The following is a 72089-nucleotide window of genomic DNA, read 5'->3' on the forward strand; positions in this document are numbered from 1 at the left end:
ACCCAATTCCTACACTTTCTCGATTAAGGTCCTCAATCATTTGCTGCAATTCGTCTCCATTGTTGATGAATAGGACAATGTCATCTGCAAACCGAAGGTTGCTGAGATATTCGCCGTTGATCCTCACTCCTAAACCTTCCAAGTATAATCTTCAAATCTACTAGTTGTTTAATACATTGGAGTTAATTGCCATAGCTGCTGCTACAAATTGATCACTCTCGGTGATCAATCTGAGGATCTGTTTCATTCTTTGACGAACGTAACATCCCAGCCCACAGTATAAGTTATGTTAAACGAAGACGCCCTACATAAGCCAAACTAGATAGGGTAACTAAGTAAAACCGTTTGGTCTTACCCAATCCACTACGCGAGAACTCAGGCTCAACGTCAATCGACTGAGATGCACGCATCGCCTGAAAGGTGGTCGCATTATTCTTCGCCGGGGCATGTACTTGAAGTAGAACAAACCGTATTCATTGTAAATCCTAGCATACTGTTTGGTGCCATAGATGTTAAATGTCCTAACCTCTCAGGCTAATGCAATCAGCTTTCCCGAGAAACCAATCAGGGTTTGAAGCTATGATGTAAAACTTGCAGGGAGCACTAGAAATGGACCAAAGCGGAAGTTGTTAAGAGGCCAGGTAGTCAGTGTGAATAGCTTCGTAAAGCGTGGTGCCGATTTGAATTATTTTTCTATCCCGAGCCAACATGAAACTTCTCCAAATTAACATACTGTGGAATCATGTCTTCAAACTTGATAACGTAAGAAAACACAGAATGGTGATGTGTGCCAACGAACGAGCGCCGAAGTATCAAGGCCTCCTCTCTGTTGTCTTCTATCCAGCTCCTCCCATCGAAGTACCATTCGGACTGCTAGACAAAGGTATCGTCAGAAAGAAGCCAAATGCCTTGATACTCGAAAACATTTGGCTAAGGTAATAGCTTCTAAGAATGCTGGACGCTGGCATTATTAGATCGTTAACCTCATATTTTGCCTCACCGCCTGCCTTCTGTCGCAACCAGCACTCACACACTTCGATGAAAACACCGATACCGAAATGCAAACCGACGCAAGTAGCATAAGGCTCGGCGCCATGTAGATCATTCTTGAGTGCCCCATGCTGGAAGCGACGTAGACTTCCATGTCACTTTGGCATGCTCGATCGAGGAAAAATCGCCTGCCCATGATGCCACGACAAAATGCGGTGCTCACAAAGCCCGAGTGCAAGCGTGAGCGCTCTGATGCTGAGCGTCACCGTTACGGCACCGGGACTGCCGAAGCTTGTGCCGCTCGACCAGACCAAATGCGATAAGTTAGCTGCAAACGACAGGCCACTCAAACCCCCCCAAGAGAGGTAGGCCATTTTGGAGCAGTGGCAAGGTGTAGCCTAGCAGATTAGAGCCACCCAAACGCCCAAATGGAGCAAGGCTTCTCGCTTAAAGCGAAATAAAGACATCCACTCAATCGTAGCAATTGCTACAAGGGAAACCCATACTGCACTCTAAACACAGTAACCTTTACAATGGTGCACATTTTCCCATTTTTGTGCACCTATAACTTAAAAGTTACATCGATGCAACTTTTGCATTTGTAACCTTTGTAATGGTTACAATTGCAAAAGTTACTTTTTGTTTATATAGGTTACACGCATTTTTTAGTAATGTTACTTTTGCAAAGGTATACAGCCTTCAGAAGGACATAGGTTACTTGCTCCAACGTGTGTAACCTTTGTACGGTGCAATGATTCAGGTAAAACGTCCTTTATTATAAAATCTGCTTGGTGTTTGCTCAAGGTCACAAAACAGAACTCTGCTGGACAGCGATTTGACCTGTACGAATACACAAACAAGACGAATAAAAATGTCAGTGTGGTATTCAAAAATGCTCATGGACTTCAATATCACTGGGGATAGACACAGGTACACAAAGTGTACTGTGACTTCCTGAGTCTTGGTTGTACCAAAGGAAACCTACGTTACAAAAGTGATGCACATATATGCTCAAGGTGCTATAATCCTAGAATAGTTTTCATATATAGTGAACCGTTACCACAGCAAGTACCTATAGTAGTAAATGTGGTGTATATGGCTATATTAGACACTGTGAAATCCCATAGCTCATCTGATATTTGTGTTGGCAGGGTCAAAAGAGAAACCAGGATGAACATGCAGTTCAATAAAGCAAAAAACTCACATGATATCTCAATTCTACAAAAGCTTGTCCACAGCAGATTACTCCTTACAATGTAAAGAAAAAAGAGGCATTGTTATCGTGGTACAAAAATATGGAAATAAAAAAGCAACAACGATGAAAAACGAGGTGTCAAGACAGCTGAACTGTTGTATGAGAAACACAGTAAACATACAACTGGCATAAGAGGAAGTGTAGTATTGTGACTAGGTTCTGTCACACTTCTTAAGGGACATTAAACTGGTCCCGCGTTCACAGCTCAAAAATGGGGCTACAAGCACAGACAACACAAATGCCATCAAAGCCTGCAGCCAAATTCAAAATCAAAGGAAGAGGGTCATCGCTGTAAACATCTGGGTCAAACTGCATTATGTCAGAGGCACACACCTGCAGTTTTCAGAGGAAATACAGCACAAATCGCCTAGAGTATATGAACATCTGGCTGCACCGTAAATGCTATAGTAAAATCTTCATACCTCTTATGACCTGAAGAAAGCATAATGAGATCAACTTGAAACTCCAACTATTATAAAGCTTTACAACATTTACTGCAACACATATGAGGCAAATCTAACGTAATTCCTAAAATTAAAAACACATTGAAGCCATCTGTACAGAACATACTTCAGCATCTTAGAAAGTCAACTATCTTAGCACATTGGTTTCGTGAGCTTAGCACAGATTCATCTTTTTCAAGAGCATGAGATTATTCTTCAGGTGGTTTGTGAGCAGTCCGGGAGGCACTGTTGTGTACGGCATGGCTAATCTTCTGCAGCAGGACAAGCACTGGTGAGAATGCGGGCGGATACTCAAGGTTTTTCATGTAGTATGTCAGCAGGCAGAAGATGAAGGCACGCTCTATATTTTCATTTGAGATCCAGATGACTTGTTCAGCACTTCCAGCATAAGCACAAGTGTGTTTGGTGGACGAATATACGTGAGGTGCGGTGATTTCCAGGTCTATAGGCAGTGCAATCTGTGGAAAGTCACATTATAGCCATGAGGAAACACCCATCTACAAAGCATGGCGAAAATTCTTACCACAGGGGAGTGAGATTCATAGAAAACACAACTTGAATTTTCAGCATTCGTATATTACTCAGACTTCATTGAAAATGAATTTAAAATTGTGAGAAAGCACTTGATGCCACAGTAAGTGATAGATGGGTACATAACCATTCCACATACCACGTTGATGAGTGCGAGCCTTGAATAGCCTTGTAAGTGCTTGACAATGTCGAAGAATGTGCATTCACGTTGTTCTTTGCATGAAAACGCTTCCGACGTTGGTTTCAGTTTTCTCTCCAGGCCACCAATGTTGCTTTTAAACCGGAGCTCGACTTCGATGCAAAGTTGGAGAAAAGTAAATACAATGAAGCAAATCTACTCATTAATATTAACCACAGAATCAAACTTTCTGCTGATATCCCTCATGTCATCAGGACCTAAAGCACAGGTTCTGTAGCTACACAAATATTTTCACTCGAGCCCGGAGTAAGGCGCCGAAAGCTTGCGGGGCTGAAATCAATACACAAGCAGCGAAAAGGCACACCGTTCTAGAAATCAGGTCGAATACTATTAACGCAGCAGCCGTACATTGTAATCGTGCGCATTCGTGAACATACGTGCACATCATAGTGGCGGTCACACGTATGTAAACAGGCGATACCGGCCGGTGAGGGCAGCAAAATAACAAACCGTCTTTTGACAGAAATTTAAAATTTCCAAGTGTGCTGAGCCCACTAATCTTTCGAGTAACCACGCTGGGAACTCTGCTTCGGCACTCCGACAACTCCACTTTCTTGTTCTGTACTACCTACATAGAATACGAAATAAAATACGCGACGGAATTATTTTACAACAAAACGTTAAATTTTGTCACACTATTCTGTCACCTCGTTTTACAAATCACTCAGGGACCAAATAATCATGTGCTTTAGCATATTGAGCCGCAAAATGTTATAATTGCATTGCATGTCACAACTTCCTTCGACACAAGAGAAATCCCACGCAATCCCCGTGAATGCTATTCATGTTGCCTGCAAGGCGTCCATGCTGCACTGAAGCCTCCGTCGTGCAGGTTTGTTTACGTGTTGCTAAAGCATCGTTCGGTAGCACCGCACATTAAATATTTTCACTTGTGCCCGAAGCGTAGCGTCAAAAGCTTACGGCGCAGAAACCAATTCACCCGCACAGAAAGCACGCAGAGAGTTCTAGAATTCAGGTTTGAAACACTAATACCGCATTCATACATTGGAAGCGTGCGCATTCGTGAACATACAAAAGCATGCACATCACCACCGCGCGCCCACGTATGTGAGAAGGCGATATATAATTGGCGGTGGATTATCACCGTACTGCTCAGAGACTGCACCTGACGACACTAGGCAGCTGCAGCAGTACTTAGCCAAAAGTGGTGCCACAGATAAGCAGACATATCGATACAAAGTGCCGCGGGCTAGGTCAGTCATGCACAAGGATAAACCGACTAAACCTCACTTAGGTTAGAAAAGCATCCAAACTAAAGCAGCAAAAAGACCCGACTTGACAGGCATTAAACTAACGATGACCTCGCATGCCGTTAATGAGTATCTGGAACAAAGGCCACTTACCCAAGTTCATTATTCGGCCGTGAGCAGCTGGACAGTGGTCGCAATAATCGGCACGAATTGCGCTTGCTGCGGAGTCGTCCGGCGAACAAACAATGACATAGCGCCGACAGTCCCAAAAAGGTTCGTTGCAGCTGCCGCGCAGCACACTTCACATGTCCCTGCTGCTTAGCTGCATTACCGATTTCGCGGCGCGCACACAAACCCAAAGACTTACAAATCGCGAACAAGGGAATTAGAGTGTTTTAGCTGAGCGCTTGCTGTCCGCCCCGCTCAGACCGGCATATGCTAGCAAATGCAGCACAATCGTTTAGCGGGAACGCTATTGCGCTTGAGCACGACGCTCATACCGGCAGCGTAACGAAGACCGCATCCCTCGCTCCGCTACAAAGCCGACTGAGCGGAGTGTGACAGCGTGTGTACTTGGCCATAGAGTAACATACAACTAATCCGTATGTTACTCTATGACTTGGCCTCTTCGTCGTTTTGCAGCCGAGTTGATAGCGCGTCGCTCGCGTCTGGGCAAGACGCGCTTATCAAATGCGAAATCTACGCAGTTCCCTGCAATATCTCAGAGCGTGAAATCTGAGTGGAGCGGAGCGTAAGCGGCGCTCTGCTAAAACTGTCTATTAAGAAACGTCGCCACAAAACAGCGCGGGTCACGCGAGCGGTTTGGACGATTCGAACTTTAACGGCGCTCCGCAGGCGCCTTCCCGCCTTCCAGACTTCCCGGCGTGCAACACAGCCAAGCGCCAAGCATCCAGGAATACTCACTCTCACAGCCGTGGTGTTACTTTCATCCATGCTTTCACCCTTTCGTTGCATGACCTTTTCTGTTTTTTACGCGAGTGAAGCGCCGGCGTTTGTCTGCGCATGCGCCTCTAGCGCATATCGGAGCGGCTGTCGTCTGATATTAACACGAAAGTGTTTTATTCCGGGGTCCACCAAGACTTCACTGACGTATTTCCGTCACGGAAATACGTCAATATTTCCGTCACGGAAATACGTCAAGTATTTCCGTCACGGAAATACGTCATAGAACATAATACAAAGAAAGAAACCAGAAGAAAAAGTTCCACAAACATGCAAAATTTGGGAATCGAACCCACGACCTCTCGGTCCGCGACGATAGATCGCCGAGCGTTTAACCCATTGCGCCACAAACGCATTCGCAGAGAGCTACACAGACGCGCCTTATATATCTAACACTCCTCCGTGTACCCGCGCTCTTGCTCGGGGCGGTGCCGCCGCCTACGAGCAGAAAAGAGAAGTACTGCATTATGACACTAAAGCCCGGGATACATGGAGCGAACTTTCTCGACGAACTTCACGCGTCAAGTAACGACGCGGCGACACGACGCAGGATGTTTGCTGTGTTGCAATACATGCGGCGAACGCCGCCGCGCGTTGGCCGCCGTGTTGGCGGCGGTCCCGGCCGCCCGCTTCGAACTGAATTTGGCGTTGTCCTTGTAGAATTCACTTAGTTGGAAGCAAATGACTGCGTAAACGGCTTTCGCTTAGTCTCAGGCCGCTTCGACGACAGAGTATTATGGATAACCTTGAGTAGTTTTCGAGATCGCTTCTCGTTTCGAACGCGTCTAAGCCTAGCGAAAGAAATATCCGATGCCAACGTCATCTATCGGGGAAGTCGGGAGATAGGCATGACGACAGCATGTGGCCTCTGAGATCAGAAGATTTCTGTTGAAGGTTGTTGTAGAGAGCTTGCACTGCTTGTCTGTTTCCTCGCAGATCAGCGGATATGGGATGTACAAATACAACGCGATTCCTGAGAGATCATACTAGGAACTACTCAATCGGTGCAGAGACATGCAGACACGGCAACACCAACGCGATTGCAGACGACGCGAAAAGGCGCGCGCGCGCGAAACACCAGCATGCATTGCGACCGGAACTAGTGCCTCCTGATTGGCTGTCGTCCACCGCTGCGCGCTAGACGCTTCCGGCGGCGGCGTTCGCCCGACGAAAATGTTTGGACAGGCAGATCGGCTGCGGACGGCAAATTTCTTGACGCCGGCCGTCGGACGTTCGCCGCCCGACGAAGTTCTTCGCTCGGACGCCGGTTATTCGCTCCATGTATTCCGGCCTTAACGCGCACCGACAGTGAACGCTTCGGTGGTCTCAGCACTACGACGCCTCGATGCCAGCATTCGAAGGGACGCTGGCATCAAGAAGCACTACCAACGCCACCTAGGTGGCGTTCACCGTACTCAGCACAGCGGAGCGTGGCCTCCGCAATTAGCTCTGAAAATGTTTCTGAAGTTGATCGCGGAGGCTGCAATTACGACGCGCTGTACGCGCTGATTTGACTCGGTGACGATTCAGTTACGTGCTTTGTCTTGCGCGTTGTATTAGTGTGTCAGTTACGTGCTTCGTCTTTCGCGTTGTGCTAGCGTGTGCAGCGTAGTGCAGCTTCCATATGCACGACGGTTGCTCATGGTCATCGACGTTGGTAGTCGTGATGGAGGAGACGTGCCACCAGGCGTCAGCGTGGGTGCATCAACGCCTAAGGGCGCTTTAGCCACAAAACACCAATAGACATTATATATCAATGTGCAATAAACATTACACTACTTCTGTGAAGACACGTTTCACTTTCGTGTTCTATACCGATTCCTATATAAGAGGGATCAACCACATTTTTTTTTGAGGAGCTCTCTATACTGTTACTCGTTCCTTGCCTATACCCGCTGTTCTCATCTTAACTTGTTTTCGACTCCCTACCTCGATACGAAGTCCAGGCGCAATGTCACAAAACAGCGCGTCAAGTTGTGCGCTCACCAACGCGTGTATCCGGTTACGACTAAAGTTTAAGGGGCTTTAGTTACGACCACTGCTGCCCTCTCTGATGCTGTCCTTCTCCGTCTGCATTTTATTGCGATAGCAATTATATGGACATTTCAACCGGATTTCTGCTGTCGGCGTCACCGTCGCCGTGAGGTTCCGTATAAAGTCCAAGGGCGATAAAATCCTTGCCGCGCGCCGTACGCGCGAGTGAAAGTGTGCAGGGGACACGCGCTATCACGGAGAGCGAAGGCACGGCGGAAAGCAAACGCGACCGTCGCGCGAAAGGCCGTGGGGGTATGGGAGGGAGGGAGGGAGGGAGGCGAGGCGACGCTGCGCTCCGGCACCAAATGCGTATCTTGCAGCCGTGCGCAGGGGGAACTGGCGACTCCATCTCCCCCGCGAAATCAAGAAAGCGGGAAGGCAGCGCGGGAAGCAGGGGGGAAGCAGCTTATACTTTGCTAACAACTTCGCTTGTACTTCGCCCGGCTGTGGCGGTTGCCCGCAGCGTCTCTTAAAAGCGATCTCCACACGGCTCTGACCTTTGTATGCGCTGTGCATTCGCCGCTCAGTGTCCGTTGTAGCGATAGACCGCATGAACCTTGGCTCGCTGCGGCGGCTGCGCTTGCTGCCAGCGTTTTGACAGTCGTTGTCTGCGGTCATTCAGTGGGTTCTATTCATGTTTGCTTGTGCGCGCTGACACCACGCTTGTTAATTCAGTTAGTAAGCGAATGTGTCTAAGTTTATGCAGCCGATAAAACTACTATCCCTACTCCGAATAGCTCTCTACTAATTTGCTATCGCAATTGATGCTTCGCCTTTCAGGCGAAACTGTGACATTTTTTTTTACAATAACTGCGACCGTTCTTCGCGCATGTCGCCTATATATGTGGTAGGGGACACAAAAGCTCTATCCCAGGATGCCTCGAAATTACGTGTGATTTGAAAGAATTGCGATTCACGAAGTAAATCATCTGGTGCCGCAGTGAGAAGAGGCTCAAAATAGCACATGTCCTCGTTTTACAAATCACTCAGGGACCGAGCAATCATGTGCTCTGGCATATTGAGCCGCAAAATGCTACAATTGCATTGCATGTCACAATTTCGACACAAGAGAAATCAGACTATTAATCACGCGTAAGTCTGCTTATGATTTCAACCCTAAACGACAGTACCGAGTCGACGCGATTGATTTTCAGCGCTTGAGGTATATTAGAATCTGTCTTGGTGCGAACCACACCTGCGCTGCCACGGAAATAAATATATTCCCTCTCTTTAAGCAACAAACGTCCGCTCCATATGCGCAGCTCCTCGGTTGTAGAAACAGGTTACCGCGTTGCTCATAGGTTCTGCACAAAGGTTACATTGCGCAACTGAAGATGGTAACCTTTAGATTGCTTGTATTTTGGGTGTTGTAACCTTTAGACCCAACAAAAATAGCGAAAACATGAAAATGAACCACTTGTAACCTTTACTTCATAAGTTACTCAGGCCCAAAGTTACTATATAGGTTACCGTGTTTAAAGTGTGGTTACTCGAAAGAAAAGCCTCGCAGTTGAAAAATTCGTTCTGGTTCGGTACTCGAACCTGGGGTCTTTCCGGGGCAGCCGCTCTACCATCTGAGCTAACCAGGAGGCTTGCAGATGCCAGGGCGAAGTCGAATTTATGAAGAACTCAAATTTAGTAACAACTTGCGAGTTTCGCAACCGGAACTTCGGAGCCAGCTGCAGTGTGTGTGAACGGTTGTGGTTCAAGCTCAACGTTGTACTTGTCAGTGCAATTCGTACGGAGGAACACCAACGAAACACACAAGATTAGCTTACCCCCATATCTCGACAAGGGAGGGGCTACAGATTTTTTTACAGAAACATGTGAATATGTGTGGCAAAGCAGCGACAAATCTAAGCCTTAAGAGGAAGCTTTAGCTCAGGTGCTCCTATCAAAATACATGCACAAGGGGAATTCGTTTTTTTCGCCAACTACTGCACCAAATTTCACGAGGTTTGTTGCATTTAAAAGAAAAAAAAAACTAAAAGTCTGGTGACTGCCTGTTTCGAATTTTTGATTTAGGTCGGCCATTTGTTATAAAAAATTGGCAAAAATCACAAATTTTCATAACTATAATCTATCCAGTTCACAACTACCTAGCTCAGTAACAAAAATGACATCACGATTCGGTGAATTGCATCTAATAGTACATCTCAAGCGGACAAAATTGATGTGTTCGACATGAATCTCAAAAAATTTAATAATATGTAAATACACCTTTTGCAGAACCCTTGCACACAACGTAACGAATTCATGTAAGATATAGTTCGACATATCTAATTTGTCCGTTTTAATGATATAATGGATGCCGTTTACAGAACCGCGATATCTGTTCTGATGCAGAGCTACTAATTTGTAAACTTCATGCCTTTATTTTTCTAAGCTTTCAAATTTTTGAAAAACATTTCCTTTTAATGCAGGCACTAAACCAAAATTACGCTTCTAACAGTCACTAGAACTAAACTTTCTCTCTCAAATGCAACACATTTCATTAAAATCGGTCCATGAATTATCTCAGCAAAGGCTTTCTGCGTTTTACATGTCTTTGAATAGGCCGCGTCGGAGGTGGACCCGAGCTAAGTCTTCCTCTTGAATTTCACACAGATACTCGTATGTCGTGAATTATTATCTGTAATGAAGAAACGAGTAATTATGTGGTGTCTATTCAACAAGTTCTACCCACAGTCAAGCAAAATAAATACCTCAGCGTATGCATAAACGAAGGAAAGACTTACTAAAGCACCCACCAAGTTAATATGACAATAAAGGGGAAGCGGTATGCAGCATTAGTGAAACATGGAGCGCTTTGGGGCCACTATAAATACGAGGTGTTGCGTAGAATCTGGAAAGGAGTAATTGTGGCAGCGCTAACATTCGCAAACGCCATACTGAGCTTAATTAAAGTCGGATATCTTGTTGGGGTTAGAAGTTCACCGAAGAATGGAAGGCCGGTTGACTTCTGGAGCACACGGCAAAATCACAAATGAGGCAGTGGAGGTTGACATGGGTTGGGCCTCATTCGATATCAGAGAAGCGCAAAGCAAAATTAATTTTGATGAAAGACTCAGAAACATGGATCAAAATAAATGGGTGGCTAAAGTACACAAGTATCTGTACCTGAAAAGCGTGGAGACAGAATGGAGGAAGAGGTCAAGAAAATTGGCAATCAAGTACATGATAATTGGAAATGTAACTAGACAACCAGGAGTCATCGGAAGGAATGTGAGAGAAACAGAGACAGTGGTTGGATGGGAAGAATGGAAATGGAAATGGAAATTTAAAGCGGAAGGAAGGATTAACCGGTCAGCATTTGAGATAATCAATAGACGTATTGGTGGAAAAAAAAAACAGGGAAGAGATTGATATGACCGGATCCGTTACAGGCATAGGTAGTGGTACAAGGAAGAGGGAAAATTTTTGAGGGAGAGAAAAAATAATACAGAGATGTACACAAAAATGCAGGAATGAAAAGCATGCATAGCATGCCTGAGTAACTCAAGCGGGTTAGTTGACTGTCACCGCCCCGTTTTAAAAAGAATGCCAATAAATAATAATCACCACGTGCTCCCGTGTTACCGCTAGCAGTGGCCGCGCCTGCAGATAGTCATAGTATCTTGTTGAGAACAGTGTCTCACAGAAAAGTAAATGCGTCTTCGGAGCGCATGACGCATAGGCGCTCCGAAGACGCATGTCCCCAAGAATGTAGCTATTGTGAGTTGACGTACAGGTCTGTTGCTTCTGACGTAGGTGCCGAAAGCAGGTATGTTATCGATGCTACTGCGCACTTCTCTGAACCCTGAGAAGGAACCTCTGAACCCATCGGAAGGAATGTGAGAGAAACGGAGATAGTGATTGGATGGAAAGAATGGAAATGGAAATTTAAAGTGGAAGGAAGCGCTAACCGGTCAGCATTCGAGATAATCAAGAGACGTATTGGTGAAAAAAAAAAAAAAAAAACAGGGAAGATATTGATACGACCGGATCCGTTACAGGCATAGGTAGTGGTCCAAGGAAGAGGGAAAATTTTTGAGGAAGAGGAAAAAAGAATAAAGTGATGTACACAAAAATGCAGGAATGAAAAGCATGCATAGCATACCTGAGTAACTCAAGCGGGTTAGTTGACTGTCACCGCCCCGTTTTAAAGAGAATGCCAATAAATCATATTCACCACGCGCTCCCGTTTTACCGCTGGCAGTGGCCGCGCCTGCACATAGTTATAGTATCTTGTTGAGAACAGGGTCTCACAGAAAAGTAAATGCGTCTTCGGAGCGCATGACGCACAGGCGCTCATGCATTATCAGATGTCCCAAGAATGTAGCTATTGTGAGTTGACGTACAGTTCTGTTGCTTCTGACGTAGGTGCCGAAAACAGGTATGTTATCGATGCTACTGCGCACTTCTCTGAACCCTGACACATCTGTCGACGGCCGACAATTCGGTTTACTGCATCGCTTATGAGAAATAGAACCATCTTCTCAGTAATTCAAGAAATGCAACTGAAAAGCGGGATAGGCCTATGTGAACAGAACTACTAGTATGACACGAGCACAGATGCATGCTGATTCAACGTGACTGAACCCCGAAAAACTCCGCATTCGATCGGGGCGAAAAGCGAAAGAACACCGTTGTAGATTTAGGTAAACGGTAAAGAATTACAGGTGGTACAAATTATTTCGGGGTCCCCTACTATGGCGTGCCCAATAATCAGACCATGGTTGCGGCACGTAAAATTCTGTCATTTATTTTTAACCTCCCAAAAGTGTTGTCTTTGCCAAGGAACTGAGCCTTAGCGTGTTTACAAATGTGTTACAGTGTGGCATAACTTACGCCGTCGGGAGTTGACCATGCATTATGACTCGTTAAACAAGGCCAGTGTAGTCAGCACTAAAATAGGACACTAAATAGAAAAATAATTTCACCTGTATTAATATAAAAATGACGCAGCATTCCACTGTTATGAAGGTGGATTACCAGCGAAGTAGTTTAGCAGAGGACACAGACGTGACGCACAATTTAGATGAAATGTATGAGCCAATTTTATTTTTTCAGCAGCGATGGCAGCCATCCCGAAGAAAAACACACGCACACCCACTTTCATTTTGATAGGCGGCATATATCTGCGTGGAAGACTACCGCCATCTCGGGGAGCCGGAATAAATGCTCGACGGGACCACCATGCCAGGAGAGCGGAAGGAAACTAGACACGCAATCGCTTAGAGCGATGGCAAAGAGAGGGCGGTGCGAGTGCTTATTCATCTACCTGAGAGTGTACTGATCTTGAAAATGGTGCCTGTTGATAAATATTCCACTCAAAATGCATATCCAAGTCATGAGACGTATAAGTTTTGCATAGAATTAAGCGATTTTGCATCAAATTCGAGAACCGTGTTTTTGCACACACATATTTGTTCGCGGAAAGGTATAATGCACGGACCCTAGCCATAGAGAGGGCTGTAAAAAACCTTTCTACAATACCACGAACACCACTTTTACTGCTTGAAGGTGCTTATAAGCCTGAAAAAGTTCAAAGGCGAAAGACTGGTGGCCACACTGCCTTGAAGTTGCAGCACCAGCTCGCAATGACGTCATGAATTTTGATGGCGTCTGCTATGTCATAGTTAAGTATTTATTGGCCACAATCGACTACATTGCGCTCTTAGCAGCCAATGACGGAACACGGCAAATAACGGGAACATTTACTGAGTCCAAATAAGAAGAAAAAAAAAAAATACTTGAGATTCGTGGCGTGACACTGATCTACCGGCGTAGGGCTTTAAGCTCGAAATAAACAAAAAATTGAACTCCGATCTTGATTTCGTTTCCTACTAATCAATATATTATCCCGAAAAATGTCAATAGAGTTTTCAAGCAATACTTGTTCAGCCTAAATTGATATACTGTTGGTTGGTAAGCTAGTAATACTTTCTCGCTAAAACAGATAGCACATTTCTGTAAATGGCATCCGTTAGACCATCTAAAGTGGACAAATTTAGTATATGAAATTACAGCTTACGTACATGTGTTGCAGTGTTTAAAATAGTTTTGCAGAAGTCCTACTCGCAAGATTTCAGAGCGACGTCAGACATATCAACTTTGACCGCTTTGGATGTATTATTAGTTGCAGTTTACAGAATGTACATATTTTTTTCAACGGCTGAGTTACAATGTTGTAAACTTCATAATATCGTGTTTATAAATATTCCAATATTAAATTATTTTTGTGAAACATCTGACGGGCCTAAATCAAAAATTCCCGTCTAAAGTCTCGATATTTGAACACTTTCTTTTTTATGCAACAAAGTCGGTCAAATTCGGTGGCCTGGTTGCTGCAGCAAGAATCATACCTGATTCTCAAGAAGTATGCAGGAGCTTTACGTTGCGCTGGGTGGCACCAACGACTCAATGCATGTTACAGTTAAGTTGCCAGAAAGAAATGTTAAACTTAGTGTGGACACCCGCTCACACCTCCCTGGAGGGCAAGGCACTCACCCACTCCAAGGCCCGAAAACTCATCGATCAGGCCCTGGAAGACTAACTAGACTGACAACATACCAACACATCACTCAACACTACACGCTCAACCGCAAAACACTCCCACCACCGCATTCACAGCTCACGCAGACGCAAGAGACAACACTCAGATCGTTACAAACCAACACGTTCCCGCATCGAAGGAGGATTCATCTCCCGTTCACTATTCAACATGACGAACAATGTAAATATTGCGAACAACTATGAACACTCCGGCACATTGTCATAGATTGCGAAAAAACTCCAGATTTGCCTCCTCTACCCCCTACCCCAAGGAGCAGTTGGAGACGCTGTTGGAGACCGCCTCTCAGACCAGATCATGTTGGTTGAGAGGGCGGTCGCAGCCAAGACGGCGCGTGGATAGAGAGCAAGCACTCCTGCAAATCAAGCCTTCCTTGTGCTCATTAAAATGTTCTTTCTCTCTCTGGCTCTTTCTGAAAAAAATGATTTCTGCTTTCCCACATATTTAGATTGGAGCCCCGAGCTAAAGCTTCATCTTCGATTTGGCCGACGAAAATAGCAGGTTTTTCTTTGACCGTGGATCGTAGCTCCAACAGCTGTGCTGCCGCTAAAACTTTAACATGAAGTCCCGCATGTGGAGCTCCTCATAGAAAGGTTACTCGGTTATGAGCCTGTAGGCATGAAAGTGTTCAGCTGAAGACCTTGTAAATAGTGTATGTTTCCTGGTACCTACCGCGGTATTCCAGTGGCTTTGGAGCGGCGCTGGTGAGCTCGAGGTGGGTGATGAAACTGACCGCGGCGGCCGAATTCTGATTGGGGCGGGCTACGAAAACATTTGTGTACCGTGCATTTGGAGCATGTTAAACAACCGCAGGTGGTCAAAAATATTCCGGAGTCCCCAGTTACGGGGTCGTGGGTTTGGCACGCGAAAGCCCCGCATTTATGAACCACGTTTTATTGCGAAAGCATTATATGACTCATCAGGCGGAAAATCTGGCTTTAGCGTGACCACAAGATGGTCCAAAAAGTCCAAAATGTCCAAGTGAGCCAATCGAGGCAGTTGATGACGTCGATTAGGACAAAGTTAAGTAAAGCGAGGCCTATTAAGGCAGGTTTATTTAAGATAGAGTTAATTAAGGCACTACAACCCACGAACACAGGAGGGGAACCCACGGCAATTGGTGTTAACTAAGGTGAAGGTAATTGAGGCACAGCTAATAATGATATATTTAATTACGGCCATCGAGCCCACGACCTTTGCTGGGAGTCAATCCCACCACAATTGGTGTTCCGGAAGGCGAAGTTTGTAAAGGTACGCTTAAATAAGGTAGACTTAGTTAAGGCACTCGAACCTACGACCTTTGTTGGGAGTAACACCTACGGCCACTGGTGTTAATTAAGGAGAAGTTTTTAGGTACCGTTAATTAGGGCACTGAAACCCACGACCTTTGATCGGAGTCGTACTATCGACCTTTGGTAGTGCCCCTTGAACTTTTTTATCATTTCGCCTACTGGTGGATCAGAGCCAGGGAAAAGCACCAGGATATCATCCACGTAACGGAATACATTTCAGTTTTTTATGGCTTTCAGTTTAGCGGCCAACTCCTTGTCGAGGTGCAACAAAAATAAGTCGCTCATCACAGGTGCCAGGCTTGACCCGATTCACACCTTCTTTTCTTGCATGTAAAACCGTTCCCCGAAAACTAAAAGAGTGGAGCGGAGGTGGAAAGACACCATTTCTATATAGGCAGCAACACCTACCCCGCAGGTATTCTGAAACTGTGTAGGCAGAGCCCTTTCAAGCCTTGCGACTTCCAGGAAAGCCGACAGTTACACCAGCGTTATGATCAGAAAGGGATCTCAGAAGGGTTTCCTACGGATCATTCAATTTACACAGCACCAAAAACGCGGACAAGGAAGAACATGTCAGCGCTTGACCCGTGTTCTCCCTTGTCCGTGCTTTTTTTTTTTTTGGCACTGTGTAAAAAGACAGGGTTCGTCCAACTTAAGGATTCCGAGAGCTTTGTGCGGGTGCGCCCCGGGTGAACGTTGGCCAGCTGCCCTTCTCAGATATAATAACTCGAAACTAGAAGTCTTCCTTGACTCTCTTAGCTGTAAAAAATTATGCAGACCCGATGCACCTGTAGTACCCCATTTGAAGCGAAGGTTTCCTGAAGCGGTTAATGAAATGCTCTAAATTTGCCCATTTCATTGTGTTGCTGTTCCATCCGCATCCTGCCAAACCTTCTGTTTTGTGTATCTGCCACTGTATGGGAATAATCACCATCATAATTAGCACGCGCACACGCCTCTTGGCCGATAACCCCTTGTGGGTATGTACCCCGGTATGGAAATCATAATTATCACCCATACGCGCCAATCATCTCAAATAGCTATATAGTTGGCTTTGACGAGACATGTACCCTTCGGTTCTTTTCAAATTACCCGTTGTGGTTTTGGTCCATAGTAAGGCAATCATCATCAAAATCAACATGACACGGACACGCTCATTGGCTGAACCTCCGGTGTGCGTATGTGCCTTAAGATGGGAATCATAACCATCAACTCTAGGCGATTATCGTAAAGAGCTAGTTGCTGTCGACACGAGAGAATTGTAAAAAGAACTTCCTATCACATCGCATGGTTCCACCCGTTCCAAAATACAATCACTGATACCCCATAACATTGGTTCTTCTTATTAGGAGCTTATCCTCCGCCATAATTATTATTTAATAGTAATAATAAATAATAATTATGGTGGAGGCCTATGACCAACAGGCACGCCGAGCCACCTCACTGGACAAAGTCTGTCTTTCGAGAACAGGCTGCGCAATTGAGTACCGTGGTCGAAACCATCGATCCTGTTCCTGAGTGGCTTTCGCAACTGAACGCTTGTGTTTGTATGCCCAATTTTTGAACTGTCATAGGAGTATGTAACATATGAGCGCTTGTTTTTCGTGTGTATGTCTAACTTAATTGTTAACAATGTTCGCTCGTAAGTACTGATATTTCCATGCAACAAAGAAAAAAATGTCACAGTTTCGCCCTAAGGGCGAAGCAATGAATGCGATAGCAACAGAGCAATGTCATACGAAGTAAGGTGAGTGGCTTTGGTAGCAATATGAATTGTAGTAAACATGAGCTGATTAAGTAAGCAGGTGTGCTGCGGCGTAAGTAGACCGACATGAAGAGAGACTCGATGACCACGAGAAGGTGCGTGTGAAACGGTGGTGTTGATGACAAGCGCTGCCCGTGGGCAGCGCGTGCGAAGGGACACACCTGTAGCGCTGCACTGCCGATCCGGGCAGCATTGCACGTGTAGCGTGCGTTGGAAAATGTGGCCCGACTATTACTAACTGTGGTGTGAGCACGCACAAACAAACATGAATAGATCACACTGAATGACTGCAGACAACGACCGTCAAAACGCTGGCAGCAAGCGCATATACGCCGCAGCGGCCGAAGGTACGTGCGGTCTATCGCTTCAACGGAAACTGAGCGGCGAATGCACAGCGCATAAAGGTCAGAGCCGTGTGGAGATAAGAGACGGTGCGAGCGAGCGACGAGCGCGGCTGCTGGCAGAGTAGAAATGCGCCCCCCCCCCCCCCCCCCCGCTCCCTCCGGCGCTCGCTTCCCGCTTCCTAACTTGCCCGTGGAAGATTGAGTGCGTTCGCTCTCCGTGACAGCGTGCGTCCCCGCACGCTTCCGCTCGGGCATACGGCGCGCGGCTAAGATTTTATCTATACGGAACCTCACGGCGACGGCGACGCCGACGGCAGAAATCCGGTGGAAGTGTCCATATAATTGCTATCGCAATAAAATAAGTGCGGCTGTAGGTTTATGGTTAGAGCATGGGGTTGCTGCGCTTGGGGCCCAGTTCAAAGCAGGAAGCGCTTTATTCTTTATTTTTTTGTTTATGTGAATTTACTAGTCGCCGAGAACCCAAACACCAACCTAACGATTGGGTGAAGGGCGAACCTAGGAAAAATCATGAAATGGTAGGCAAGAAAAAAAATACTTAACCTTGCACTCGGCAGCGCAACCCTTGAAACAGCGAAGCTTGGAAATCGTAGCCCAGCATTTTCCGGAATGCGCGCGAACTTTTCCTCTTATTACTCATGATGATGATAATTTCTTTTCATGCGTCTCGGACTTACGGCCGTGCAGCGTGCGCAGCATGCAACACCGCCACCGCGTTCCACCGCGTTGCAATGCCGACAACGCGTTCCAGCAGACGCGCTCCGTGAATGCGCCTCTCTCTCTCTCTCGCTCTCATAGCGCGCAAAACCTATTCATGTCGCAGAGAACGAGCATGCGCACGCGCCAACTGTGGACGAAGACGACGATGCTCGAACGCAATCATATGGTTCGCATAAATTCATGTTCTGCAAGCGTGGCTGTGTAGCCTAATGGTTACGACGCTCGCCTTGGGACCGTGGGTACACTTTCCTGGTCAGTTTCCTCAGCATCATCTTGAAAATATCGGCATCCGTTCGCGTCCCATCGTTCGCATACGGCAAGTAGGCTTCATTCACTCAAACACTGAACGTGGGAAAGCCAGCTTACGAAGACCAAGCTTACACCGATCCCCTTAACGTCGGCTTCACTTTTAAACTGCAATTCATCGCTGGAAAGCCAATTTTAAGGGGCAATATAAGTGGTCTAAATATTAAACTGTGAACGCCCTAGCAATTTTTTTAATAATTTAACAATTGTTTGCTATTGCCCCTGATGCGCGCAGGTCTGGTAGAAATGCTGGAAAAATGGTTTGTGTTTGAGTTTACTCGTAGCAGAATTAGGTTTTCTCATACATGCGAATTACAATCCGACGCCGATTGGTAAACAATCCAACGGCGAATCCGACGCCGAATGGTAAAGTCGTACTTAACCATTTTTCTGACGCATTTCACCGTGAGAAATTCAATTCTTGTTCACCAAAACCTTGCACCTATGTGGAGGGCCTGCGTGGTCGAGGTGGTTAGATGATTTTCTCCGCCACCCGCGATCACACGCCGGTTGCCGACGCCGGATTTTCTGCGACACGGGGTCCTAAACTCTATCGCGGTAAAAAAAAAAAAACTGGGGTAATTGCTCAGCTGCCTTCAGCTTGAGCGCGAAGCGGCTCTGATGGCACCGTGTCGGACGCCCACTTCCGCAGGTGATTAGCTGTCAGTCCTTTAGCAGCCAATTTCCGTCTCCGTGCTTCAGATCTGATAACGCGGCGCAACGGCTGGAAATGGGCATTCGATAATGCAAACGGTCCGATAATCTGAGCTACACCAGGACAAAAGTACTTAGCATGAAATGCTTTAAACCCCCGTTGTCGGCGACCTTCAAGAGATCTTGAGCGAAAATCCAGAGCCGTTATCCAGGCACTCAAGTTGAGAATGGGCGCGAGATCGAAACGATAACCTGCGAGAGCATGCGGGCACCGTTGCGGCAGCAAAACCAGTTCATCCTTAAGTTATGAAAATGCGGTCTCTGGCCCCCAACCCCTTGTACATGACCACATTACACACGCTGGTTACTGTTAAACAAGTTACAAAAAAAATATTGCTTCTGATTCCTTCCTAATGTTTTGTCAGAATACCCCTCAAGCTGTAACTTCTAGTACTCTGAAGTTTTATTTCTCATTTCCAATAGCGACGTTGAAAATGCAGGTACATTGCACCACACATTTGATTGTCATCTTTTGGCGCTGAGACAGGGTTGCCTGTTTTCTTTTCAATGCCAGCGGTCCGTGATTTCCGCGGCGCGGTTTTCGCACCACCTCCTTCGAGAGATGGCGCCACGCTTCGTGAACAGGCCGACAGCGTCCGGCGTGCCGCAGATGGTTGTTTGACTGAGACCAAACTTGCAACGAGGTTCACGTCAAAGCAGGTTCATTTCGGCTCAGTAAGCTTTCAGGGCGGTATCGCGGCACCAATCAGCTTTGGCGGTAGCCATTTCATGCTTACGTATACTCTTCACGACTTCACGCCTTTCAGAAGTCTATTTCCTACAGCCGGCCTTCTGATGACAAAGTGATAATCGAACTTTAAGATTTATATAGACTTCGGCGTGTGTTCCCCGAAGGAACGTTGCCCTTCGAGGAGATAATCTGCGCGGAAATAGCAATGAGTGGAATTTGCGACTGGCTGCGGAGACCCGCGAATTCTTTAAGACTGCAACGAGCAGCACCCTGGCTCTGAACTGCAAAGTACGCGGATGCTTTTCAGATCTGATTGATACAGCCATTGCCCAGAGAACACGCAAAAAACAAGAAGAATACAAAAGAGCAAAAAGAAAAAAGAAGAAAGGTGCGCCGTGCGCAAGCGCTCCTTCAATTATTCTTTTGGATGAGGAGGTGGGATATTTAGATGAGTGTTCACGAGAGCAAATGTTTTGTGACACTCGGTGAAACCACACGCTATGCGGTTATCGAGATTCTGTTCCGTTTGTATGTTCTCCTCCTTGTGCATTTATATTCCGTACGCAGCACTCAATAAACGTTAGTTGAAGGCCAGCGCTTCATTTCGTGACGCAGTTTAAACTGACACTTACCACCTAGCCTTCGCCAACGCGCTACTTGAGTCTATTTCTCCCTTTCACAAATGCAATCTCTCACTTCTTACCGGTATTATTTCCCTTCGGTGCTCATTTATTAAGGCGCTGCAGAGCACAGCGCCAGCAAATCTCTTTATCGGCGTTCAAGTGTCCAGCAATTCTGCTGTAGGCGCAGTATTCTTCTTTCCTATAATATCGGCGCAGTGAGCAAGAAGAACAATTGCCTGTCGATCTGTCGGTCCGTGATTCAAATCTTGAGTAGGCACAGCGATTTGTTTACGAAATTCTTGCAAAGTCTTTTACGATTCCTGCTGCGGACACGGGTGACGGCAGTGGACTACAGCGACAGCGGTTAAGTTTAAGGGGTAAAATTGGTGAGTGACATCATAACTGCTCTCCTCCTAAAACCCACGGTACTGTTCCGAGCATGTAATCGCCTAATTTTCTAGGGTATTGAATGCGCTATAAAGCAGCCGTGTTATACAGTATATACGTTCCCCACTGCCGAAAGCGTCAACGTTCAAAGTGGTTTGTACACCTTGCTAATGTCTATACTTGCATGGCATATTCTCTGAAGCTTACAAATTCTAAAAACGACTGTGGCAATTCGCAATAAGCTCGAGAAATATTCTGAGGAACGTGAATAGCTTACCTTGCGTGCACAGCAGCTTGTCGGCAAACGGAGTAAGAGAGCATACATGAGCTTAACGACAACCTTTTGGAAAGCCGCAGAGCTGGAAAAAAAGATAACGTGATGACAGTGTTTAGCACCGCGTAATATTTGATCAATAGAGCTCACGCTTTTTCTTTCCTATTCTAATTATTTCAGTAATCACGTGAGGCCTGCATATTAAAATATCTCGTTGTAGTGAGTAGGAAGACGCGACTCCACATTATCCTCAAAAATAGAAAACGTATCTTTTTTGTGCCCAAGTGTGCGTTAAGGAGAAAGCACAAATTTTCCGTAGCTAATCGGTGCAAGAAGGCGCCTCTCTTTTTACAGTGCATATTTTAGTGTCACTAAAATATGCATGTCTCGATGCATATTTCAAGTCTGTAACATCGAGTCTGCTCGGTGGCGTGGTTAGCAGCATTCGCCCGCCATTGCCGCTTGCGATTCTTCGAAATTAAATTGCTTAGAAATGATATTTGTCCGTTACGTCAGACAATGAATGGCTCATACCCCCTTAAGCAATGGCTCACACCCCCGTAAACGCGGCCTCCCCGTTACGACGACAAAAGAGAAGTGAAATTCTACGTTGGAATGACGAGCGGCAACGCAGCCAGCTGTGGAAGAAGACAACGACGACGAACGCGGGAGCAGTGGCACGAGCGCGTGCCGAGCACGAGCATGAGCGCAACCCGTGGGGCGCCAACGAGCCAGCTGGGGAGAAGACGATGACGCTCGGGCCAATGCTGATGATGATAGTTTTCTGTACACACGCGATATCGCCTAGCCATACACGATTTCGCCTAGACCTATATAAAGCTTCGCTTTAAAACATTGTACCTGTAACTACAGAACATGATTTTCAAAGTAAGCGAATAGACCTTACTGACCGCAAAAGGCAAATGGACACGCTACCCATGCTTCGCAAGTATTATGCCGGCGCGAATAATGGTGCTTTGGTAAAGGCAGCACGAATTATTGTCGACATGTTTTATTAGATGACATGTGAGTGTGACGATGAGGGTGTGACGACAATGGGGTGATGACGATAGAGATGATTGTAATTATCCAAAAAGATTGGCAGGAGAAGGTGACCAACAAGAAGTAGCTCAGTAGTTGCAGTAGTAGTAGAAAACTTTATTTGGTGTTTTGTAATAAAGAAGTAGCTCAGAAGAGGTAGGAACGGTATGAGCCGGTATAAATTCACTGACGCATCCTTTTGAGCTTCTGTTGGCGCTACTCTTAGCAGGATTGGTCAAGTATCGGATAGATTTTTTTATTTTTGTTTCCTGCTTTTATTTATTTCCAATTTCAGGTTGAATCAGTTTTCTTTTCAGCCATACGTCTGAGGCCATACTGAAGTCCAGAAAGTCTCCTAAGCAGGGGCATTCCGGCTAGACAGCCTATATTCAGCCTGATTAATAACCTTTGGAAACCATTCTCCTCTGCGGTGTCAGCAGCATTCGGGTCACGCTGATGCCTTCAGATTATGGATTGTTAGGGTTAATAATCTCACAGCAATATAAAAGCACCTTCATGCTGTGATTCCTCACTTCTCACTAGCAGAGTAAAGCCGATGTCCGGCCGTTCGATCGCAGTGGAATAGTGGGCAGGGGGCCAGAGCAAGTTTACGTAGCAGAAATTCTGAAGTGCTCGTCATTTGCCTCTGTACCCGTGAGTGAATTTATACCACCACATCTGCCACGCATCAAAATACTCATGCGCGAAGTTTACTCTCAACTAACTATATCTGGAATCCTCAATAAGCTCGCTATAGCCGGAGTTATTGCAGGTTATCGCTGTAATCGCTTTGCCGACAATATGAGGGTCCTCACTGAGTCGGTTATTGGGACATCAGCTTCTACATTGCGCCCATCATAAATAAAAGCATGGCCCTTTGTCTTCAGAGATGAAACTCTTCACGTCCCCTAAACTGCTGTTATTGCTGGAAATTCGGTGATATAGTTGGTGGGGCAAATTTAGATTGCGATGTTGCAAATGTGGTGAGGGCCACTCTAATATCGACTGCATTGTCCAAGGTGAGAAGTGTTGCCCCAGTGAATGTGCGCACTCCACGATATATTCAAATTGTTCTGCTTATGTGCGGGAAACTTATTCTTCTGTTCATTCAAACTTAGCTTCTTTTTCAAACTAAGTAGTCTCAGGTGGCCAACCTTGTAAAGTTAATTCTATCTCATCGTATTGTAACTTCTAAACTATAGATATACCAACTGCGGAAGAAGTAACCAATACCAACAGCAGGAGTTCGCTTCCCTCTGATGACAGCCAGCTCTGGCCAAATAAACGCGTTGCACTGGTATTCTATTCTGACGTTGAACTCGATATGAAAGCTCAGAAATGTAGACAATCCCCGTTAAGCCGTGCTTCTTCCTTGTCGGCTGAGAATAAGATCAAAATGTCTCCACCTAATAAGGTCCTTAATGAGATCATCTTGGAGAAAGTCGTTTCTACCTAATGTTATCTTCATACGATGTTGAAACACATTGCAGTGGAAATGTCGTTCCATTTTGGCAGCTTGCGCAGATCTGTTGTGTCTCACTGTTCAATTAAACCTAGATATAATCATTTTTAAAAGAAACTTCGTTTGTCACAGATAAAAATTTTCATTTTAGAAATTATCGCTCTTTTCGTTGAGTCCGGTCTACAAATGGTGGTTGATTACTTAGAAAAGTCTCAATCGCAATTTTATACATAGCAAGAAAACTACGAAAATCACTGAAAGTGAAACAAAATCATTGAAATCATTGAAAATACTGCCCCGTGGATTTGAAATTCTTGTAATACCCTTAAGTCTTCCTTTATGCCGTTGATTTCTTGTAGTGAATGTAATCTATTCTTCAGGTTTTCACGACACACGTCCTCCGGTTAGTGTAGTTTCTACCAGCAGAAATGATGATATATAGGCGGGTGACATTACCTCCCATCACGTGGCATAACACTTCAAAAAACTCACAGGCCGGCACGGCACACGCAGCACAGTCACAGAGTAAGCTGGTGCAGCGGCTCAAGAGTAGCTCCAATTTCGGCACCACGCACAACATGGTCTTCGCGGCAGTCGTTTCGCCTCGTTTTGAAGAGAACGATCTGAACTGTCCTCCCGGCGTCGACGGCGAGCTCCGGCTTGTAATGCTCTCTGCAGAGAAGTCTGCTGAGCTCGATGATGCGTGGTTGTAGCCGCGTACGTAGCTCTATTATCCGCTTCTTCAGCAGCGGTTCGTACCTTGCAGGAGGCGCTATAATTCGTGTGCCGAAGAGGTATCCAGAATACGTGGTCCCCATCTCACATCCCTTCACCCGTGGTACGGTACGTAGTTGTTGTTGTTGATGAAGATTGTTTATTGGAATCTTCAAAACGGGCTGGTGGCAAATATTCACCTAGCCTGCTGGAATTAACCAGGTCCAGTTACATGCAGCATGCAATTGCTATATGCAACTTACACGTCGGGCAAGCTGCGTTGGCATGCGCCTTAACTAGATGGTGCCACCATACTGGCGGAGGCTCGGGATCGCCGCGTTGATTGAGCGCCTCGTCTGAATCGCATCTCGTTGTCTGCGCCTGCGCGCCTGCCTGGGGCCCGTTTATAGGGCATTTTATGCTGCACTTGTGTGTAGTATTCGACTCCCGCGCAGCGTGCCTGGGTTCGATCCCGGTGGGGACCAGGTACTTTTTTCGCATTTCGGGCGATAGCGGTTACGGTCACCAGTGGCGGCAGCGCAGGCGGCGGACACTATCGCGAACCAAAACGGCTATTGGAAGGAGCCCATAACAGCTAACGCTTGTAAAATAGATCCGTGCAGCACTAGACTGTGGTATTAATCTGGTTTTAATCTAGATTTGATTTTCTCAGCTTCAGGTCATGGCGCACCCTCTTGATCGCCCGTTTACTATGACACAAATAGTGACCACATTACGGTCACTTTAAGCTTTAATTTCTTCACACATTTCACATGAAGTTTCCAGTGAATATTGAACTGCAATGCCATATGCAGCAGCTGTCAGCAACCCTCACAGTGAGCTACTTTTTTCTTTCCTTAAACATTTCCCGATTGACCTTAATATCGAAGATGTATTTGGGCGAAAACAATCAAGCTTTCAAAAAAGCACTGGCCTGTATTTATTGTTAGAAACAGCGTGATTAAGCACAACTGTAAACGAGACGAGGCGAAAACATAGTACTTAAAAACCCAACAACTGTTCTGCATGTAGCAACTAGCATCAATTCAACATTCGCGTAGCCACGCATAAAATACATCCATCATAAATTGTTCCATCAACTGCGTGACAGTTGGTGGAACAATTTGACATGCTACATAAAAGCAACAAAATAGGTGCTTGCAAGCCGCCGCATCACACACCGCGATACAATTGTGCAGTCGTGCACCCTAGCCAGAGAAACATGGTAAAAAAAGCCGCAAACGGTAGAAAACCAGTGCCATTCAGGACTTGAAGAAAATGTGTTTAACCATATGTTACACGACGTACAAACTGAACAAAACGTCTTAACCTTGCACTCGGCCGCGCAACGCTTCAAACAGCGAAGCTGGGCGATCGGGATTACGAACTACCTTTGGGCGTGCCATATCGCTTCTACTGATCGAGCGCACACGCTTACATAGCAGTTGCCTCAGGGTCAGCACAACGAATGTAGTGTTGGCGGTTGCTATGGCTACGGCCCAAATATTTGGGCTAGGCAAAGCAATATCAAAGTCACCCCCAGCATTTTCCGGAAGTGCGCGGGAACTTTTCATCTTATTACTCATGATGATGATAATTTCTCTTCGCGCGTCTCGGACTTCCCGCTGTCACTGGACGTTGCATAGCGCAGCTTGCAACACCACCGACACCGCGTTGCAACGCCGACAACGCGTTCCAGCAGACCCGCTCCGTGAATGCGTCTCGCTGAGCATTGGCACGAGCGCGTGCGAATGCCAGCTGTGGACGAAGACGACGACGCTCGAACACAATCATGTGGGTCGCGTAAATGCATGTGCTGCAAGCGTGGCCGTATAGCCTAGTGGCTACGACGCTCACCTTGGGACCGTGGGTACGCGGGTTTGAATCCCTCCTCAGCAACAAAGGTTATTCAAGGTAAATACACCTGGTAGCGAAGCTTCCATAGAAGCCCATACGTTCAAAACATGGCGGCTTAACGGCGGTTCATGGGGCTCAGCGCCATCTGTGTGAGGAGGGAACACTTCCGGCGGAAGAAAAAATAAATTGACGTCATATCTGTTAAAAACTTAAGTGACTTCATTTTGTTCTCATAGGCGCGAAATTTGTTTTCAGAGGCCTGCAATTAGAGCTGTATATTCAGATGCCCCGCCATTCGACTTGATGGCCGTTTCGAGCTTTCAGCGGGGAAAGCGATGCAGGAAAAGGTCAGCCGTACGGGTGTCAAAATTGCATCGCTGCACAGAACATACTTTCTTTGGAGGCCGACGAACGCTCTGGGCGTAGATTGCCTTGAGTGCTCGTCCTTTCGTCGGCCGCCAAGCCCGTCGGCCAGCGCAGTCGCCCGAAAACAACTAAAGTAAACAAGTATCTGACGGTCGCAACTCACTACTTTGTACTGCACAGGTTAAGAAACAATAAAACTACCCGCGTCACCTAATTCAGACAAACGTCGACATGGAAAACAACACAAGATGTGAGGGCGGCGTATTGTAACAGGTGAACTTTACGAGCGCCTTTCCACGCAGTCCAAGAGCAGCAGTGCATTGCAAGTGATAGCGGCGCCAACGCCCACCGCTATAGATGGGCGGGCTCACAGTGGGCGCTGAAAAAAGGTATTTATTCATAATGATCAAGTAAAATAGAGTGGTATCTTCCTTTCTCGCCATGCGTATATAAAATAGATTAAGAAATTTATATTCGTTGAACGAACCAAACTGTGTCTCGCTTTAATTTAAATACGCTTTTTTTCTTTCCCAGTGTTTATTCCCTCCAAACATAGTCGCGCTTCAATCGCTGCTCCTATGACCACCCTTGCTGATGTCGGTGAAAGTTGGTTCTGAACCGCTTTTCGCCCGAAGCTTCGCGACCTATGTGGATCGACCCTGGGGTTAATTCTTTCTTCATTGCTGATGATGATAGTTTCTTGATACCAACCACAAATAACGGCGAGATTAAACAGCTTCGCTGTTAAAAACATGCCTACGTCGTGTGCTGCTTGGTCGCTTACCCGTGTAAACGTCCTCGAGTGCAACAAACACCGAGATGACCGAAAGAAAGAGGGGGAACAATCATTGTGCCACCGAACGACAGTGATTCATTGCTGTCATCACTCCCACATGAGGCCTCGCGGGCAGTGAGCAGCACCACGTCGCCGGCGACGTTGTTTTTATTTAGCAGCCCCCCCCCCGCACACAAATTGTTCTTCAGCATGCCTGGAACCTTCGACCATCATACACGTGTGACGGCTGTTGTTTATCTCACTCCGAAACCATGAATCGAACACAGACGCACGAGCAGCGAAGCAGAAATATCAGTGGATGGCTGTCTCCTTCCCGGGCGCACTTAGCAAGGCCGCCACAATTGGCGCGTGCGTCGGCACGTTCTACGCCTATACACGAAAATGCTCGTCATGTGTGACGAGCGCCTCATTATGTGTGATGAGGCTGGCGTGTCAGCTTTCTTAATATCTGCGCGATGGCATCTGGATACAAAATAATGGACCTGTACACGTGAATCTCTTCTGTAAGTCGGATAAAATAAGTTTGTTAATTTCAGTGCACGTAACTAACATTTTCTTCAAAAATAATACAGCTATACTTAGCTGTACATAGCGCAAGACAGGGAAAATTGGAGATAGCAGGGAGAGGCCTTCGTCCTGCAGTGGACATAAATATAGGCTGATGATGATGATTATTTGTAATAATGAGAATGTCTGCTCGACTGTGGATTTGATCTGCTTGGCGTGCTCCTCCTAAGCGTGCGTCCTCACAAGCTGGGACAAGCCATGCGCACAGAATGGTTGCTTGACGCGCACCGTCTTCTCGGTGGCACAGTGCTACGCATGGCGTGGCCGTAGGCGCCTTATATTCGAGGAGATTTGTGGTGGTTGCAAATACTCGGTAAGCCGAGTCCGCTTAGGGCTTTATGTGCGCTGTCTTCTGGCACGCTAGGGCCCTAGTCTTCGCGGTCGCTTAATGTGAAATTTCGGAGATGCGTTGAAGCGAGAGGCAGCACGTTGTGTTCGTTCGTCACTCCTATCACTCTTCTACAGGCCAGCGTTGTGACACCGAGTGAAGTCTTTTCATGTATGCCTTTGCGCGTGACACCTTAGCTGTTAATTTTTAATAAGCAGAGGTTCACATCGATTTATAACGCTGATGAAAGTATGATCCTTACTTAGTGTAGTTGTCTAATACATTGCTATCACTATCAATGCTTCTGCTCTCGGGCAAAGCTGCGGCATCTTTTTTTCTAAGATTTATAAATGCCTGGTTAGCCAGTCAAAGTTCTTAAATGCCTATAGAAAACATTACTTTGATGTTTGCATTCTAAAGCGCGGCAAATATTTGCTACACCATGATGAAGCACATACCAAATATAACATTTCTGAAGTCTCACTGCCGGCCCAATTTTTTGTTGTTCCATTAAAATATTTAGTTTGACAACACATACCAAAAAATTAGAAGCCATACCTGCGGTGTACTTTAGAAGGGACCTTCAATTATCTTCCTGTTTCTTGTGAGAACATGCTAGTTGATTCTTCCGTCGTTCTCTGAAAAAAAAAAACAATAATAAGCAGTCTCGCCCTACTCAGATCTGGAGCCTCCACTCTAACCTCCCACTGGAGGGCCACGCAGACTAAGTGCAAGACAGTGGGAAGGATTGCGGCAAACTTAATCCATCACATAGCGGACCACCAAACGCTGCCATGCTAACATAATTATCTTAAAGCAATGTTTGCGCAAGCCTTCAGGTGCGCTTGAGAGCGTAAGCGACGCAGCGTTTAGAGATCAGGACTACCTCAAAAGACGTTTCATCAATAGTTAGTGGCTACCGTAAGCAGAACAATCAAATTAAAATTTTGTGACAGCTTTCTACAGAACTGCCACACTTCCTAATGTTAAGAATTGTTACCTGATCAATGGAAGTTTATATCATGTGTTTTTCGTCCACATCCTCATCTACCAGCGGATTATAACAGAGACTGACAGACCGAAGGAGGCATGATGTACATTGCAGTAGCACTACTTCTGGCCTTCGTTTTTGCTGACCAAACAAAAGGTGGTTCGCTTATTGAAGAAGATCACCCAGGCAGCTTTAGAAAACCGACGTTTGTTAACGGAAGTAAGTATTGCTCGCAATAAATATCTCGATGGCATGCGTAATGAACACAGGCATTCTCACGAGCTGGGACAGCCTTATGTGAAAGACTTAAACCGGTGAATTTAAAGGTTTTCCGCAAACGGGCTCTAAAGCGTGCATATCGATGCGGTAACGAAATGCGGATACCTCAACTATGAATATCCTTAACAACCGACAAATGTATCACGCGGCACTCGATCCAGGGTGTTTTTCAGAATAGACAGATGTTTTGTAAAAAAAGTCTATAAGCAAAATTAATGTGGCTTTTTTACAGTTGAATTCCTAGCCGAGGCAGATATAAACTGTGCTGGTATTATAGAACATAACAATCTCATTATTACAAATAAGTAATTATATTTAATTAGAACGTCGGGGGCCGTTGGCAAAGTGAATGTTGTCACATTTTATTCCAACCCCACTTTATAATAATGCGGAAATTCGAAATCATTCGACAGATTCCCCGTCAAATTGTGACGCTCATTCTAATTAATATCGAATCCTATCCAGGCAAGAAAGCAGAAAAGACAGCTCCTCCATCATATCTGACGTTAGCGTACCGTTACCTCAAGAGCAACGAAGTTTGAAACTAAATATCGGGGCCCGTCACGGTAAATTCCGATACGGAACGTTTTGCCTGGCAAACACCCGCCGCGGCGTGAAGTGGCATACTTGCTTCAACATGACACCATACAAGCTTCATCAGGCCGAGAGTTTCATTTTGACGTAACTAAGCTGCATTTTCTGCGATATATGCCAGCCCAGCTTTGTGATTTCCTTGATTGAGCGATGAAGTTCGTAATAAATACCTTGTATTTGATGAGATTTTCAAATATTTTTAGAAAAATGGTGGTGCAATAAAATGTGAATGCCTCCAAGTTTTCCTTAAAACATTGTCCCCAAGGTTATGAAACACAAATAACCAATTTTTTAATTTCTCGGGTTTGTAAAAAGACGTACTTTTTCAGTTCTCTAAGCTCACACTATTTGTTTATCATCAAAATTTTTCTCTTGCCCATTGACGCTTAAACGTATCTATGACAGTGATGGCGTTGTTATGGCCGCTGGACCTGCACTCCTTGCTTTTCATGCTTCTCTAGTAACCAGTGTGACCCCTTAAACATCTCTTGTTCGAAGTTGGATTGTGGGTGCGGAGATGTACATCACGTGATTCACACTCTTAGCCTGCTTTAGCCACATTCTGTCTATCTATAATACTTAATTTCGGATGCCACGAAAAAAATTATTGTAGCTTGCACTGGAGAGACAATGCTAAAGAGACAGCGGAGCTGATGGGCACCTAGCTAGTCCTGGCTGTTGGGCTAGGCTAAGCACTACCAAGTTATCCCCAGCATTTTCCGGAATTATTCGATTATTGATCGATTATCGATTAACTATTAATTGACTATCGATTGGCTATCGCAAGCCATTTAACCACGTATTTGGGCTAGGCTAAGTACTACCGCCAGTCAGCCTCTTGAGTCGGTAAAGGAGTACGTTTATCTAGGTCAATTACTCACAGGGGACCCTGATCACGAGAAAGAAATTTACAGAAGAATAAAATTGGATTGGAGTGCATACGGCAGGCATTGCCAAATCCTGACTGGGAGCTTACCACTGTGGTTGAAAAGAAAAGTGTACAATCATAGCATTCTACCGGTGCTAACATATGGGGCAGACACTTGGAGGTTAACAAAGAAGCTCGGGAATAAGTTAAGGACTGCACGAAGAGCGATGGAACGAAAAATCTTTGGACTAACGTTAAGAGACAGGAAGAGAGCGGTATGGATAAGAGAACAAACGGGGATAGCCGATATTCTAGTTGACATTAAGCGGAAGAAATGGAGCTGGGCAGGCCATGTAATGCCTAGGATGGATAACCGGTGGACCATTAGGGTTACAGAATGGATACCAAGAAAAGGAAAGCGCAGTCGAGGTCGGCAGAAAACCAGATGGGATGATGAAGTTAGGAAATTTGCAGGCGTAAGTTGGAATACGCTGGCGCAAGACAGGGGTAATTGGAGGCCGCAGGGAGAGGCCTTCGTCCTGCAGTGGACATAAAATAGGCTGATGATGATGATGATGATGAAGTACTACGAAGTCATCCCCAGCATTTCGCGGAATTTATTGATTATTTGTCAATTATCGATTAGTTGTTGATTGGCTATCGATTGCCTATCGCAAGATATTGGCCACGTATTTGGGCTAGGCTAAGCACTACGAAGTCATACCCAGCATTTTCCGGAATTCTTTGCTTATTGACAGATTATCGATTAGCTATTGATTGGCTATCGATAGGTTATCCATGACTGACAAAGCTTGATGGCTGACTAAGCAATGTACCATTGCATTTGGACCCTTTCTGAACTGCCGCCAGGATCGGCCCACATTTTCTGTTGACGACTGACAGAGTACGCTCGACATAAACAGCTCCGCTGTGAAAACAACGGCATTTTACGTGCGCTGCGCTATATGGTGCAGCGTGTCTGGAAAGAGGACCGCTTAGACGGTAACAACATGGTGCATCACGACATTGCTTGAATTCTAATGGGATTAACGCGGAGATTCATCATAAAAAGGGTCCGGTCGAAATTTTACTACCGCAATAGTTAAGTGGTCGAAAGCGGGTTTGCGAGGTCCGCCAGCCCAGTCCATCGCTCCAGACCATCCATCGATTCTTTTACGCTGACAACTACTCTTGTCGTCATCGACGACCCACAACAATAATATTTTTCGACATCAGGCCACCTCTTTCTACCCAGCTTTGCAATTGTCATAGGTAGAAGAACAATAAGGCTTCTCTATATAGAAGCAATCAGCGTTGGGGATTCAAGTTCGCTAACCCCCAACCACTACGCAACTTTTTTACAGCGGAGCTGTTAAAGGCTCGCTAGGTTGGTCTCGTTGTCGTGCGCAGCATCGTTGAGCTGGGGCAGCGTGCGCTGGGAGAGAGTGAAGTTTGCGCTTGTGCTCGGGCTCGGCGCGCGCTCGTGCCATTGCTCCCGCGTTCGTCGTCGTTGTCTGCTTGCACAGCTGGCTGCGTTGCCGCTAATCATTCCAGCGTAGAATATCATTTCTCTTCTGTCGTCATAGTGGTGAGGCCGCGTTTACGGGGGTATGAGCCATTCATGAGCAACTGACAACGTGTACTACCGCGTTTGAGCAACGCCGCCACGAACGCGCTCGGGAAAGGACTCGTCGTCGACGTGCCGATTCTAGCTTTAGGACTTCCGATGCCCAGGCCAAACGTCAGCGAAAAGCCGCCGACTCAGAGTTGCGGGAGCGCGCTGTTGAGGCCAAACGTCAGCGTCGTCTTGGCCTCGAGATACCCGCCAACGGTGGTGCACGCCTCGGCAACGCTAACGCCAACTTCCCCGGTGTGACGGCCAGGTTAAAACGCGAGCTTCTCAACTGGAACGTTCATGATACACATGCTCGGTTGGTAATGCCCAACGACGACGTACCCATTCTCATCATGGGGGCAATATTGACTATAGCAGACCCACCATAGTCACAGCTTCGCTGGCTTCCATCTTCACAGTAGTAGAAAGGGCTCTGCATTATTTTTGTATTGCGATAACAATTTATCTACACACCAAGCCGTCGCCATCGCCGTGAGGTTGACTTTGAGAGCAGGTCAGCTAGTATTTCCTTCCGTTGCTTGGTAAGCCAATTATGTTGATCAGCTTGTGGTAAGCATTGACAATTTCTTGCCTAGTAGAGCGTGAGTGCAATAGGTCGTTGAGTACTCCAGACAAGAAGGATCAGGCTTTCTCGGAAGGCAGCTCTTGAGGAGTGTCGGGCTTGAAGGCGAAGACTTTCACCGCAAATGCTGCATATCAACATTGCATTAGTGGGCGGCGCGTGACACCTCAAGTTCGTAAATTTCCAGCCCTAGTATGTGAATCGTTGGCAGAAATTATTTCGCAATCGTAAGCACACGCCCTATGTAATGTAGCGAGGCTTAGACAGTGGGCTCTATAGTGCGGCACAGAAGCCTATTCACCGTTTGGTGCAACGTGTGGAGACTTGGGAAAGTTGGGAAACTGTGTACCACACGAAATATATAAGAAATCTAGCTACACTATAATATAACGTTAAGTATTGTGATAACTTCATGAAACTAACCAAGATTTTCTTTATTTAGTTAATACTTCGCCTTTCTTCTGCTCCGCATGCGCCTCGTAATGCCTTGTTTATCTCACAGGGAACATTATAAGTAAAATGAGCATGTAATGTCATTTGGCGTTCCAGGTACAAATGAAAAGTTAACAGAGGCTAAGTACACACGCTCACACAAATAAAATCGTGCTTCTCAAAAAAGCTGGGTTACAGCGCTGATTATGCTGCGTTGTCTAAGTTGAAGTAATGTGCATGCGCTGCGCAAAATGTTTGAGCGGCAGCACATAGATTTAACGTTCGTAGTATTAAATAGGGTTTGCAACTTTTCGCGCGTGTGAAACAATATTGCCACTTGTCCGCGATCAAGCGCAAAATAATAAATCAGGAATATAAAGTTCCTTACAGATATAGCGTAGAAAAGTACACATAGACACGAAGAAGACACGACAGACGCAGGCGGAGAACTACCAACTGTTCATTTCAATCGAGACACCCTCCAGTTTATAAACTGAGCCACGTATAAGTGTCATGCCCCCTTCCCCATCCAAAGGTAATAAAAGAAATCTAAAAAAAGTCATCAATACTGCTACCTGCTTCAGACAACAGAGTTCAAGAAGTCCAATTAGGCACTATGCAAAAGAATATACGCTTCGCTTATACAGATAGTTGAACTTGGTGAATAAAGAATGCTTACAAAGGCACTCGAGCAGTGTAGTTTGCAGATTTGCCTAAGATGGTGGTCTACATCTCTAATATACCATCCACCTTCATACGGTGCGCTTTCAAATTAATTTGCCGTATCTTAGTGCCATCACATAGCGGGGTGATTATCGACTTCAAGGAGTTAATGACATTCTAGACAGGCTAAGAGATGCGGAGTACTTTTCCGCCCGGGCCTTCTAAAAAAGGATGCCGACAGATTACCGCGAAAGAGCGAGGTCATGAGGAGGCCGCAGTTTTGACACCAGACAGGCTACAGTAGAGGATCTGAGGAGCGCCGTGTGAATTTCGCTGAAATATGTCGAGTAGCCACGGGAATCCTTCAGCGAGCCCTCGTATAGTAGACATCCGAATGTGTCAGTGCAAAACGCATTTCAACATGCCGGATCACAAGGTAAGCCATCGTGTACCACCGGTTCCGAAAACAGCGTCGCACTTCCAATCGTTGTGTTCCTAACAGCCTATGGTTAGTGAAGTCGCTGCCCCAGAGCGTGAGTTGAAACAGTAGCATCTTCAAAGGTTCTCCGTCCTTGCTTCTCATTTAATCTGCCGCTCTGTCCTGAAAAAGTGATAAATGGTTCACCACGCGGAAGTGCGACCACAGTGAATGTTTTGTTTCCGAAATGGCTATTTCTTTGCATTGCAGCCCCTGCAAGCTCTTTCTTTACTGTGGAAAAATGTTCCACGTTATGTAGGTTTTCGTAATTATTTTTGTTATAAATATTATAACGGTTACAGCATCATGATGCATATCAATGCAAAGCTAAATAAGGGTACTTTCCAAAGATGTTCCTTTTAGAAACAAATATCAGCACGTAACAAATAACAGTATTTATTCAAAACAAGATTTATTAAAAATTGCATAGATCGTCTCCAATGTGGTGCTCATAACATAAAAGAAGAAAAAAAATAACCTGAAACATAAAATATGTTTGAAAATCAATTGTCTCCTAAAGTGGAAAGTTTGAAAAAATCCGGCGATCTGATACCATCCTCAGATTCACTGCTGCTAGAAAAAGCAGGAAAATCACTTGCAGAAGCGAAACAATCCCTGGAAGGACGCCGTTGGCGCCAAGATGCGGCTACCGGATCGTCTGCTATTTTCGTGAACTAACGAAGCGAACTGCACTCTTTGAGCCACTGTTAAACATCGCCACCACTCGGGAAAAAAAGAAAACTAACGACTCAGGAAATGAATGAAGCCTTAGTGCTTAGAAAATGCGCTAGATGGAACAGCTAGTCCACAGGAGTGCCGGTATTTTTACATTGTCGTGCTGCGCTTCTGGTTCATCGGTGACCCAAGTTCAATGGGCGCGGTAACAAAAGTGCTAATTAGAAGGAAAATGCGCAAATTCTCTAAGAAATACTATAAACTTGGAGAATTTTGGTGCCAAAATTGTGATCTCATTCTGAGGAACGCCATACTGGAGACTGCTGATGATGTATGACCCCCAGGGGCTAACGAACGTGCCCTAAATGTGGTGTAATTGAGCTTACTTGTATTTCGCTCCCATCGCCATATGGCGGACTAGTCGGCGATTGCAACCCTATAGTTAGCAATGCACCATCATAACCGATAAGCTACCACAGGGGATCTCACCATAAGTAGGAACGAAAGTATGTATTGCACGAAAAAGGAAATATTAGAGCAATCAAAAATGAACCCAGCGAGTTATCTTGTTGGATACATGGCGCTTACATTGAGTTGTTCGTACAAACGGGATCAAGTGAACATCTCTACAGGTCACTGCATTCTGAGTAAAACTGTCCAGCTGCCAGATGGTGGAAGGGCTACATTTCACCGACCCTGCATCAGGCTGACATGCAATGCCACCGCAAAACAACTCACCGAAGAATAGTAAGTAAAATGTTCCTCAGAATGTGCTGAGTCATAAATCTTATTTTGCATTTGTTCTTAGTTTAAAGTTGCCAACTAATCTTGGATGAAATTACCGTAGCATTTGGGGCATTAGAACGTAAAAAAATATGTATTCGTGTACCTTGAGTGTTCCTGCCCTAGAACTTCAAGGCTTTAAGGAAGACTAAAGAGAGAGAGACAAACATGCTTTAATGAGATGCTGGAGATATTAGCCTGGCTATTCGCCTAACATGTAGGCATTTTAAATCATGCGAATGACGTATCTGTATGACCTACATATTTTATACTGATACAAATTCCTTGTGTCTGTCTAATGCTCCGATGTAATACATTGCAACTGTGGCGCACAAGAATAAAAGCACATATACAACAGATTCGCTAAGGATACCTGCCGCACTGACTATCAAATTGGGTTTATTAGCGGCAGGTCAACAGCAAAGGCACCCATTACACCGGATGTGATGAGCAAGTGGCGAGGAACACAAGTAGGATACCCCAACTGCCCTGCGATCAGCGTCAATCTCAAATATCTTATACTGCCACAGCCAGCCTCAGGGACAGGCACAACCGATCTCTGAGGGTGGCGTGGTACGAAGACTGGGTCGCACCCCAAGGAGACGGCACGATTAACGCTTTGCTGTCCTTTGCTAAGGAGGCAGGCATCCTTCCTTTGACCTGATCCCTTAGCCCCATCTTAGGCCATGGGCCATCCTTTTTAATAAAAGGTTGAATCAATTGTCGACGTACCACCACCACGGGAGAGCGGAAGGAAAAAAAAAACTAGATATGCAAGCGCTTGGAACGCCGACAAAGAGAGGGCGGTGCACGCGCAGACATGGCCGACGCGGATCGCACAGCCGCAAATCTTTGAGAAACCTTTCTTCATCTACCTGGGAGCCTACTGATCTTGAAAATGGTGCCTATTGATAACTAATCTACTCAAAATGCGTATCCGAGGGACGCTGACGTGCCAGCTGTGGATGAATATGATGACGAATGCGCGAGCCGAGGCACGAGCGCGTTCGCGCGTGACTCGAGTTTTTCCACAGGCAGAACAAAAATGCACGGAACACTACCAATAAACAGATTTGCTGTATAATTAGATATCTACGGGTTCCGTGAACCTTTCAGTTCTGTCCTTTACCTTTTACCTTTATTACCTTTTACATCATACCCAGTCAGTGACTCTAGGATTAATCAGAAGAGATTCAGCGGGAACGTACCGTGCCACAAGCCCCAGTGAGTGCACCGCTTTTGCTTAATCTGTACGTCAGTGATGCAGTTACTGAACTACAGCATTGCCGCGTATTTGAATGTGCCGAAGACATTCCTCTATTATCCACTTATACATATTACTCAGAACAATTCCTAATCGTAAGCTAAAAGAACATTATGGCGTAGAAATACCGAGTTACACTTCACTGCAACAAAGCTTACGTGTTTCCGCCAGCCCCCACTTTCTGCCACTTTCCACAAGCAAGGCAGACACTCTGTGCCTCAACCTGGAAACGGTAATGGAGTATTTTAAGAAAGAGGAGCTTACAAAGGAATCACTTTGTAGACTCCAGCACGGATGTGTTACCGCGTGTTATTGCAGCACCATTTTTGAATGGAGCAAAAGCTATTTTTAAAACACTTGGTGCTTAGGGGCATCGCCGTAGAATGTATGGCCATACGAAATAGAACAATTTGCAAAAAAAATTACTGCGTGAAATGCTTACAATGAATTGTCCCAAGAGTGTGCGCAGCATCTAGCGTTTTTGTAAAACTTGCAGTGAAACGATTTTAATGATGCGAACAGTGCAGCTTACATGCAAGTAACGTATTTGTGTTTCAAGTACACGCTGGCAGGTAGATCCTGAAGAAAAAATCGCGAGCTGCTGCACTGAACGAGCTGTTGCTTCGAAGACTCGAGCTCACAGCAACTTCAGTCGTCGCGACTGTCTATGTTCATAGAGCCACTATAAAACTAACGACCCTGAAATGTTTTTGTCACACAGGCTGTGATACCTTATAATTGGGGTAAAGGATATGCCATGAATCGGAAGCCATTTTTCCATAATGTAGTAACCGAAATACAACTAACAGATTGGTAAAAAAGAACCATTGCTCTGAAAAGGACCACATGGCAGACTTGCTTACGACTGAAGGTCAGCCTGTTTACTAATCACAAGAAGATTTTATTGGAGAGGGCTATATGTAGACCAAATAACCACTGAAGACAATTGTAGAGACCAGCATTCTTGTAAAGTAAAAACAGACACCCGTTGTCATCATGATACATGCGTCTTCAGATTTCCAACCCTCACTATTCGACTTTAGTAGGTACAGCTGCTCGAGCCATGTGCTTAGACCAACCACCTGGATTGTAAGTTGGCCTACAGTTCCAGGCGACAAGAAGTTTCATATTTGATGTGCTCACGACGACAGAAATATTTAATGAAGTCTATTAAGTCTACTTCAGTAAAGCCAAATTCTTTTTGAAGGAAAAGGCAGTCTTGCAAACTGGATGGGTCCTTGAATAGTCTTCGCTGGTATAAAATCTGCGCATATATCGAATACAACATGACGGACTTCTACAAATGCAAACGCGACTACAAAACACCTCTTCAGCTTAGCGTAAAGTACCTGGTACATCTCCCAGAAAATCATCGTTTCACCCGGCGGCCCGAAAGAATGTACACAAGCAGGTCTTGCACGCTGATCTCGCAGCCACAGTTGCGGATTTTTCATTTTCACCGCAAGTCAAATTCGCAAGATCATCTCAAAATGCATGTGGTGCATACGTTACCACACGAAAGACAACTTTGTTCAAATGGCAGCATTTCCAAAATAAAGCATGCAGATGGGGCAGCCGTATGACCTAATAGGTGACTTCAGCAGAAACCATATCTGTGAAAACTCATATCGGCAATAAACCCACACTTATATGATTAATTTTACCGTATTACAAGCCTTTATTGCAGCATTTTGACCACGTGCCACCAATGCACACCGTCTAGAAGTTTGCCGCCAATTTTAATGTGATTGCTTTACTTTAACATTAATGATTTGTTATATTGTTTATTTTGTTCGCTTTTACTTATCTTCCACTTATATGTTTTGTCCCCGCCTTCCAGATGAATAGGGGCGTAGGCCAACCTGCTTCTTGCTTTCTTTTTCGTTCTTTAAATTGTATAAATGTTAAAAAATTCCGCCATAACGCATCTCATGATGACTACCGGTTGCAATATTGATTAGCATTCAATGTAGCGAACAACCGTATTACTGAAAACATTGTTTATTTAGAACATGTGGTGGTCATTGTGCGACCTCCGTTGCTTCGGCTATATATGGCATACACTGCTAGCGAAAAATGTTAGTTTTATCCGTTCAGGTGAAGATTTAAAAAAAGGCGAACATACCTGCAAGAAATATTAAAATGGTATTGTCACTAAATAAAAAGGTGCATGAATAAACTTTCACAGTTGATGTGTTCAAATTACCGAATTAACATCGAGACTTAGTGAAGTCCTATCTGCACACCAGTAATCCTCAGACTCATGCCACTTTCAAGAAATGTGTCCCTGAAAAGGTTCTAAATGTGCATTGACGTTGCAGTTATTATTATGAACTCCTAGCGTGATTCTCTTGTGCGATTGTCGGCAGGAACACATATTTGTACCACATTATGAAGTCGCAGATGTCAAAATTAGTGCTCGTCTTAGATTTTCCGCTAATTAGGCACGCATGAGTTCACAACTCTCCAGCAATGACAAGTTGAAAGTGTAATATAAAGGGAACATTTCAAAAAGTGAACTCGTGATTCTCTTCAATTATACCTACCTGTAGATTGCAACTGACTATACAAATAATAAGCTCCTCTTCAGATAACTTATATAAACGGGCAGGATTGTGCTTTGAATGTGATTTTCAAGAAAACTTACACTTGCTTAAAAATGAACAAAGACACCGTGGTACATTGGAAAACCGATTTTATTTAAGCGTGAGCACGGCTGCACTACTGAAAAATAACGAACAAAGTGGCACAATAAATGCGGACATACGTGTCTTGTACTGTTTTCTGCGCAGTCTTCTTTTTCGTCATGAACACAGTATAGCTCATAACTAAGATATTTGCACCATACAGTGAGCTTCATGTGACAACATGAGCATTTGATAGAAAAAAGTTAAAAGGAGATTCAACCTCCCGTTGAGGTGGATGAAAGACAAAGTCATCCCGAGACAGTTGGGCGTGAGAATGGGGCGGAGTTACTGCGCACGGCACAGTATCACGCACTCCTCTGAAGAGCGTCGGACTGCTTACATTCTTCAGGTACGCTATCTTCGGAATCGACGCACACTCTTAGACTGCGCTATCGTTGGGATTGGCCCCTGTTTTCACGTACTATGATGTGTTAATTTCTACAATATTTAAATTATTATTGGCGTTTGACATGCCAAAAAAACTATTTGAAATTGAGGCGCGCCATAGTAAGGGATACGCGTCTGTGTCCGACAGCTTACGGGTATTCGGTGCTAGAAGATTTCTTTTAGACTATGCATGCTGGTGCACATTATATATATATATATATATATATGTATAGTAGTAACGAAACAGACACTCAGACGTCCGCCAGAACACGTGTTTACTGCCAACTTCCTCCTCTTCTCTCGCGCTCGGTGTGCGACGTCCTAGCCAAGCGCACTTCGTCTTCACACTGGGCCACGCTCTTTCTGACACGGCTTGCAACTACGCAAATTAACATGCAGGCAACTTTTCCAGGGCGTGGTGTCGTCGTTGGTGAGCCATGCAGCATGCAACTTTTGTTGCGGGAGGCACTAGCTGTTGCGCACTGGTGACAGGTGTCGCCGATGATGATCCCGTCGCAATTGGTCCCGTACAGCAGGGGATCCTGCAAGGTGAACAGCCGCTCTGCTCAGCTATGGCGTGTTTCTTTGCGGCGTTGCCGCTGACTGATCGAAGCTCGCCGATGCATTTGAATCAACCAAGCTTGACGACAGACCGTGTGGGTTGCGTGCCTCCTGTGCTCTCTTGCGATGGAGTATTGCGGTGGTATGTTTCGCATCTTGCAGTCTCTTGCACGTCTTGCACCTTGCGTTGACATCTAAGGATGTGGCTCCGACGAATCAGGAAATACCTGTCTACTGTGATACGCGGACAAGTGTAGTTCTTGGAGTGGCTGCGTCGACGCCTTCACGCGCCCCGGCGTTGATGAGTTGGGGAGCCGCTTCGCCGACTGCTGTGGACGGAAAGGGGTCCCGCTCTCTGCAAATGATGTTATGTCGACGCGGGAGTACTGCGGCGGCGGCAGCAGTACTCAGGAGAGCCGGACCCATAACCAAGGGAGTGTAAACGGCATCCGTTGAGCCAGGGTTGGTGGTGGCCGCGGTACTCAATGCAGCAGGAAGCATGGCCAGTGGAATGTGGATGGCATTCCTTGGTCGCGGAGAAGTCAATGATGTTCTGGGGACGAAATCCATGGCAAAGGTATGATGGACTGCCTTCCCTGGCCGCAGGAGGCATCCAGGACGGCGTGGTCCCGTGAGGACTGTCCATAAGGCTGCGATGCCTTAGGCTGTGTTTTCTTCGTCTGTGCCATTGTAATGGTGAGAAACAGACAAAGTACTGTTACGACGAATGCTTGCTCGCTTGTTGCTGCACTAGAACACCGGGAATACTTTTTCCTCGTCTCCTCCTGCCTCCATCCGACCACCCAAGCACAAGTCCGCCTCTTTGTCTTCATTATTATCTTCCTCGAATGTTGGAGGTTCCGAGTTTTAAATACCGGTGCCGCCGGAAACCCACCGGTTTTTTTTAATGGGTAGAGATGGCCCCTACACTTGTGATCGGCTCTCGTGGCGATTCAGATCTTGAAAAGGGGGCCCATAGAGACTCACGACTTGTCTTTGAGTGCCTAGTTCGTTCACCACAGCCGGCCTTGTTAAAGAGCTTCCGCCACGGCTGTGGGAGGCAAGTGCTGCCACTGGGTGCCTAGCGGTAAAATATGAACAAGCGTGCTCCCGGCTAGGTGTTCGGCCATTATGGTACCTCAACGCTTGGAAAGGAGGGTTTGCCTTCAACTCGAAGGCGTCCCCACCTCAATAGGTGCATTTGGGGCGCCACATAGGAAATGGTTGCCATGTGAGCAGCCCAAACATCAGTATATATATATATATATATATATATATATATATATATATCAACGAGAAGAAAGGGATCCGACTGGCCCGATTTTTGCGCAAAATATAAGAAGCCGACAAAGATACCAAGGACAACATTGGGGAAATTACGTGTACTTACTGAGTGCATGAAAGAAATGATAAATTAACAGAAGCAAAAGCTGGTGAAGAAACAACTTGCCGCAGGTGGGGACCGATCCCACGTCTTCGCATTACGCGTGCGATTCTCTACCATTGAGCTACCGCGGCGCAGTTTTTCCATACACTTTCGGGGTATATATGTTATGATATATATATATATATATATATATATATATATATAGAGTTCAAAAAATAGAAGCACGTAAAAAAAAGATAACAAGACTTTACTGACGTTTCGGCCGGGGTCCGGCCTTCATCAAGAGAGTCTTGACTCTTGATGAAGGCCGGACCCCGGCCGAAACGTCAGTAAAGTCTTCTTATGTTTTTCCTACGTGCTTCTATTTTTTGAACTACTTCTGTGCCGGCTCCGGTTACTCTTTACTTCATATATATATATATATATATATATATATATATATATATACATATATATATATATATATATATTGCCACGAGGTCTCGAGCTGCGGCGAGCGCGAGCCAGTATTCAGGCAAGGAGAGAAGAAGAAGAGGTTTTTCGTTTTTGGGGTCAGCCATCTTCCTGGCTAGTACTCGTCTCTGCCGGTGCAGGACTTCTTGCTCTGAAGGCCTTCTGTTGCACGTGACAAACTGGTGGAGGTGCTGGGTAGTCCCAGCAAATGTCCTACACGCCTCCTGGTAGCCCTGTGCCTACAGTGACAACACCTGTTCACCGGGCCAGCCGAAGAGTCCGAGGATTGCCCCCTGAGCTTGGACCTCTTCCCGAGACTACGTCAGCTACGCACCAAAGCGGTATGGAAGGCACTACTAGTGCTGCTCACTATACGCTACAGAAAGTGCCAAAAGTCTTCCATGGCTCCATCCTTGAGGATGTCGAAGACTGGTTGGCTCAGTTCGAACGCGTCGCTGATTTCAATGGGTGGACCGATGCGAACAAGCTGAAGAATGTATACTTTAGCCTGGAGGATGGCGCTCGCACCTGGTACGAGAACCGCGAACCCTTCTCGTCGTGGAGCGACTTTTGTCGTCATCTGCGGGCAAGTTACGCCAATGCTGATCGCTGTGAACGCGCCGAGCGGGCCATTCAGTCGCGCATCCAAATGCCCAACGAAAGTGTGATGATGTACGTTGAGGACATGACGCGCCTCTTTCGTCGAGCTGACCCGGACATGGCAGAAGATAGGAAGCTCCGGCACTTAATGCGAGGGGTTAAGGAGCAGCTTTTCGCTGGCCTTGTTCGGAGTCCCCCGACGACTGTGGCCGAGTTCTTAACGGAAGCCACGACAATGGAAAAAGTGCTTCAGCAGCGGTCAGCAGTGTACGACCGGCAAATCAGCGTCGCGTCATCGATGGATCAGATCGGAGCTGCCGGAGGTAGCATCAACATCGACTCCCTCTGCGACCTCATCCGATCAGTGGTACGCGACGAGCTGCAAAGAATACACTGCCCGCCTCAACCTGCTGCGGGATCCATATCCAGCCTCATCAGGAACGAGGTGCAGCATGCTCTGCAAGTCCCGCTTGCCAGGGAGGTCACACCACCTGTGCCGACGGAGCTTCGGCGCGCATCATACGCGGAAGCTGCGAGCCGGTATATTCCTGCTTCTCCGCGCTTCGTCCGCCCCACACCTCACGATACACTTCCATCAGTGCAACCGATCCAGCACTTGGAGAACCGCCAACCACTTCAAAGAAAATCGGATGTCTGGCGCACACCGGACAGGCGACCGCTGTGCTATCACTGTGGCGAAGCCGGACATGTGTACCGTGAATGCCCATATCGCCGCCTTGGACTTCAGGGTTTTGCCGTCGACTCTCCAAGGCCAAGATTCGGCGAAAGACCAAGAGCCATTGAGGAATACCTGTCTCAACAGCGCATGCCACTGCCCTTGCGACGGCAGTCACGGTCACCGTCGCCGAGACGATTTTCCCCAAATTCCCGGAGCTCCCCAGTGGCGGCGCAGGGGCGTTCGCCAAGCCCTAGACGGGAAAACTAAAGACAGCGACCTTCGGGGGCGAGGCCGCTGATAATCGACGCGAGCAAGGCCTCCCAGCGACGCGACCAGGTACCGCCAGTGATTCGACAACAACTGAACTCGGAAGCCGACTGTCTTTGGATATACCTGTGGTGCTCGACGGTCACCATGAAGTCAGTGCGTTATTGGACACAGGGGCTGATTACTCGATCGTGAGCCGAAAACTAGCGACACACCTGAAGAAAGTAGTTACGCCTTGGTACGGAACACAAATTCGTACTGCCGGCGGACATGTAGTCACCCCACTTGGTATATGCACACTCCGAGTTGGCATTCGTGGACGTACGTTTCTCTCCAGTTGCCTTGTACTTCGCGAATGTTCCCGAGACATCATCCTGGGAATCGACTTTCTACGGGAATATGGCGCTATTATCGACCTGCGGGAGCGCACCGTGACCTTCTCGACAGAGAGAGCAGCAGACAAAACCGACGACAGCCATCTCAGCACGTTTCGCGTTTATGCCGACAACGTCGCGTTACCCCCCCGTTCGAGTGTCCTCGTTGATGTCGTGTGTGACAAGTTACGTGATGGTGAGGCAGTCGCTGAAGGCAACATGTCGCTCTTGCTCACACTAGGTCTCTGCGCCGCTCGCAGCCTCGTCACGCTTCGTGACGGACGTTCTACGCTGCTTGTGACGAATTTTAGTAATGAGCACCGTCACCTTTTTCGTCGCACTGCCATCGCTCTCGCCTACCCCATAACAGAGACTGCTGAATGTTTTACGTCTGCATCACTGGACAATGCTCTCCAATCGACACCGGGGGCTGCGACGGCATCACTAAGCAAAGTAGACATTAATTCGACTCTACCGGAAGAACAACAAATAGCGCTGCATGAATTGCTGCTTCAATTCCAAGAATGTTTCGCCTCGTCCTCTAAGGTGCGTCAGACGCCCATCACGAAACACCGAATCATTACATATACCGACGTGTCGCCCATAAAACAACAGCCTTACCGAGTTTCGGCCAAAGAACGGGACGCGATACATACGCAAGTCGAAGAGATGCTTCAGGACGATGTTATACAGCCTTCCAAAAGTCCCTGGTCATCGCCGGTCGTCCTCGTGAAGAAGAAGGACGGAACACTACGTTTCTGCGTTGACTACAGGCGGCTAAACAGCGTGACTAAAAAAGACGTCTATCCACTGCCCCGCATCGATGATTCACTCGACAGACTGCGACGCGCCAAGTATTTTTCATCTATAGACTTGAAAAGCGGATACTGGCAGATTGAAGTTGATGAACGAGATCGCGAGAAAACGGCCTTTGTTACGCCGGATGGCCTGTATGAATTCAAAGTGCTCCCTTTCGGCTTGTGTTCTGCACCTGCGACATTCCAGAGAATGATGGACACTGTTCTCACTGGTTTGAAGTGGCATACTTGCCTCGTTTATCTTGATGACGTCGTCGTATTTTCGGCGACCTTTGAGGAACACCTGAATCGTCTGAAGACTGTGCTGGACGCCCTCCGCGCCGCTAACCTCACGCTGAAGCCAGAGAAATGCCACTTCGGTTACAAAGAACTTAAGTTTCTCGGCCATGTTGTGAGCGCGGATGGCGTTCGGCCTGACCCTGACAAGACCACCGCCGTAGCCTCCTTTCCTGTTCCCCGTGACAAGAAAGCAGTCCGTCGCTTTCTGGGGCTCTGCGCATACTATCGCCGCTTCATCGCCAATTTTTCTAGGATTGCCGAACCTCTGACTCGCCTCACACGAGAAGATGTACCATTTGTCTGGAATGAAGAGCAGGACGCGGCTTTCACCGAGCTGCGGGAGCGTTTGCAGACACCACCAGTTCTTGCTCACTTTGACGAGGACGCTGATACTGAAGTCCATACCGACGCCAGCAACGTGGGTCTTGGCGCCATCCTGGTCCAACACCAAGAGGGCACAGAGCGCGTGATAGCTTACGCCAGCCGTACTCTTTCACGCGCAGAAGCAAACTATTCCACCTCAGAAAAAGAGTGCCTTGCAGTGGTATGGGCGACCATGAAGTTTCGGCCTTACCTCTACGGTCGCCCCTTCAAAGTAGTGACCGACCACCATTCATTGTGCTGGTTGACCAATATACGAGACCCCGCTGGGCGACTCGCACGATGGAGCCTTCGTCTGCAAGAATTCGATCTGACCATCGTATACAGATCAGGCCGCAAGCACGAAGATGCGGATTCGTTGTCGCGTGCACCCACCGATGTTTGTGATCCGGCCGCTGAGGATGACAGTGGATTCCTTGGGGCCCTCACCGCAACGGACTTGATTGCACGACAGCGCGAGGATACCGAAATCCGCGCAATCATCGAGAACCTCGAAGGACGCAACTCTCCCATACCTCGACGCCTTTCTCGCAGTCTCTCGTCCTTCTGCCTTCGAAGAGGTGTCCTGTATAAGAAAAACTCGAACAGCAACGGCAAACCCTACCTTCTCGTCATACCTGCTGACATGCGCGACGACATTCTTCTTGCCTGCCATGACGAGCCCACATCTGGTCACTTAGGCTCCTCCCGAACTCTCGCCAGAGTTCAACAGGCGTACTACTGGCCCAAACTATCTACATCTGTAAAGCGCTACGTCAAGAGTTGTCGGGAATGTCAACGCCGCAAATCCCCGCCACTGAAGCCCGCGGGGCTGCTGCAACCGATCGCACCACCCAGGGCACCATTCGATCAAATAGGCATGGATTTACTCGGGCCTTTTCCACTATCATCAGCCGGCAACAAGTGGATCGTAGTCGCCACAGATTACTTAACCAGATACGCCGAGACAAGGGCTCTACCACGCGCTACGGCTGCCGATGTTGCCCAGTTCTTTATAGACCAGATCGTTCTTCGACATGGAGCCCCGTCTTACGTGATCACTGACAGAGGCACAGCTTTCACGGCCCAGCTTATTGACGACGTATTCAAGCTAAGCTACACGAGCCATCGCAAGACCACTGCATATCATCCGCAGACCAACGGGTTGACGGAACGATTGAACAAAACCATCGCCGACATGTTATCCATGTACGCCGATGTACAACACAAGACGTGGGATCAGGTTCTACCGTACGTAACATTTGCGTACAACTCTGCCATCCAGGAGACGACGCGATTCACGCCGTTTCGTCTTGTCTATGGACGTGAGGTTCAGACCATGCTGGATGCGATGCTTCCACACGATTATGACGCGCTGCTCACCCCTGACGCTGAGCAATTTACGCAGTACGCCGAAGAAGCTCGCCAATTGGCACGCCTACACATCACGCAACAGCAGAGTGTAGATGCACGTCGCTACAATCTTCGCCATCGCCAAGTGGAATACCACCCGGGCGATCAAGTTTGGGTGTGGACGCCGGTGCGCCGCCAGGGGTTGTCAGAGAAACTGCTCAGTCGCTACTTTGGACCCTACAAAGTGCTGCGTCGCGTTAGTGACGTGAACTACGAGGTTCTCCCGGATAGTGCCATGTCACCCCAGCGTCGAAGGCAGCACTCGGAGATTGTGCACGTTGTACGACTCAAACCTTATTTCGCGCGATAGTGCGACAGCGTCTCAACTTTATGATGTACTTTATTTTTCTCTCCCTCACCCCCCACTTGTGCTTACTTTATGTTCCTTCCCTTTTTTTTCTTTCCCTCTACCTACGTCGACCAGCGCTAGCATCGGGACGATGCCCGTTTTTTTCACAGGGGGAAAATGCCACGAGGTCTCGAGCTGCGGCGAGCGCGAGCCAGTATTCAGGCAAGGAGAGAAGAAGAAGAGGTTTTTCGTTTTTGGGGTCAGCCATCTTCCTGGCTAGTACTCGTCTCTGCCGGTGCAGGACTTCTTGCTCTGAAGGCCTTCTGTTGCACGTGACAATATATACATATATATATATATATATATATATATATATCATTTATGATGCATGCTCTACCGGAGGACTGGATAAATTCTGACCACCTGGCGTTCTTTACCGTGCACCCAATGCATGGTATGCGGGTGTATTTTGCATTTTTGCCACCATAGAAATGTGGCCACTTCGGCTGGTATTTGATCCCGCGTCCTGGGGCTTACAAGCGCAATGCAAAAGCTATATTGCCACCACGATGGGTGCGCCATGAAGTGTCTTCACAGTGTGGGGCCAAATTTCCCAATTTAGGAGAATGCCTTGCTTATAGGTTACACCTTCGATTTTCCTCATATCTATCTTACATGTAGATGGCATAAATTTGTTTCTATCACTTTATTTTAAAGTCCCTCACTCCGGTAATACGGTGCAAATAAAGCTTATTATGCATTCGCAATGTTTTATTACGAGTTTTCAAACTCTACAGACGAACTTTGTGGAAGCATACACGGACAAAAAATAACTGATTCTTCAGGCGACTAATTTATATTACAGCTGCTAAAATTTGCCATTGCCAAGATATTTATGAAGAGGTTTGGTAAAATGCACGTAGCACATTCGAAATTAAATAATTAGCTTAAATACTATTTCCAAATAACATTTCTACAAAATCAAATGTTCCCCATTGTTGTGCCTTTCGAGCATATTGCAAGGCTACGCACAAGAGGCGGTACCATTCTTGAAACTTCATTGCGTTTTCATCATTGCAGACTCTTTGATTTCCGGAACGCTAACACCTATTCAATAAAGAAAACACGCGAATGCGCAGTAACCTTTGTGTGCGATGAAAACAACTACTTTTACAAGTAATGGAAGCGAAATACCTTAATAATCATTTTCGTTTCAGCTGCAAGCCATCTGAGGAATACAACGAATCTGGCTTTATATTTCAACCAGAAGGAGGATCATTTCCTTACTGTTGCCCTATGGCTCCTTCTAAGCAAAAGTCCTAGACAAGAATAAAGCTTTTTTTTTTCTACAGTATAATTCACATATTATAGCTGGGTCCACCATTGAATGTGGTCTCTCAACGAGGCAATAATATTATATGATATAAATATCGTGGAAGCAACATTGTCTATTTTTGGGGAATTTCAAAGAAGCCGAGCAGTATATAAGATCTGATAAAATCGACTGCAGAAAACATTGACAGCAAACATACCACCTCCAAGAAGTAAACTGCGACATATTCAACGCACGTGCGATCAGCGTAAAACAACGGGTTTCCTGACTTTTTGAAAATAAATGCAATACAAATGGGCACAGTGTTTGTGTAATTGTATATTATTTCCAACGTTCTCCCCATCGGACGCATCCTGTTCCGATCCTAACATCTTGAGCCCATGGCTCGGCATTCAGTGGACGTACCTGGAACATCCTTTTTTTGCCGTTACAGAAAGTTGTGTTTGTTGTGTTCCAGAGAAGGTCCGCTGAATGTCCGATTTTGGATGCGTCCGAAGTCTTCTGTTTCTTGGCCTCGGTGGTCCTTTGTATGTACGAATGTTTTCTACAAATGACGTACGTACCTGCGAATTTCATTGAGGATATGCTGTAAGGATATTGTTGGTGTCGCGGGGACCTGACGCTTATCTATTAGGTGGCTTTCTATAGGCAATAAAAAAATGGAGGTGGCTTAAGCTTCGCCTTTAAGAGTAGAACGCGATAGCATTCAAAGATCATTGTCTGCTTGTCAGGCTTCCCGGCAGCTGCAGCTTTCTTTTTCTGCACCTTCGCCTTGGTGCGCCCCTGATGATTATGATAATGATGATTATTTAATGGCGTCCGCTTTAAAACAGAGTGGTGACAAATAGCCACCTAGCCGGCTTGATTTATTCAGGTATGCTACACATGTTTTTAATTACGCATTTTTGTATATATCTCATTATTAATTTTTTCCCTCAATATCTACCATGTACCGCTACCTATGACTGTAAGAGATCAGGTGGTATCAATCTCTTACCTGCTTTTTTTTTCCACCAATACTCCAAACGTCTCTTGCTTATCTCGACTACTTACCGGCTGATGCTTCTGTCCACTTTAAACCCAAGTGCTTCTGGAAGATGTGCGTTACATATGGTTCTCACTTCGTGAATTCCTTCGGATGTGGTTGGGAGTGGCTTTCACGAAGGCGTACTGTGCTTTGATTGGAATGACCGAAATTGCCACGTGCGACGTCTGCGGCAGCGAAGAGAACATAGAACATTTATTGTGTCACTGCGATCGATTTCAGTCGGAAAGACAAACTTTATCGAACGCATTGCGACTACTTGACGATCGACCGTTGTCCGTGCAGGTGCTCCTTGAAGACCGTCCCCAAGCTCGTCAGCCCACAAAGCTGCGAAGGCACTGTTGTCTTACTTGAGGACGACTGGCCTATGTGAACGCCTTTGAATTGCTCAGGCCCTCCGCGTGCGTGCGCGAGCTCACCGTGTCCTTCCTCCCCCCCTCCTCTCTCTACCTCATCTTTCCATTCCCTCTTTCCCGTCCCCCAGAGTAGGGTAGCCAACCAGACGCATTTCTGGTTAACATCCCTGCCTTCTCTTTCTCTCCTCCTCCTCCTTCTCCTCCTTCCTTCGCATTCCATTAGGATGTGCTGAGTGGTCTACGGATATTGGCTGCAGCATTCACGTGCCTCATGTAGTTCCGAATATTTGCTCCGGTGTGTTTTGGTCCCTAGGCAACCGGCTCGAGCCACAAATAGCAAAGAACTGCCCTCTGTGTTATCGCCCAGATTTTTCTTGTGATTTCTTCCTTGTCATTCTTGTAAATCCCCATGGCGCTTTTTGTTTCTATTCTTTGCATCCAATTGACTGTCTCTATTTCTCTTACTTTCTTGATGATTATTCATGGTTATCTATTTACAGTTTCAGTTAACATGTACTTAGTTGCCAACTTTCTTGACCTCTTCCTCCATTCTGTGTCCACGTTTTTCAGGTGCAGATACTTGTGCACTTTAGCCGCCCATTTATTTCCATTCATGTTCCTGAGTCTTTCTTCAAAGCTAATTTTGCCTTGTGCTTCTCTGACTTCAATAGGTCCAGCCCATGTCACCCTGCACTGACTCATTAGTGACTTTACCGAGGGCTCCCAAAGCCAACAGGCCTACTGATATTTGGTTATCTTCCAACCCCCAGAAGATACGCGATTTTAAGAATCAGGTGGCATTCGCGAATGTTAGCGCTGGCACCCATTACTACTTTAATTCCATATTCTACGCACCACCTCATACTTATTCTGGCCCCACAGTGCTCTGTTTCGTGATTGCTGCCTTTCGCTTCCCCTTTATTTTCAGATTAACTTGGTGGGTGGTATATAAGTACCTTGTTACACGCCGAGGTACTTATATTGCTTGACTGTGGGTATGACCTGCTGTAGAATTGACACCACGCATTTACTCGCTCTTCATTAAAGATCATAATTTCTTACTTCTCTGCTAAACTGCGTGAACAAGAATAGAGGCAGAGGACATCCTTGCTTCAATCCCTGCTTCCGCTGCCGAAGAGGCAAATGCCATATGGATGGTGTTTTTGCAAGGAACAGCGACCGGGCCGCGCCGCTGTATGAATCGTAGAACTGCTGGAAAAGGAGTTCGTGTTTCAGTTCCCGCGAAACAGAATTATGTTTTCTCGTATATTCAAATTAGGATCCGACACTATCATACCTGTAGGTTGTGGTTCAGTCGTGCTTTACAATTTTCCTGACGCATTTTATTTCAAGAAACGTAATTAGTTCACCAATGCCTCTGTGCCACGCGGAGGGCTTTCGTAGCCGGGGTGGCTCGGGATGATTTTCTTGGCCGCGGACGCCGACGCAGAGACCGACGCCGACGCCGGATTTTCTGCGACATGGAGACGTTAACGCTGTCGCGTTAAAAAAAACTCAATAAGTGCAATCAAGTAATTATTCCACAATTAAAGTTTCCTCTCAATCTGTCGTTAGCGAAAAGGAAACAAATAGGAATGCAAATCGCCAGCTAATAAATACTATGTCGATGCCGTTTTATTTGCTTTGACAATTTTATACAATAACAATTAAAGAGAATTAAGAAAGAAGAGTTACAGAATGGATAGCTAGATAACGGAAGCGCGGTCGAGGACGGCAGAAAACTAGGTGGGGTGATGAAGTTAGGAAATTCGCAAGCGCAAGTTGGAATCAGCTAGCGCAAGACAGGGGTAATTGGAGATCGCAGGGAGAGGCCTTCGTCCTGCAGTGCACATAAATATAGGCTGACGATGATGATGATGACATAAGGAGCACGTCAAGATTGCCACAGTAGCTTGCAAGCCTCCAGAATAAAACTAAACGATAGCGGCACCTTGCTGCGCCTGCCGGCGAGGAGAGGGGGCCCGCGCCTCCTTGTCAGCGAGCGTAGCCAAGTAGTTGCGCTCGCGACATTTCCGAAAGGGGTGCGTGAGTTGCACCTTTAATTTACTTGTTTTTTATTGTGATAACAATTATGCGGACACTCAAGGCGCATTTGTGTCGTCATCGTCAGCGTGATATTCCATATGTGATCAAGGACAGAGTTATTCTGATCAAGGAAAGAGTTACCGATATCCGTATACACCGCCTACCTTTATCGGTGAACTTCATGACTGCATTAACGAAATATGGCAAATACGCTAGACCTTATATTAACGAACGGACCAGATATGGTCTCTGATTTGTCGTATCTGCCTGGTATAAGCGATCATATAGTGCTCTGTTTTGAAGTAAAATATTCTCAGTCAATAAACAGGAGAGTCAAAAAAGTGCCTTTGTAATAGCAACAAAGCAAGCTTTGAAGCTATTAATAATGAACTGTCTACCTTTCTAAACGTTTTCTTAGATGATATGGAAAGTCGAACAACCGAAACTAACTGGAGTATGTTTAAAACAAAAGTACACAAGTTAATTGACACGAACGTAATTATGTGCACTATTTCTTCGCATTCAAAAGCACTTTGGTATAAGTCGCATTCAAAACGACTTTGTAACAAGAAAAGAAAAGCTCTATCACTCTGCTAAGCATTCTCCCTCCGGGCAGCAGTGGGATGCATATGTGAAAGCGAGTAATGCTTACGTCTCCGCGTTTAAAAGTTCTCGTAGTAATTTGCTACAAAATACTTTGCCAACTATGCTCAGTAATGATCCAAAAAAGTTTTGGCGAACCATTCACCCGGATCGTAACATCGAAATCACATTACTTGACTCTCCTGGGGAAGCAATGCCAGTTGCGGGCTGCCCTGTAGTGTTAAATGGTGTATTTTGTCGTAATTTCGTTACCACCTCGTCTACAACATTTCCCAACGTGCAGTATTTTGATTGTCTAGCAATGGATCCAGTAATTATTCAACCCCTCGGCATCGAAAAAAAATTACCTAATTATTGAAAGTGTTCGCAAGACCAGGAATTGATCTCATCAATGATAAATTCTGAAAAGTACCAATATATATTCTAGTAATATGCTACCCAAGATATTCCAACAATCATTTGATGAATCCCCACTGACATCCTAGTGAAAAATCGGTAAGGTGGTTCCAGTTCATAAATGATGAAGTAAAATTTCACCCTTAAGCTACTGCCCGATTTAATTAACTAGCATTCCGTGTAAAATCCTCGAACATGTCTTTTACACTAACATTGTTCATTTCCTTGACGCTAACTCGTTCTTTTCGAAGGCTCAACACGGTTTCCGCCGATACCTTTCCTGTGAAACACAGCTGGCTTCCTTCACACACAAAGTACATACGATTCTTCATCGTCGTTCTATAGCTGACTGTGTCGTCCTAGATTTCGCAAAAGCTTTTGAACAAGTTTGTTACAGTTTACTTCTTTTCAAATTAAGCAAATTGAACATTGTTAGGAACCTTCTCTCTTGGATCAAATATGTTCTATGCGGACGCTGACAATTCGTGTTTGCTAACACTTTTAATTACCCGTTGACACCAGTTCATTCTGGCGTGCCCCAAGGTTGAGTACTCGGCCCTCTCCTGTTTCTCATATATATATATTAATGACTTCCCCCCGTGCGTGACCCCTAAAATTCACTTCTTCGCCGATGATTGTGTATTCTTCCAAGAAATTATTGACCAAAATGATGTTACGATCTTTCCAAACGATATGAACTGTATAAGTAACTCTAGTAAAGTCTGATTGATGGAACTCAATACAGCAAAATGTAAGATATTACGGGTCTCCAATACATCTTGGCCCACTTCCTAGTTGCTCGAGAACTCCGCTCTCGAATCCGTAACGTCCTATTGCGAGCTAGCAGTTCACATAACTTCCGCTCTTCATAATGACAAAATAATTAGGAATGTAACCGCTCGTTCGGTTACCTCGGGCGCAACCTTTCATCAGTTCCTGTTTCTTTAACACTCCTCCTTTACAAAACTTTAGTCTGAAGTAAACTTGAATATGCTGCTTCCAGCTGGGACCCCAGCACTGATATAATAACATCTGCCCTCGAGCTAGTCCAAAATTCCTTGGGCCACTTTATTCTAGGAAACTACACTCGTACTGCCAGTATCACTTTAATGAAAGAGTTTACAGCTTGCGTCACTAGCCTGTCGCCGCAAGTTTTCTCGCCTATGTCTCTTCCACAAAATATACTACAGTCCCGCCCTGCGCAATGACCCTATTCTTCCTCTATCATACATTTCCCATCATTTCAATCATGCACAAAAGGTGGCAATAATGTCGTGCTTAACACAAACATGTTATCAATCATTTTTAATCCGCATGTCACAGGGTTGGAGCCTCCTTCCGGGATCAGTCATGTCCACTGTACGCTATTCCCAGTTTCATAATATTTTAAACACCAGTGTATTGCAATGTAACTAACCAAGAATGTAATCATCTTTGTTCTCGTTCAATTGCTTGAATTTTTGTTGTTTTCGGCTTCTATCTCATCTTTCCAGCTAACACTGTAATAATAGAACAAATACTGTATCGTGTTTTTTTTTGCGTATGTTCTACTCCCCTCTGTAACGCCTCTGGTCCTGAGGGTAATACTACTAAACAAATAAATAAATAACGCTGTTTTTGAATATTTTTACTCTGTTTTATTTCAACGAGCCCATAACTTGGGCAATTTCGCTCGTAACAAATGTCGCCCTGTTGTAGCGAAGTATACGAACTTTAAAATGAGAGATAAAATGCCCTCATTTCGCAGTCAGCTGAAATCAAAAGACATCAGAGTCAACGTGGATTTTTCAGTTGGTTCACGGATCGCTCGCAAAAAGCTTATAGATTTCGCGAAATCTCAGCCAGAGTCATAAAATTCAAGTTAAAATATGATAAACTATCCATAAATGACAGTTTCTGCTCATACGGCACAATTTCGGATAGCGTTCAAAAACTTCAAACACGTAAACATATCAGCGCCAATCGCGCAGGTGCTTCATCATTACCATCAGTATAGGGCTCCGAGAGGGTAGGTAGTTTACATTCTTCATGCAATTCACATCCGTCAGGTGTATTTACCAATGCCAGACGCGTACAAAATAAACACGATGCACTATCTTTCATTATCGAGACATGCTCAGTCCAGTTGCAACAACTTTAAGAAGGCCCACTAAGCTTCAATAAAGTCTCTCCCTCACCAGAACAGGAATTGGCCTCCCTGGTGCAGTATTCGGCCACTACCTCCCTCATGACTCCTACAGTTAAACCAGGGCCCTCAGTCCCCAGCGGCTGTGGAGCACATGACCAAGGCAGCGGTCAGACCTGCGACGCGGCAGAGGGTGCTAAGAATCTCTGGGTCCGGACAGGCCGCCACTGAAATCTGAACCTGGCAACGGTCAACACGCACACCCTCTAGAATGAGGCTAACTTAGCAGGCCTATTTGAGGAATTATCAGACATTGCCTGGGATATTATTCAATGCAAAAGTGCGGAAAACGCAGGCTGGTGAGCAAGCAATTTGCAACTACGGCATCGCTTCCAAGAACACTAGAGGAGAGTTGTTGGTAGAATTCGCGGGAAGGAATAGGCTCCGAATAATGAATACCTTCTTCAGGAAGCGCAGCAACAGGAAGCGGACCTGGAAAAGCCCTAATGGAGAAACAAGGAATGAAATAGATTTCATACTCTCTGCCGATCCAAGCATAGTGCAGGATGTAGAAGTGTTAGGTAGGGTAAAGTGCAGTGACCATATGTTGGTGAGGTCTAGGATTTCTCTCAATGTGAAGAGAGAGAGAGTGAAATTAGTCAGTAAGAAACAGGCGAACCTAGAGGCAGTAAGGGTAAAAGTAGACAAATTCAGGCTGGTGCTTGCAAACAAATGCGCAGCTTTAGAAAATGAGGGTAAAGACAACATAGAGGTAATGAATGAAACCGTAACTTGGTTGATCTCAGAAGCAGCAATTGAAGTGGGAGGTAAGGCACCAAGGCAACCAGTAGGTAAGCTCTCCCAAGTAACCAAGGGCCTAATAAAGAAACGACAAAACATGAAAGTGTCAAACTCAAGAGATCAGATAGAATTCGCTGAACTGTCAAAACTGATCAACAAGAAGATAGTAAGGGATATCCGAAATTATAACGTGGGAAAGATTGAGGAAGCCGTAAAATATGGATGCATCATTAAATTAGTAAGAAGAAAGCTTGGTATAGGACAACGCAAGATGTATGCACTGAAAGATAAGCACAGTAATATCATCAGCAATTTCGATGACAAATAAAAGCCGCGGAAGAATTCTATACTGGCCTGTACAGTACCCAAAACATCCAAGCTACATTCATTCGAAATAGTGATGAACCGGATACAGAAGCTCCTTTCATAACTAGCGATGAAGTTAGAAGGGCCTTGAAAGACATGACCAGAGGGAAAGCTGCTGGATAAGATGGGATAACAGTAGATTTAATTAAAGATAGAGGAGATAACATGCTTGAAAAGCTTGCGGCCCTGTATACGCAATGCCTCACAACTTCCAGTGTACCAGAGAGCTGGGAAAACGTCAACATTATACTAATTGATAAGAAGGGAGACGTTAAAGAATTGAAGAATTATAGACCCATTAGCTTGCTTTCAGTATTGTATAACACATTCACCAAGGTAATTTCAAATAGAAGCAGTGCAACATTTGACTTCAGTCAACCAAGAGAACAGGCTGGCTTCAGGAAGGGATATTCTACGATGGATCATATCCATGTCATCAATCAGGTAATCAAGAAATCTGCCAAGTACAATCAACCTCTCTAAATTGCTGTCATTGATTATGAAAAGGCATTTGATTAAGTAGAGATACCGGCCGTCATAGCGGGATTGTGTAATGAAGGAGTAAAGGAGGCATACTTGAATATCTTGGCAAATATCTACAAGGATTCCAAAGCTACGTTGGTTCTCTACAAGAAAAGTAGAAAGCTACCGATCAAGAAATGGGTCAAGAAAGATATCAAGAAAGGAGTCTCTCCAATGCTATTCACTGCATGCTTAGAAGTACTCAAGCTCTTAGACTGGGAAGGCTAAGGAGTGTGGATCAATGGAGAATATCTCAGCAACCTTCGTTTTGCAGAAGACATTGTCCTATTCAGCAATGATGGGGACGAATTACCACACACATGATTGAGGTCCTTAACCGAGAAAGTGTAAGAGTGGGGTTGAAGATTACAATGCAGAAGACAATGTTCAATAGCATGGCAAGGGAACAAGAATTCAGGATAACCAGCCAGCCTCTAGAGGCTGTAAAGGAGTACGTTTATCTAGGTCAATTACTCACAGGGGACCCTGATCATGGAAGGAAATTTACAGAAGAATGAAATTGGGTTGGAGTACATACCGTAGGCAGTACCAAATCCTGAGTGGGAACTTACCACTGTTGTTGAATATAAAAGTGTACAATGATTGCATTAAACCGGTGCTAACATATGGGGCAGAGACTTTGAGGTTAACAAAGAAGCTCTAGAACAAGATTTCATGTATTGCAATTTAATGCTATTACTAATGCATTGACACTGCTGCCGATTATTGGCCCCCTGGCCTCCGTCAAGCTGTATGCTTACAGCTTTTTTGCCAGGGGAGCCTTCAACACAACTTTGTATGTGTGTTGTGAATAAAATTGAATTGTATTGTATTGTATTGTTAAGGACCGCACAAAGAGCGATGGAACGAAAAATTTTAGGTCTATCTTTAAGACACATGAAGAGAGCGGTGTGGATCAGAGAGCAAACGGTGATAGCTGATATTCTAGTTGACATTAAGAGGGAAAAATTGAGCTGGGCAGGCCATGTAATGCGGAGGATGGATAACTGGTTGACCATTAGAGTTACAGAATGAATACAAAGGGAAGGGAAGTGCTGTCGAGGACGGCAGAAAACTAGGTGGGGTGATGAAGTTAGGAAATTTGGAGGCGCAAGCTGGTATCAGCTACCGCAATACAGGGGTAATTGGAGATCACAGGGAGAGGCCTTCGTCCTGCAGTGGACATAAATATAGGCTGATGATGATGATGAATTCTTAATCATTATTACCACTTCTAGGATTGCAGTTGCGGTAATGTTACCAGGTGGTTGCACCTTTTCTCATTCCTTACTCTTTATGAGTCCTGAACATTTGTTTTTTATCACCATTTGCATGCCTTCATCAGCTTCTTGGGAAAATGAAAATAAGGGATATACTTATTGAAAAAGAAACAGACCTACTAGCACCGGTCGCGCACTAAAGTGAGAAATAACTGTTTTATTAGCATCTAATTACTTGTTATTACGATTTTAAATACAAATATATGTACATGTACGTAGACGAAGATTCCATAAAGCTTTCTTTTCAGTCAGAATGTTTGTGTAGTTGGTTCGTTCGTTCGTTGTGCGGTTTTACGTGCCAAAACCAGTTCTGATTATGAGGCGCGCCGTAGTGGAGGGCTCCGGATTAATTTTGACCATCTGGGGTTCTTTAACGTGCACTACAACGCAAGCACACGGGCGTTTTTGCATTTCGCCTCCATCGAAATGCGGCCGCCGCGGCCGGGATTCGATCCCGTGATCTCGTGCTCAGCAGCACAACGCCTTAGCTGACTGAGCCACCCCGGCGGGTGTTTGTTCGTGTAGTTGGTGTCGACCTGCAAAATTTGCAGTAAAGTTCATCGTTCTTTATTATGTTGTCTATAGATATTCCGTCAAGGGCATCTCATCGCTTTCCGTGTACCACTGCAAAGAAAAAAAAACAAATAGTTGTTACCACGCCCTTTTCAGTTCTGTAACTTCTATAGGTTGTTTCATATCATTTGCATGATACCAGAATTTACTTGTGGCAATTTCCGTCATCAAATTGGCAACTTATATGAACGCTTTCCATTTTTAACCGCAATTATCCAGTTCTTAAAACTTCTGATAAAGTTACTCAGCTACGGCAAGGGTGGCCGAAAAATGAATGCATTTTGTTCACATCATCTTATCAGTGATGTGGAAGCAAATACAAGCACACGTGGGTTATTGGGACTATATTTCTATGCATTCCTCTTCTACCTGTTTAGAGGCGTATGAATCACGCAGGAAGTTATTGCGCTGTATTGCGAGAACGTAATGTACCAGGGACATTATATATTAGGATGATTCAGACATCTATTAAGGGATGTGCACCGATAGTTTGAAGTGTATTGGTTGAAAAACAGTTTGGTATACACTTACGAGTACTAGTTTTCTATATATTTGTAGATGTTGCGTATATTGCATATACGGCTAATATTGTATGCTTTGTAAACTGAAATCCGCGCCTAATGAACCCTTTAAAGCCGGGAATTATTAAAGGCACTGCAAACAAAGGTTTGCACGAGTTTTGTTACTTCATTTAGCCCTCGCAATGAAATGTCCCTGTTATTTTGTACGAAAACTCAATTTTCTCTGATATTCGTGGTGAGTTACGAATTCGTGACATTCGGCACTTAGGACAAAAAACGATGCAGAAGTATTGCAAGAAAAAGAACAATGGCTGAGGCACTTCCTGCCTTAACTTGCGGAAAACTGTATATATTTTGCACAAGGATGACTGCATGTTTAAGGAATGGGCGGCATAACTTTTTCTGATAAGCCGTGGTTGTTGAGAATGATGAAAACAGTTGACAATATTGTTAGACAGATGTGCACATTGCGCTTGGCGCACACGCAAGACATATTGCCTGATCTTGCACCCTGGTAGCTTGCATGGTTGGCGTGAGCTGTGAACGGCTGGCAAGTGTCTGGTATAGTGTCACTCCTAAAGCAGGCTGGAGGCGTAGCCAAGAGGGGGACGTGCGCACACCAGGCACGTACTCGCCCCCTCCGAAATTTGTGTGCGGGCGGAACATCTATACTCCATCTCACAAACTGTTGTCAGCCCTGCCGAAGGTACGAGGCGTACACAGGTCATATCCTTGCGCAGCGGTATTTAGTTCCGGGAGTAACTGCCTGATTATTGGCTATACTAGACAGTTTTATTTTTGCTCGCTACATGATACGGGACAGTCATACGTGACATGTTAGGACCTTTGCGCATGCACGTCATGTACGGAGAATAACCGTGGCAGTTTCTGCCGATTACCGTAATATCCACCCTAACCGTGATCACATTATAGAAACATGGCAACACTCATACAGCGCCGACCACCTGCTTCGATGCGAATTCGCGCTTTTTATTGACTCTCTGCCATGTCAGCAAGGAATAAGGGGCAAAATCCGTCATCGCTAAGGCTTATCTCAAGCTGAGGTCATAACATTAGGTACGTTTTACTGTAATTATTGAGACTGGCTGTTTTTTTTTTTCACGCTGCTAGGACTCTAGACACCGCACCGAGCCGTCAAACAGGTTTGATTTCTAATTAGCAGATGGCGCCATAGCATTAGCATTGGTGATGCGTTGACGATGCGGAACGCTATAAAAGCCTAATCGTTCACAGCATCATTAATGTACTACCCCGCTCTAGCATGGTACTGCATGAGGGTAGCGAGCAAACGCCAAGTACAGAAGCCGAACAGACGCTGTGCCGCAGCTGAACATTTATGAGGGCGTTCGTCTTTCCTACTTGCTAAGGAGGCAGCAATGTAACTGCAGGGAAAGCGTACAGGTAAAGCGAAGCCCTGCGGTCGCATACATGCAAACGCAGCTTACGGTTATGGCGTCAAAACATTTTTTGCGTCAATCCACCAACCATGGAGCATGTTAATGGATGGCAAGCAGGCGCTGAGCAGATGACGGGGCACGGATGAGCGCATCTCGAGGAGCATTCGGCCTTCCTATTGGCTAAGAATTTGTGTAGCTTCCACAGACCTGACAGCAGCTTGTGAGATGGAGTATAGCACAAAACGACGCGCGAGAATACCAACCTGCCACGCCTCCCTACCCCGGTCAAATGCCTGCCCTTCAAACCTGGCAAAATTTTTGCCTATGCCACCCGCTCCAGGCACCGATTTCGCACGACTTTTCTTCTTTGTGATCGGCTGTCATTGCTTTTATCATCCGGTGGAAGGCGTGCGCGAAGGCACTTACTACCGTCAAAGGTCTTGTCGTCCATAGCATGCCAGAAAACTAGGCATTGCGGTTGTATTTGAGAACTATGTTGCTATAGCCATTGAGTGCCGCTCATTCCGAATGTCGTGAATGCGCGACGCAACGCAGCCAGTGAACTGTATTCTCCAGCTCACTACATGGCAGTCAATATCTCCGGGTTGGAAACAATGCGAAGAAAACTTCGGAAGCGTGAACTGGCATTCTTTATGTTCGCCAAAACTGTAGGTAATAGTTGACGTTGCACGTGTGAGCATATTGTCAATCATCACCCCAAACATTTGTTGCCAGCCTTCCGTTATTGCTATTAGATTGCATCGCATGTTAGTCCTAGAATTTTTTTTCTTTTTCGAGAATGCTTGCCTACCAGCGTTAAAGGGGTAAACTTTCTAAATATTAAATGCATGTGATTGATGATGCTGAAAGAAAAAAATGTGTGGGTTAATTACAGCTTTGGCTGTCTGTCGCTGCAGAATTGTGCGTTCGGTAAGTTTCAGATGTATATAAACACTGCAAAGAATTCTTGCTCGTTGTCCTGGCAGAATTATTATTGGCATCGAACAGAAATTTTGTTTACTGCAAAGAACACTATAGCCGATGCGCAAGCAAAATTTAGAATATCTGCGTAACTTACGGCGACTCTTAGAAATTATCTAAGTTCTCATAAGCTTGATGCAGATGATATACATAATATGCTCCAATGTCTTGGACGAACTAACATTTAGAGTTCCCCCTTAGAGGAGGCAGGGGACACGTTAGGTGTGATTGGCATACTTAAATTTCCACGGGTAATTGCAAAATTTGCAGATAAATATTGAATACTCATTTCCTGGTAGTGTCCTGGTACTATATACGTATATGAAGGAAGGAGTTCTTCGGATCCGGTGTTTAATAAATGAAAATAAGAACGCCAGACCCCGGGCGAAACGACGAAATTAAGTGCTTTTGCTGCTTTACGTGCGCCTGCACATGTGTTCATGTATATATATATATAGTGCCAAGAAACTACCAGTAAACACAACGAAAGTGGCCGCGGCGTCCTCAGTGAGCCAAACGTGGAATGAAGTTCCTATATTGTATGGCAAAGGCTCAAAGCTGCTCTGGTAATTACGCGCTTTGCAGTAAATGAAAGTGCGCCTTTCGAAAGCTTTACACAGCTGGTATATTAGCACACCGTCTCCGGAACTTTGTCGACTAAATTTGACACTTAGTTCAAAGTTGTCGCAGAGGGCGGCCGTGTTTCGGTCATGTTACGGCAAATGGGAATTTGTTCCTCTTACCAAAAGGGTAAGCAAATTTATATTACGGCTGTTTAACAGAAGCTGCTGTGTTGAAAATTGAGTTGTTGGTCATTCTTCAAAAAATGCAGAGTGGCGTAATAGCTTCTAGAATTTTAGCAAACAGTTGAGAAAAATCAAAGCTACGGAGATGGAAAGTCGTGCAAGCCTGTGCGCGGAAGCCCAAAAATATTGCGTCAGAAACTGCTACATGTACGCTACCGACAAATTATTTGGAGACGACAGCCGCTGTGTTCTAAATGACGTTAATGATGTAGGAACTATAGGAGTAATGACAACTGTCACTTTAAAATATAAGCACAAATAAACTGACATGTAAATGTTAAATGATCCGTAAACGACGCCTGTCGACATGAACGCTCCGTATTGTAATTTAACAATGCCTACACCTGAACACGTTAATACTGCCGACACCACAGCTTGTTACAGCAGTAGTTGAGAGGTAACCATTAGTCACATTCTGGGCCAGTGCCAGAAACATTGTGTACAAATGTGCTCGATTATTGCTTTGCTAAATAATTTCGACGACTGAGCGCTATCGCAAGAGGTAATTCTATCGCTTAAACGTAAAACGACATTATCGGACCACAAGCTCATAAAGGCAATTTTCTCTTTAGTCCGCTTTTTCTCCACCGCCATGCAGAATAGTAAATTCAAGACATTCATCATGTCAACATCCAATCTATCCTGCTTTTTGTTGGCCATGCTTGCGGTTTTTTTTTTTTGGCTGTGTTAAATTCATACACAAAAGTGAATTCAACCAAAGCTACCTGCTAGGACAGTGTTGTAATCTGCAGTAATTGAATTTATACTAGAGCTTAGGCAAGGTCGGCGTTATTGCACGGGCTTATCGGCTTCATCAATACCAGCGAATAAGAGACGTGCACCCCATCTCCTCGTCACTGATGCAGTTACATGTAGTCAATCAGTGGCGCTCGAAACGGACAGTAGACGAAGAATGCTGCTACAGAATATGCCCCTGGTGCTTTATGCGGTAATAAAAGAGCATTTCGAGCTATCCTCTAAAACTCTTCGCACTGTACTACCTTACGATCTTTCAACAAGCAACTAATCACAGTGAAGATCTAGGCCTACCCTTTCGCTAAAACGAATGCGTGCAAGCTTTCCCGAGTCTACCTTTCCTCAAAATTAGATTTAGTTGAGATTCGATTCATTTACCGTGTTCACTGCCATCTTTGTGCTGCGGGTGTTAATTGCAGAAAATAAAAGGAGCGTCCAATTCCTAAACTGTAAATGATAACCAGTTAGACCTTTTTTTAATAGATAAAGCAATGTGCGTCGTTCCATGCAATAAATGAAACTTACTCACAAAAATGTTTGAAATGTTCACTTACTTGGGCGAGCCCTAGGAGGAACAGAAGGGCGGTGTCCACACCATGGATGTTCTCCAGGCAGCGATGGAGCACCATTTCGTCGAGGTGGGGCTCCTAATACTGATTCAGGCATCTCAGAAAATACACTCTTAGCAAATACCGGCTTAAAACAACGCATATAGGGCGGAAAGTAGATCAAAATTTCGACGCTTATAAATGGCTCACTGTAAGCGGCCTACTGCGTATACGGCCTATTTTATGCGGCTCTTGCCTATGCGGCCTGCATTTACACGGCCCATAGTAGGTCCGCTTGGTGGACGTCACGCATAACCCCAAATTTGTATGCGGTATTTCAGATCAAATCTGTCCGGCTTACTAAGCGGCTCAAATCTTATGCGGCTCAAAATTATGCGGCCCATTGGGTATTTTTTAAAAAAAATTATTATTTAGAGACAGGTGCCGTCCATAGTGGTTTTGCGGGCTGTTTCATGGACAGTGCATAGAACCACATTATACGAAATCGATAACACACAACACAAGCATGGCAACGCACATCACACAAACATGAGAACACTGGGAATCGAACCCGGGTACACCGCGTGAGAACCAAACACGCTAACCACTACTCCACATCACTATGCTGTCGTGGAGGACTTGCACAGCTATTTGTAGATACATTTGTGTTTCCGAGGCTGTCGTTTTATGTCGATCGTTCACCGTCGGCGATCGTGCGTGATATATACACATAGTTTATGTAGCTTTTACCGATGCTTAGGTGGTTGGTGACAGTAGATGTATTTAAATGAGTATCAGTATACGAATAGCGCTTTCAACAGCTGTCATGTGGGGCGGAAAGGCTAAATGGGGTAGGATTACGGAGCATGGGGGGCGGCACGAAAAGAAAAGCTGCTTCGCCAGGCAAATGTAGTTCATTAATAGTTTCTCTTTATTCGCTATGATGCGGCTGCAGTCACTGTTTAACCGGGAACTCGGCTTTGTCTGAGAAACCTTTAACCTCGTTCAGAAGGTTCAGTTAAAACTGATTCGTGCTGTTGCGCTGCCTCGACGGTATAACGACAATACGGCTCCGATATTCGGAGACGTCGAATAAGCGGGCGGGATATTACCGGCCCGTCTAAGTTTGCTGAACCGTCAAATATTTCCATTCACCTCCGCTGGCCTCCACAGGGATGCCCTGTCCGAAAGACTGACATAAATAGCTTTTGGTAGTATCAAGAAGAATGCTCTCGAACCGGTCTTATTATGCTGTTCCGTTGTAGTTAATGCTACTGCGGCGACGGTCGTTGAAAGTGAACGAATCAGCTGTTTGAAATTTCGCATAACAAGGCGGGATTTTGCCGGCGTGTCGAAGCTTACAACGGCTCCATTCTTACCCTTGCTAGTCGATGGCTTCGACGCAAAATGAACGTGGAATAACCGCAATTTGCCCATTGTATCTTGCGCTGCGTTTGTGTGATCAGCACCACGCAATGAGCATTCTCTGCTATCTGGAATGCAAGTGACTCTCCGTGTGCAAGACGAGCCGCATGCATGCACAAACTACTTTTAGTTATCTCAAAACAGAAAAAGAAAGCAGCGTGCAGACTGCAATAAAGTGCACGCGCTGTATTAAGTGGGCACGCACTATTGTGCTGTGTCCGGCAAAGGAAGGTGTGCCATGAAGTGGTTGCAAGCAGGTGAGATGGACTGCCCGCTAGCATACCTAATTATCACGAAGGAGAGATAGAATTGGGATTTAGGTGTCGTGCACATTAGACGAGTGCCTCTGCCTTCGTTATATCAACTGCGCCCTATATGCACATTTATTAAAAGCACACGTTTTTCTCCTACAACGTTAAGTATGCTTTTTGTGGAATGCCCACTTCATTTGTGTACGCCATCTGAAAGCATGCTGTACATTATTGCAGACACGTACGTTCGTGCAGACACAGACAAAGAACATATTTTTCAACAGAGAATGATTTATTTACAACACAACAAAGTGAAAAGTGTCCAGCATAGTTTCACTGTAGGTTTTCAACACAGAATGGGGACTTTATACCCAGCTCTGACAGTAACAAATAAAAGCCACACTGCTACAGGAAATACAAAAGCAGATAGGCAGTGTTAGTGCCTGCAGCTTTTAAAATGTGAAACAAGCATAACGCATTAACTTGCACGTACTTCCTGCAGTTGCGACCAACAAGAGTTGGGCCTCTCAGTTTACCGTTTTCTTGTTCATTAAAGAAAGTTTTGTTTATAACCAAAACTACATAAAATAGCAGATAACTACAACATGAGGAACAGAACACACATATGTACTAAACTTACTGTAAGGCCACATTTTCTATAGATAAGTTATCTAATGAGGAATTTAGACAGCTAAGTGCTCCCAGCTTTAATGAAAAATAGCTATCCATGACTAGAATGAAAAAAAGAAAGAATGAAAGCGCTGCATGTTAATGTACAAGGTCTGTTCAAAAAGAAACCAAACTTTTGAAATAGCACGCAAACCGGCAAAGAGCACGCTGCGGCTACTGAACGCATGTAGCAGCGGCTTTAGACAACAAACTGTCATTTACCGCGTTTTGCTCTGACCATTGGTTGGTGAGCTACTGCCGCCGAAGTGTGCACGTGTACAAGCTGTTTGTTGGATTAGTGCCAAAGTAACAAGGAAAGAGGATGTAGAAGAACGTGTGTGTGTGAAATTTTGCTACAAACTTGGCAAAATTTTCACAGAGACATTTCAATTGCCCAGCCAAGCATATGGGGAAAACTGTATGAGTCGCACTCAGTGCTATGAGTAGTTTAAGCATTTTGAACAAGGCAGAATGTCGGTTGGTGACGATCCCAAGCCTGGACGACCTTCCACATTAACAGATGATGACCATGTCGAGAGAGTGCGTGCTGTGATTCGTGGAAATCGTCGTTTAGCTGTTTGAGAACTAGCTGACGAAGTGGGCATCAGCATAGGATTATGGCATCCTATTGTGAATGACAAACTTGAGATGCATCGTGTCAGTGCAAAATTCGTGCCGCGTTTGTTGACTGTCGATCAGAAACACCTGTGTTGAAATAAGCCGGGAACTGCATGCCACTGGCAGAGATAATGAAAACTTCTGTAACATCACAACAGGCAATGAGACGTGGGTTTATGGCTCTGATATTGAAACAAAAGTGCAGTCGTCGCAGTGGGTGGGCGAACAGTCTTCTCGTCCAAGAAAGCACACAAGAGTCAGCAAAAAAATCAAGGTAATGGTGGTGGTTTCCGACTGGAAAGATATAGTCCATCAGGAATTTGTACCACGTGGTGAGATGGTAAACAAGGCGGTCTGCCAAGGAATTCTAGCGCGTTTGTGGGATGCTGTGTCCAGTAGGAAGCCTGAATTGTGGGAAACCCAGACTTAATTGTTGCAACATGACAATGACCTAGTTCACGCGTCTCTCCTTGTCTGCGGCTATCTAGCAAAACATCACACTCTCGTGCCCCATCCACCGTACTTTCCAGACCTAGCCCAAGAAGCCTTTTTCCTGTTTCCCGAACTTAAAATCACGTTGAAAGGACGTCGTTTCCAACCCATAAAAGAAATTTCAAGACAATGCGACACGAGACCTACGCGCCCTCCCAGAAAAAGTGTTCCAGGAGGCTTTCAAAAAATGGATGAGATGATAGGAACAATGTATTGCCAGAAGAGGGGACTACTTTGTTAGGGGCCATGCATAAAATGTTGTACAATAAGCAATAAAGATGTTAAAGCAAAAGTTTGGTTTCTTTTCGAACACACCTTGTACGTATTTGAATTGAAGAACTCTTTTGGGAGCCAAGCAACATAAAAAATCTTTTGTCTTGCGGAGCACACTCTGTATACATGCCGCAGTGGTTGGGTGAATGCAGAGAGATCCAAGTGAAGTTTTTTATGAATACAAAAAAACATTTTTAAATATGTGTTTCATTTTGACATAATTGCTCCGTCATCACAAACACATTAGATATCATTTATATATATTCAGAGTTATTTGTCCTGATGACTCCTGGGCCTCCAGGTGACCATCGTACCTGGAAGGAAAAAGAAATGCCACTCAATGTTAGATGATTCCAAAAACTGCATCACCTTGGCCCTCTTAGGGCTATGTTTGTTCAATAGTTGTTCGAGGCCAATATAGTAGTGATCTTGCAAGAAACAGATCTCAATGTTAACCATAAACTTCTGAGACTGCGAGATAATGATCCGAGGTCTTTTATTTGACTGCCCTCATTTTGGTGTGGCTTAAAAACCACACTTGACTGCACTGAATTGCATCTTGTTGGCGGAGAGAATAATTGTTCAGACTGTGTTGAACACCCTTGCATTGCCCTGCTACTTGACATGTGGGTTGTTGCTGTAGTGCACAGCATTGCATTGATGTGCACACATTCTCTTCCTTTCTATTTTAAATCTAGGCTCTCCTGTTGCCTTTCATTCCCTTTATACCCCTTCCTCAGCACATTCACTCGTATTTATGCCAGTGAACCTGCCTGTCTTCCTATCTTTCTACCTCCTTTCTCCAAGAGCACGTGTCAGCATTATAAAACTAGGTGTCCATGATTTACTACAGAAAGCTGAACATTCCATATCACACACTTCACATGTGAATAACTCATAAGAGATTGTGAATGACATGCGAATGTGTCTGACCTTTGAATTTACAGCATAGTATTTGAAATTTCACTCACATTATTAGCACTAAAGTCCATCCCTAATTAATCTGAATATAATGAGTGCATACACAGTGTAAACAAAGTAATCAAGCCATGACAATAGACGCAAACACATAATGCTCTGGCAAGCAACTAAAGAGAGAAACATACATTCAGTTGCATTCTTCACGTTATGTACAAACACATTTCACATATACTTGGCCTCTTCGAAATCAACTCAATGTGCTTGGGCTTCTGGTTTATTTCACAGTCATATTTCCTCCCACTTGCAGGTAATTATTAATAGGCCCACATTGTCAGCTGGCTCTCAGGGGCACTCATTTATGTCCCTTACACTTACTGGAATTCAGTTGTACTTGCATTTACACTGGCCTAAACTCAGAGACTTACCACTGTTCTGAAATCAGCAGAAATTAGTGAGACGCTCTCGAATGTGTGTCTATTTCTAGTGATATTACAGCTCGTGTAAGTGCTTCAATGTTCTCCGCGTGCAAGAAATATTGTAAACACTTGTATCTTTCTGAGCCCCGCACCACTTTTGAGCTGGCAAAATATGAGCTTTTTCTTCGTGTGCTTCATCATAAGCATATATTTCCGCACTGCAGTGAACAGCCATTTTTGGCCTGATTTTCGCTTACCGGAGCGGTGGTCCACTCTAAAGTTCCAATGGAGAGCCCGGGGTTCTGCTTTCATGGGTGGCGTTCTTATTATTGTTGACGTCCCACTTTATTCCTGTATAGAAAAAAAAAATTCAGTTAAGCGAGAATAAAAAGAAAATGCAGAAATTTGATAACTCGAGAAGCATAAGCTCATAAGAAAGGTCTTATTAAGGCCTATTTTGGGGCTAGTGCGTACTTCATAGTCGCAAATCAATACAATATAGCAATCACCACACAAAAGCAAAATGTCCAACTTGTAATGTTCTTTTGCTTCTTTCATAGTTTTTTTAGCTATGCATGCAGCGCTTTTATCTCACAAAATGATGTGTGGCATTATGGAACGACGCAAGTACTCAAAACCAGATTTTTCCGTCTGCTATAAAACTTGAATTTGCTACAATCGACGTGACATGTTGCGTTGTTGAAATTTTGCCAGTTGCATAGAACTTCGGCCCTTCGACAAGTAACGAGTGTACTGCTTATCTCCAAGTAATAATGTGGCAAATCCTGCGGCTAGTGCAAACCGTCACTTCGGAGCTGCTGCGTCGTCGGAGTTATTTGATTACGGTCGCGTCACGCAAGCTTCGTGCTAAATTGGGCTTTGAATTTTAGTGAACTGGACGCATTAAACAGGAAAGCCAGAAATCTACGCAAACCGACACACTACACAGAGGAAAGTGCGTAACACACCAGAAATTTTTTTTCAAAATATAACCGTCGTTTGACGAACTGCAACTACGAAATGCAATGAATTAATCACGCAAAGCCCACGAAAGGAATTTTTAAAAAGGCACATTTCATGGTTAGAACGCTACACGCGATTACCAGCGCCGTTATAAAACGCAAGCCCTAACGAAAATTCGCGCATGAAGTTTCAACAAATGGACACCTGACTACGCAAGAAAAAAAAATCGCCTGCAATCATACATTAGGGGGAAAACTAAACGGAGCTACGCCTGCAGTTATAACTACTTCACACACCAAAACTTATAAAAAGCGTGTTCGCATTAGTTCTACACGTTCAGATATTTAAATCACTGACATTCGTTATCTGCTGGCTCATAATAATGCAATGGTAGAAATCAAGCATTTAGTAAGCGTAGTGTAGAGGAAACAAAAATCGACCTACCAAATAGGCACAGGTTCGCAGCTCTACAGCACGCACTCCTGGGCCCGCCGATCCAGCGCACATGGCAGCCCGCCGCCGCTGATCGCCCGTGTGGCCGTCGTACTCACACGAGTTGTCGAAGTTGCACTGCTTTTTTGCAATTTCCGGAAACAACGGTGCATTTGAACATCACTGACATCACCGAGAGAGTTCACCGACGCGGCCAGATCACTTCACAACACGAACACAGTCGCATAACGTCGCCGGTACAAAGATATGACGATAATTACCGCCGAAAACAATCGCCTCGCACGCCTCCATACGCCATGTTCTCGCTCCTTCCCGGTCCGGTCGGCGCAGCCTTTCCTCCTCCTCCGCCATCAAAGCAAAGCGGAGGCGTCGACTTGTTTCTCTTCGTTCTCTCCTTTTGGATTTCGCTTTACTTGCTCCCTCAAAGCATACCCCTCACTGCTCCTTACAGCTTTTGCTTTGTAACGCTCTCTCAACGCTTCGGCGCGCTTTTTGCGCGCCAAATTTGCAAGGCTGCATATAAGCGTTGCGTCCGCTCGCGGCCGCATATAGCGTGCCTAGCCTGCCGACGCAGCCATTGTCACGCATAATATTGCTCGAAAGTCCGTTTATATGCAGTACTTTACGCTGGAACGAAAATATACCGCATATGTGCCGGACATTATACGGTATTTGACTAAGAGTGTAGTAATGCAAATGTCATCAGAACGAACAGAATATTTAAACAAGAAACCTTTGCCATGGTGAACAAGCTTTCAAGTGTGAAAGTGCGGGCGGCAATGAGCGCTTAAATACAAGTTCGGTGCCGCATAAAAACTAGCGCATACTTACTACGCTATTGTTGAGCAACAGATGTGTTTTTTTTTAAATTTTAATGTTAGGTTT

At 45.4% G+C, this 72089-nt stretch overlaps 1 long non-coding RNA gene across 1 annotated transcript; it reads left to right on the plus strand.

Annotated features, from left to right (window-relative positions):
* Nucleotides 1-20715: 20715 nt before the first annotated feature.
* On the plus strand, nucleotides 20716-49859 carry LOC125945602 (uncharacterized). Its single transcript, XR_007467039.1, has 4 exons — nucleotides 20716-21062; nucleotides 29523-29678; nucleotides 36279-36393; nucleotides 49465-49859. It is a non-coding gene; the product is annotated as an uncharacterized LOC125945602 (long non-coding RNA).
* The last annotated feature ends 22230 nt before the right edge of the window (nucleotides 49860-72089 follow it).

Source organism: Dermacentor silvarum, chromosome 5 (genome assembly GCF_013339745.2).
Source record: "Dermacentor silvarum isolate Dsil-2018 chromosome 5, BIME_Dsil_1.4, whole genome shotgun sequence".
Lineage (NCBI taxonomy): Eukaryota > Metazoa > Arthropoda > Arachnida > Ixodida > Ixodidae > Dermacentor > Dermacentor silvarum.